We start from the raw sequence: 72,089 nt of genomic DNA, 5'->3' as shown, positions 1-72,089 counted from the left end.
TCAGTCCCAATACAGCTCCCAAATTCAAAAGGTGGTTTTCGAGAGTTTTGCACATCAAATATGGTGGTGGCCCTCATAAGTACTTGGGTCTTCCTCTGGATTTTGGGCCAAAAAAGTCCTTTGTTTTCAAGGAGATTCGAGAGAAAGCTGCTAAAAGGTTCCAAGAATGGAAGGAAAAACTCCTTACACATGCTGGCAAAGAACTTATGCTAAGATCTATGGCTTTCTCTCTCTCAACCTGTCAAACCCTGCCCCTGGCTGATTGGAAATTTTGATTGAAGGACAGGAACCGCTGATCAGGCAACCAGGATCACTGTGGAGCATCACCCCAGTGACTTGGATTGATGAAGAAACCCTGTGTGGATCATCCTACATGCCTGTCAGTAGGTGGACAGCAGACCCCCGCAAATGTACAGCTCATTGCCTGATATATGGTTTGATCCCAGGTAATCTATCTCTTCCTTATAATGGTGGGACCCACCTCTGTTGAAGTATGAAAAATCTCCTATGGGGCATGTGGGGACAATACCCTGACCAAGGGTCAAACCCCTGTGCAAGCCCATTGAATTTCAGCCTGTTGGAATTCTCTGGGCGATGTCACTGGCCGATGCAGCAAGGCCCAGTGACATCGCCCAGTGGGTGTTTCTAAATATTTTATTGGATTTTAATTATGGGGACCACCCAATATGGACATGGGTACCCTCCATGGATAGAGGGAAGTCTGAGGGACCACCTCATACTCTTGGTTCACTGTGGATCCCACCAGTGTGCCCAGAATCAGTCAAAATCAGTTTAAAAACTGATTTTCAAAAGAGGCCTTCCCAGGCAAACAAGCCTCAGTGAGGGTTGGGCCTATAAATAGGAAGGTCTTGGGCTCATTTTAGAGCCCTTGACAGATCTGAAATTCGTGGGAGAGAAGAGAGGGAAGAAAGGAGAAAAAGGAGAAGAAGGAGAAGGAAGAAGGAAGAAGAAGGAAGGGGGAGGTACTGCCACCCATCACAACTGGAACCGAGCCCTCTCTCAGCCATCTCAGGTATAAACATGTATACCTATACCTGCTGTCCTCATCTCTTCTCTGTGTTGGAAGTATTTCTGCTCCCTGGGCACCCATGAAAAGCTAGGGTTTGCCCAGATCAGCTCCAGATCTGCCATGCTATCCTTGTGCATGGAAGACCTATGAGTGATTTTAACGGGCTGATATGCTGTTTATGGGAACCGAAACTGACTGTGCACAGCTGCATTGCCAGACTGCCCTGTTGCTCTATGATTTGGAACCCTGGGTGCAAGCTAGGGCTGCATAGACCTAACCCTAGGTAATCACAGCCATGAAACCCTGTTTTGCATCCATTTCCAGCCTTGCATGTGGCTGGAATTGAATTTCAAGATTGAGAAAACCCTGTGATACTATTCACTGGGTTGTCTGGGCAGCCATTGGTAGCCTGATGGTGGGCCCAGTGGGGGATCTATTAGGATCAAATTAAAGGTCATCCCAGGGGCTACCTAACCCCCCTGACATGCAGAGGATCAAGTCTGACCTCAGCCCTGTGGGCTCAACCTTGGGAACTCAGCCCAAATGTCGATTGTAGCCTCTGGGCGAGGCACTGGGCGATGCAGACATCGCCTAGAGCCATCGCCCAGTGAGTGGAAAGTTACTGTATTGTTGATCTGACTTTGGGGAATCTCACCCTTTGGCTTTTGGACACTATGGGAGGTTGGGAAATGATATAAATGTCCTTCCCCACATCTGTTCTTAATTGGAAGACATTTTGGAACCCTAGTGGGTCCCGCAGGTGAAGGAAACCCTGCTGTGCTTGGTCCTACAGCACAGACAAGCTGTGGACAGCACTGTAAGCCTGATCTAGTCTAGGGTTGGGTACAATCACTAATAATGACCATTTTACCCCTGTGCCATAGACTCTGGCCCATGCACCGGGACATGACCTAAGGCCCAGTGCAAGGCCCAGTGATCCCAAATGAGTATCAATCAAGCACCGGGTCAACCCAGTAAGTTTAGGTTTACCCTAGGACTACCAGTGAGAGACTGAAAACTTAACAAGACATTATCTGATTTATATTTAGGACTTGATCCCGCGCTCGAGGTCAACAACTAGACTGTTGTTGGAACTGAACTTGCAACCGAGTATCTAGAACCAAACTCAGGTGAGTGAATAATACTATCGTGCGTGCATGTGTAATTATGATACTATGCCGGCTAATACGAATTGAATCATATATGTGTTGTGCTATTTATTTATGTTCAAACTACTCAAATCACTGCATAATGACTGTCTGTTGATCAACACTGTAAATTCTTCTATGATGACTGTGAATGTTAGACTAAATGTCGTAGTTGGCTTGGAAATGAGGCATGTGGTAGCCCGTAGAATGGGATGCGGTTGACACCACTTGACTCATATGATGCCATATAGACATGGAGCTAGAGTTTCATCACCCGTGCTACGCACCCTTACCAACTGGGGTTTAGGTGTTGGATGCCTGTGAGGGTGACCATATGTGAATGAGAAAAGAAATGAAAGAACACCAGAATGGTGAATATGGGCTGTAATCCAAAGAAAAGAAAAGAGAAAAGAAATGGATTGCCCTACAGGTTAATCATAGAGGGCTGGTAGGGCTGACCTTGGTGACTGATGCAGGAGCTGACTAGTCCTCTCCGACAACTCAATGGGTGTATCGCGGGAAGGGGTTAGAAGCCCGCACCAGGAATACATGTATTGGGGATTGTAGTAGCACTGACCTAACTTAGTTGTATTGTTAGGTGGCTAATAATAAACTGGACTTGTACATCATGTAGGATCATTTGAACTGTGAATTGTGATTGCATGTGCATGCATAATTGATGTTATTTGCTCACGAGCTCAGTGGGGCTTACACTCTGTTAGACAATGTTTTCTTAGACGATTTTGCAAATCAATGCCACTGTGGCATGGAAGGTTATCTCGAGGAGGAGAGTCCTGGTTGTAACGATGATGTTGGTGTGGACCCCGACGGAGGTCATACCGATCCTGTGTACTTTCTTGGTGGTCATTGATGAAGACCGTTAAGGAGTACTTTTGATGCTTTTTGTTTTAGGGACTCCTTTTTGAGTTGTCAAGAGTTTTTCCCCGTGCTAACTATGGTACTGTTGTAGTTTCTTTCTTTTTCTTTTTGGGGTTGAGTATGCTCACCCTATATATATATATATGTGTGTGTGTGTGTGTGTGTATATAGTAGTTTTAGCTTTGGTTCTGTCAGCTTTGTTTTCTACTTTGTGGGTGGATGGGAAATGTAACAAAACAATCTTTCTTATGTATATATTACCATCATTTTCCCGTATCACTATGCTTCCTTTATTTATTGAAATTGTAGTTTATCTGCAGCACTCTGATCTTGCCCTTGGTAAAGTGAATGAATGTGGTTTCGTGAATGTAAGAACTGCTTCTAGATCCGTGGGATTTGGCGGATTGCCGTTATGCAATTCGGGTCACCTACTAAATCCTCCTAGGGGGTGGTTTGGGGTGTGACAAAACCTATGCAGCAGCTCATTTTAAACTCCCCCAGTCTCATCATGATTTTATAAGGAAAGCCTCTTCAAACTTGTATTGGGGGAGGGGGGAGGAGGATAAAGGTATTCAGTGGGTTTAATGGGACCGCATATGCAGATCAAAATCAAAGGGAGGCTTAGGCTTCAAACACTTTTCCTGTCATGCCCCTATCCCGATGTAAGATAATTTGCCACATAGGGGTATGACTGGGACAATCACATATCAACCCAACACCTACCAGGATCGCAGATACAGTGTCCCGAGCCACAGTCCACCCTGTCATCGCATTATGACGACAGAAAGGAATATACCGAAAGGAATAAATCATTCCAATCACAGAGTTAGCGGAAGCGAAATTAAATTCAAATATGTGAAATTATAGAGCATCGGTTCTCTAATGATAACACATAGTATAATATCAATGTTAGTAACCATTCAATCTCTCCTAATAATTAAACATATAGTTTATACATGATTGTGGAAGGAATACAGAAATTAAATAAATAAACAATTGCCCCAAGGGCACAAATTCTTGGGTGTACATCTACATCCAAGCCACGGTCATCAACTCCACTTGATTCACATCCAACGGTGCTTGTTAGGAGGCTATCTGCATATAAACTAAAAAGTGGTTGTACAACGGGGTTAGCTACACTAGCTAGTGAGGGAGCAAAGGGGAATGCGCACACATCACACAATCAATATCAAACAGAATGACGCATGCTAATGTTAGATTTATTTTCCACCTAACACACAATTCTATCGGTCAAGTATATGCAACTGTGATAACTTGGGAGACACTGAGGGTCACTTATCCTATCGTCCTAGTGAAACCTCAATTATCAAGAAGAGACCTGCGCCGGTAGAAGCCATCATGACCACCCAGTGGCAAACCCCGATAGCCATCACTACCCCTATCCTGGCCTCTCCCACCTCCACAGACCATAGGTGCTCTGACTATCCAACACATAAACCCCTGTTGGCAAGGGTCGTAGCATAAGGGAACAAGCATCCTAGCCGCAGATATACTATATGCAGGTCCTATCGTCCCGAGAGGTATTTCGGGTGCATCAACGTCCCATTCCATCTAGTATCCGGGTACCAGCACGGCACGGCACATACAGTTCAGGATGACATATAGCAGTTTTCATAATCTAAATAAATTGGGGTTTCGATACCGGTACACCGGCACCGTAGCCCAGTGAGCATATACTATCACATTTATAACAGATCATATTTGGATAATAATGCAATGCGCACAATGCTTATAGATATACAATAGCATGTTGAATAATAACAATTATATAATAATCAAACCCAACAAAGCCACCCAAAACCCACTCACCTAACTCGGGTGCCACTGGGCGTGATTGACATGAATCTCCCCAAGCATCAGGTGTCATCCGGCGTGGTTGACATGAATCTCACCGGTGCACCAACCTAACATACAAAAGAAAGCATTAAAATAGGTATAGAAGGGTCCCATGCTAGGCCCTAAAAGTTAAAATCAAGTTTCAACCAAGACAGCACAAGCGGATTCACTGGCAGTCTCAGCAGAGGTGAATCCGCCCCTGACTCCGTTCAGGCCAAAAGGAAAAACCAGAGCAAGCGAACTCACAAGCAGAACTTCTTAGTTGAGCCCGATCATTGATCCGTTCGACACCTGAGGCAATCATAAAAGGGAACGGATCCACAGGCGGATGTGCTACTTGGGTCTGCCCCTGCGTCCGTTCGATTTCTTGAGACAGACCCGAGAGCAACAGGCCCCGAGCAGAGGCAAACAAAGTGAATCCGTGCCTACGTCCGCTCAGGCCGACACACAAGTTTTACACTGGGCGGACTGACGGGCGGTACCACGATAAATGGATCCGATCGTTCGTCCGCCGACAGTCTCTTCCGGGGTTGCAGAGGGCTTCTGCTCCAGCTTGAAGCTTGGAGCTCCACAGCACCACAGGGCCATAGGAGAGGGTGTCTAAGCCTTCCTAGGGTCACTAGAACCTAGGCTTGAGCTCATGAATTCAAGATCCACAAGGATTGGTCTCAATTGGGGTCCAAGGGTTGGGTTTCAAGTTCAAAATCAGGGACTTAATAGCCATGGCTACAATTGCAGCACCAAGGGGTTAAACCAGACCTAGGTCAGCACCATTAGAGCTCTATCTAGGGACCGAGCTTCACCTTGAGTCCCAAATGGAACTCTAGGTCACCCAAACTCAAGGAAGTCATCAAAATAAAAGGGGAAAATGGAGGAGAATTAGGTTTGGGGAGCTTACCTTGGTGAGATCCTCCAATGGAGGGGTGGAGTCCAAGGCTAGGTGAGCCCCCTTGGTCTCTTCCCTTCCTTTTCATTTCTTCTCCTTCACCTTCTTCTTCCTTCTTGGTCCGGCCAACAAGAGAAGGAGATGTGGGTCAACCACCATTTTGGCATAGCTCCCATCTTCTTCCCTTCCCCTCTCTTTCCTCTTCCACTTCTACTTCTTCCCTCTTCTTTCCTCCTCCTTCTCTTTCTCTTGTCTCTTCTCCTCCACGGTTTTGGGGAGGAGAGAGATAAGGGAATAAAGGGGATTCTTTTAGCTTTAAGGGGGTAGAAGGGTCCTTAGGGTGTGTTTGGTTAGGGATCTTAGAATGTAGTTGGGTCCTTAGGCTTAAAATGGGTTTTGGGTTAGGCACTAGGCCATGTTTGGTTCAAGTCATGGCCCTTAGGTCCATTTAGTTAGTTAGGGTCTGTTTGGGTTGGGTCCAAGCCTCACTTAGGCCTATTAGCCTTTAGGTCCTGTTTGGTTTTAGTTAGGTTATAAAAACCCATTATGTTGGGGTAAATTCCACACATCACCCATTATGGTTTTGATGATAACAAATAAGTTAGTTGTACTAACTCTTGTCTAAAAGATGCATAGATAAGAGCAGAGCATCAAGTGAGGGGGAGCACTCAATTTAAGAGATTGATGCTTAAAGCAAATTGAACTTGTCCAATCTTTCAAGACATCAAAGAATCATGAAGAATGGAGAACAACTTCTGAAGTCAAAGATCAAGACAAGTTAGAGGAACTCACTTCGAAGATACTCATGTAAAGAAGTGAAGTTCAAGACTTGAAGAAGTTTGAAGACTTAGAATTGTACTAAGTTGTAAATTCATTTGTTAAAGTCCATATGTAATGCACACACTCACGCATGCATACATATAGTGTGACCTAGGAGGTTGTTTTAGACACTTCTTACTTGCACTAAGACTAAAGAAATTGGCCCAGACTTGTCAAATGGAATCGACCCAAGTAAGTCCAATAAAGGACTTAATAATATCAGCAAAAATTTTATGATCCAGCATACCGGATCATGAAACGGTATACCGGATCAGTGTTGCAATCTCAGGAAATTACCTGCAGTAGCCTTCCAGCCCACGCGAGATTGTAATCCAGCATACCGAATCATGAACCAGCATACCGGATCAAGATATGACTGTTATAATTTATCCATTATTCCTTTGTTTTAAAAGGAAATTAGGTGATCCGGCATACTGGATTGACATTCAGCATACTGAATTGTTTATAGACAGTGAAATTCGAATGTTAATTGGATTCCTAATTGGTCCTAGGCCTCTAGCCTATAAATACCCTCTTGATTAATGTTCTAAAAAACAACAATTATCTACAATCAAGAACTCTAAAAGATCAATTACTCCCTAGTGAGATTATACACTCAAGATCAAAGAGGATCAAAGAAGTTCAATCTCGCTCTTGCTCTCTTCATACACATTTGCATTCAAGCTGCATAGATTGAAAGGTAGCACCTATTCTACTAAAGTTTGAGGTAATCCTAAACTAATTAGTAGTTCATTTCACTTTATTTAAAGTTATTGTTTAGTCCTCTTGCTCGAAATCAAGAGAAGGAGTCCTCTTGCTCGGAATCAAGAGTAGTGAGTCCTCTTGCTCGGAATCAAGATTGGTTGAGTCCTCTTGCTCGGAATCAAGAGTAGTTGAGTTCTCTTGCTCTTAATCAAGATTTATACGAGTCCTCTTGCTCTTACTTAAGATTCAATTTAGTGGAATTCTCTCTAAGGTGAGAGGAGTGGACATAGGCACCTGTTGGCCGAACCACTATTAATCTTTTATGTCTCTCTTTAATTATTGTTTGTCAATTGGTTATCTTTACTTGTTTATTTTTCGCATAATTTTTTGTTTTCCAACCTTCACCTATTCACCCCCCTCTAGGTGAATTTATATTTGGTATCAGAGCAGGAGCTCAAGACCGTGATTGTTTTTCAATCCAATTAAGAGTTAAAGGCCATGGGATCCTCTAGCAATTGAAGGATTGAGGGATACACCATTACTAGACCTCCCTTCTTTGAAGGTGAAGGATTCTCCTATTGGAAGAATCGCTTCAAGAACTTTGTGTGTGCCAATAACATTAACGTATGGGAAGTTATAGAGAATGTACCTAATACCATAGACAAGCCCAAAGAAGAATGGACCCCAACTGAAAAGGCTAAAATACAACTCAATTATATTGCTATAAGCTATCTCTAATGTGCCTTAGGAGAAAAAGAGTATAATAGAACATGCATGTGTAACTCCGCTAAAGAGATGTTCGATAAGCTTGTAGTGACCTATGAAGGTAACTCTGAAGTTAAGCAATCTAAGATTGATATGCTTGTAAATGAGTATGAACTGTTTAAAATGAAAAATGATGAAGATATATATGTCGTGTTTACTCGATTTACTAACATCGTGAACAAGTTAAAAGGATTAGGTAAGGTTTACTCCAATGGTGAGAACATTCGAAAGATTCTAAGATCTCTCTCAAAGGAATGGAGACCCAAGACTACAGCAATCAAAGAATCCAAGGACATCGACAAACTAAGCTTGGATGAACTGTTGGGATCACTCCAAACTCATGAGATGGAGCTCAAACAAGACACCAAGGAGATTGAACCAAAAGAACCAAAGAAGAAGGTTGTAGCGTTCAAATCATACCATGGAGTAAGTGATGATGAAGAAGAACTATCTGATGACAAGATCGAATATCTCTCAAAGAAGTTCTCAAAGTTTTTGAAGAACAAAGGTAAAGACACACTCAACAAGAGAAGACTCTCAGGAGACCAAAAAGGTAAAAATGCTCTTAAAAAAAATAATGATTCTTCTTCAAAAAGACATTGTTTGCTATGAGTGTAGGAAATCAGGACATTTTAGGGGAGATTGTCCGAAGATAAAGAAATACAATAAAGTATACAAAATCGAACACTCCGTCGATTCAAGCGATGAAGAAGAGGAAGACGAAGAATCTCAAGAAGAAGAGCAAATCAACCTTGCTTTTGTGGCTATTGAAGATGAAGAAAATGAAAATGAGGTAACCCCCACTTCTTCATCTCATAAAAATAAAAACTTTCTAGAATTAGAAGAAGCCTTTGAAGATCTTTACCAAAGTAGCATAGAATTAGCTACTACTAAGAAAAATCTCTTAAAAGAGATAAACATTCTCAAAGACCAAAACACAACTCTAACTTCTCAAATAAATATCTTGGGAAGAAAAAGAGAAATTGTGTAAAGCCTTAGAGTCCTTTACAAATGGCAAAAGGACCCTTGATATCTTACTTGGAAATGCCTCCAAAGCACCCTTAAACAAGGAAGGAGTAGGATATGATGTGAACAAAGGTTCAAATCACACCAAAGAGGCAAGTTCAAGTAAAATAACAAGTAAGAAAGTAAAGAAGAAATTTTGCAACTATTGTAGAAAGAAAGGACACTCAATTGAGGAATGTTATGCTAGAAAGAAAACTCCTCAATTTAGCAAACCCAATCCAAGAGGGAAGACTCCCTATATCCCTCAAATTATAGTATGCAATAATTACAACAAGAAAGGACATACTATCTAGGAATGTCACCACATGAATCAATCTTTCCACCATCCTAGAAGACCTTACAATGGTCAAAACAGGAGGAGTCAACCAAAGGTGCAAAGACCTTGGAACCCCCAATCATACCCAAATTGGTATGGTAACCAAAGGGTAAATGGAAACCAAATGGTCTGAAAACCAAGAGGAATATATGATACTGACATTGACGGACCCAATATACAATGGGGACCAAATTTTTATTAAGTTTTTTTTTTCCTTCTATCCCCGCTTTTTGATAATGCCACAGGGGGAGAGAAATGGGGAGATAAAGTGGTAGTTTCTCTCTTGAACATATATTATCCATATTGTCTCTTTATATCACTTGATATTATTTATTTATCATCATCAAAAAAGGGGAGATTGTTGGGGTAAATTTCACACATCACCCATTATGATTTTGATGATAACAATTAAGTTAGTTGTACTAACTCTTGTCTAAAAGATGCATAGATAAGAGCAGAGCATCAAGTGAAGGGGAGCACTCAATTCAAGAGATTGATGCTCAAAGCAAATTGAACTTGTTCAATCTTTTAAGACATCAAAGAATCATGAAGAATGGAGAACAACTTTTGAAGTCAAAGACCAAGACAAGTTAGAGGAACTCACTTTGAAGATACTCATGTAAAGAAGTGAAGTTCAAGACTTGAAGAAATTTGAAGACTTAGAATTGTACTAAGTTGTAAATTTCTTTGTTAAAGTCCATATGTAATGCACACACTCACGCATACATACATGTAGTATGACCCTAGGAGGTTGTTTTAGACACTTCTCACTTGCACTAAGACCAAAGAAATTGGCCCGAACTTATCCAATGGAATCGACCCAAGTAAGTCCAATAAAGGAATTAATAATATCAGAAGAAATTTTATGATCCAGCATATCGGATCATGAAACGGTATACCGGATCAATGTTACAATCTCAGGAAATTGCCTGCAGTAGCCTTCCAACCCATGTTGGATTGTAATCCAGCATACCGGATCATGAACCGGCATACCGGATCATAATCCAGCATACCGGATCAAGATGTGACTGTTATAATTTATCCGTTATTCCTTTGTTTTAAAAGGAAATTAGGTGATCCGGCATGCCAGATTATTTATAGACTGTGGAATCCGAATGTTAATTGGATTCCTAATTGGTCCTAGGCCTCTAGCCTATAAATACCCTCTTGATTAATGTTCTAAAAACAACAATTATCTACAATAAAGAGCTCTAAAAGATCAATTACTCCCTAGTGAGATTATACACTCAAGATCAAAGAGGATCAAAGAAGTTTAATCTCACTCTTTCTCCCTTCATACACATTTGCATTCAAGCTGCATAGATTGAAAGGTAGCACCTATTCTATTAAAGTTTGAGGTAATCCTAAACTAATTAATAGTTCATTTCACTTTGTTTAAAGTTGTTGTTGAGTCCTCTTGCTCGAAATCAAGAGAAGGAGTCCTTTTGCTTGGAATCAAGAGTAGTGAGTCCTCTTGCTCGGAATCAAGATTGGTTGAGTCCTCTTGCTCGAAATCAAGAGTAGTTGAGTTCTCTTGCTCTTAATCAAGATTTGTACGAGTCCTCTTGCTCTTACTCAAGATTCGATTTAGTAGAATTCTCTCTAAGGTGAGAGGAGTGGACGTAGGCACGTGTTGGCCGAACCACTATAAATCTTTTGTGTCTCTCTTTAATTATTGTTTGTCAATTGGTTATCTTTACTTGTTTATTTTCTGCATAATTTTTTGTTTTCCAACCTTCACCTATTCACCCCCCCTCTCTAGGTGAATTCACACATTAATTTACCTAAGTTAGGCTTTGTGGGCCCCACCTTACCAACAAATGGTAAGGGCAGGGGTCCACAGGGTTCAATGGTTAAAATAAGGTGTCCGGGACACGAGGGTGTAGGTCCCATAGGAAAACTAGCCAAAAAGACTGATGACAGCATGGGCAGATCTTTGAGCGGATTCAGTGAGAGTGAGTCCGTTCGTGATTCCGGTGCTGCTGTCAAGGGCCAAACTTCAAGTTGCGGGGCTTTGGCCCACACTTCCAAGTCTTCGAGGGGGTTCTTATTATAATATTTTAAGTCTGGGGTTACAGGTGTTGTCCAATGCCACCATAGCATTGCCTCTCAGGTAAAGGTCTAAACTGCCCCGGGGTATAAGGGGATATTTGGGGTGCGGGTGTAACATCCCCCCAACCTTATAAAAAATTTCGTCCTCAAAATTTGAGGCAACTCGGTTCTCAAAGTCGAAGGCTTGTTGAACAACAATACCTCCAAATACCCACTACTTGAACTAAGTCAAGGTCGGGTAAAAGTGAGGTAGTGTCTAGTTGACACAACAGGTCGGGTCCTACAATTCTCTTTCTTCCTAAGGTCTCATTACCACAAAGGTGTAGTTCATAGTAACCCTATGCTGCATTGGGTCAAGACTCGTTAGCCACCACATTCCAGAGGTAATCACACTGTCTTCCACACTAAACTGAGTCATAAGGGACAGAAAGTTCTCTAGGTCCTCCGGATCAAGTGATACCACTCAAGTCTTCACTATCTAGTTACCCTTGGGTTACGGGGTTCAACCGATCTAGTCCCCACAATAGGGTTCACACTCTAAATGTTATCACTTCTGGCTATCTCATTACCTCGCCCAACTTTAGAATGATTTGGAATATTGATGGGATCTCCTATTGTTCACTCCCAATACGGAGGGAACGCATTTGGTGACCCATTACTCCATTCATATCTGTTGTTGGAGAAGGTCTTGTTACCTCCTTCAATTTCAGCCTTCAAAGTCTTTAAACCCATCTCACGGTGACTCTACAGGGAAAAGTCCTTTATGGTTCTCCTTCGAGAGCCAAACAACCTCCTATGGTAGGTCTAAGTCAATTCATGCTAATTAATCTACCCAGTCATTATCAAGTTCATCAACTACTAACCTGTGATCAACATGACCAAGGGTCAGGGCTTAACTAAGTGATCACAGTAAGGCCTAGGTAAGGTTATACTTGTAGTACCAGAGAATCACTCTAGTCACACAAGTCCAAAGTCTTAAGGGACATACCTATATATGCATACATATATACGTATACCACACGAATTCATAGGTACATTCATATTCCTATGGACATATCTGCCATCTAGGTCAAATTATAAGAACAAGAGTTCTCGAGTATGGTTTACTAAGTTTTTTTTTTTTTGAAGGTCAACTCACGGTGTAGGACTCTCGTTATGAGTCTAAACATGGTTTGGAAGAACCAAGTAAAGTACAATTAGAGTTGTCACTAACTCAAGGTGTCATAAATGGCCTCCAGTTATACATGGCCTCTATGGCTCATTTCGAATGAACCAGTCCAAGCCAGCCCAATACTTCCCTTACCTAATATCTACCCACAAGGTTAGGCTTCCTATCCATAAGGTCTGAGTCCACCAATTCACGGGATCTAAGGGTCTTCATCCCCAAAAGTAACTCTCCTCCCTTTTAGGTAAGAGGGGAGTCACAGCGCACACTGTTGCTTGTCATTCTTATCGGCTGCTCTAGCCGATGTAGGCCCAAGAATACAGACATTATGGTTTGCATCTAAGGCAAGCAATTAATCATGCATAGGCCAAGAAAAATGGGTGTCCAACCTAGGGCATAGGCATTGAATCATCACACAAGGGGTTGGTCAGAAGTCTCCAAAGTCTAGAGTCTAAAGTCTAAAAGAACAGCGAGCGGACTCACGAGCTGTATCAATGCTCTGGTTCCGTTCATGTTTCCCTCGCAAGATAGGGAGAGCGGACTAACGGGCAGATGTGGAACGTGAATACGTTCATTTGTCCGTTCTCAGAAGATCAAAAGTCCGAGAGAATATGAATCGATCGGATCTATAGGCAGACTTATGGTAGTGGATCCGTTCGTTGATCCGGTCAGTTATAGAATCACAAATTTTCAAATTTTAGGTGGAGCGGATTGACGAGCGGAGTCACGATAACTGATTCCGTTCAAGGAATTTCAACAAAAATAGAACCGTGAGTTTCAAAACTCACTTTGGCTCCAAGAGAAAACATAACAGCAGGGAGAGGGAGAAAGGCTCTACAGATTTCTTGAGGAGTTCTCTTGCAAGTTCAAGCCTCAAAGATCACTTCCTACTTGATTAAGGTAAAATTTCTCTTCTCCATTTTTCTTTCAATTCTCTATTCTTCTCATTGAGAGATTTTGCTTATGTCTCTTCATCTTCTCCTTCATTTCCTCTTGGATTTATGATAATTCATCCCAAGTATGATCATGTCTTGACTTTGCTTGCATTCTTATGGCCATATACACCATGTTCTTGCTAAAATCGATTTAGACTAAGGCCTTTTTGGATAACTCTTCAACTCCTTTATGCTTGAGAAATCTTTCAAGAACCTATTTAATCCATTACATGTACCTAGACTTTGTCAAATCATTCCATTGATATGCCACCAAGTACATTTCTTATACATTGTATAACAGTAGTTAAAATCCTTGGAATCTATTTTCTCATCTCTATAGTTCATCCTCTTAACGCATTCCCAATTGCATTTTATATTCTTGAGATTTCTTGCACAATCCTTGGTATTCATTTTCTTTCCTCAACAAATTGTTCTTGTCTCATGTTGGGATATTCCATTCCTTAACTTGTTTGTTTGACACATAATGGGGTGTAAGATAATCAAGATATGCTTATTGCTTACTTCGGTTCCATCCTCCACATTCACACATAAGGGGTTACACGTGGGGCTTTGTTTGCATAATATCCTTGTCTCTTCAGCTTCTCCAAACACATCTCCAATGATTTTCCACGTTCCCATTATATATATTATCATTGCCTATATATGTATCCTTTTGATCATGTGAAATCTTCTCTTCAAAACATCTCCTCATCACTTAGGCACTTTACTTTTCCAAACTCATTTATTAATCTCATACCTCATTATTCCATTTTGACTCATCTTCTTGCTATTCTACTTGGTGTTGCCTTATGTGTGCAGGTATCCTCATGACTCTAAAAAGAAAGAGGGACATTGCTATCGTGCCTGCCATTCTTATCACCCAACAGGTGTCTCAATTGACCCATAAAGGGGCCGAGAGACACTCTCGGGGATGTCTTTTTAGCAGGAGAATCCTTGTGGAATGGGACATAACTGTGGAGGAAATGTTGGCGTACCAGGTGGAGACTAGATTTGAGAGGTTGGAATGGTCTAACATGCTAGTTCTGCCTGAGTTCTACTACCCTGCTCTGATCAGAGAGTTCTACTCAAAATTGTTGTTGTCAGAGGGAGATGATGGTGATCTCAGACTGACTACTGTAGTGAAGGGAGTCGCCATCAGCTTTACCACTGAAGAATTGGGAATCATCCTTGATGTTTCAGCAGAAGGGAAAAAGGTTTACTATTCTTCGAACGGCCACCCAGACCAAAGCCTGCACCCTGAAGAGAGTAAAGAGTTATTCCAAGTTCTAACTAACAACAGGTACAAGAAGAATAAGGAGCTCTCCAAGTTTCCCCCTTCACAGTGGGTCCTTATTTTCATTGCCAAAATAAATCTGATTCCCTCCAAGGCAAGCAACACAGACCCTTCTCTGATGTCACGCCCCTATCCCGATGTAATATATTTTTTCATGTAGGGGTATGACTGGGACAATCACACATCATCCCAATACCTACTAGGATCGCAGATACAGTGTCCCGAACCACAGTGCACCCTATCATCGCATTATGACGACAGAAAGGAATGTACCAAAATGAATAAATCGTTCCAATCACAGAGTTAGTGGAAGCGAAATTAAATTCAAATATGTGAAATTATAGAGCATTGGTTCTCTAATGATAACACATAGTATCAATGTTCGTAACCATTCAATCTCTCCTAATAATTAAACATACAGTTTATACATGATTGTGGAAGGAATACAAAAATTAAATAAATAAACAATTGCCCCATGGGCACAAATTCTTGGGTGTACATCTACATCCAAGCCACGGTCATCAACTCCACTTCATTCACATCCAACGGTACTCTTCAGGAGGCTATCTGCATATAAACTAAAAAGTTATTGTACAACGGGGTTAGCGACACTAGCTAGTGAGAGAGCAAAGGGGAATGCGCACACATCACACAATCAATATCAAACAGAATGATGCATGCTAATGTTAGATTCATTTTCCACCTAACACACAATTCTACCGGTCAAGTATATGCTACTGTGATAACTCGAGAGACACTGAGGGTCACTTATTCTATCGCCCCAGTGAAACCTCAATTATCACGAAGGGACCTGCGCCGATAGAAGCCATCATGACCACCCAGTGGCAAACCCCGATAGCCATCACTACCCCTGTCCTGGCCTCTCCCACCTCCACAGACCACAGGTGCACAGACTATCCAACACATAAACCCCTGTTGGCAAGGGTCGTAGCATAAGGGAACAAGCATCCTAGCCGCAGATATACTATATGTAGGTCCTATCATCCCCAGAGATATTTCGAGTGCATCAACGTCCCATTCTATCTAGTACCTGGGTACCAACACGGCACGACACATACAGTTCAGGATGACATACTGTAGTTTTCATAATCTAAATAAATTGGGGTTCCGGTACCGGCACACCTAGCACCATAGCCCAATACAATGGTGAGCATATACTATCACATTCTTAACAGATCACATTTGGATAATAATGCAATGCGCACAGTGCTTATAGATATACCATAGCATGCTGAATAATAACAATTATATAATAATCAAACCCAACAAAGTCACCCAAAATCCACTCACCTAACTCGGGTGCCACTCGGCATGATTGACATGAATCTCCCAGAGCATCGGGTGTCATCTGGCGTGCTTCACATGAATCTCACTAGTGCACCAACCTAACATACAAAAGAAAGCATTAAAACAGGTATAGAAGGGTCCCATGCTAGGCCCTAAAAGTTAAAATCAAGTTTCAACCAAGACAGCACGAGCGGACTCACGGGCGGTCTCAACAGAGGTGAATCCGCCCCTGACTCGGTTTAGGCCAAAAGGAAAAACCAGAGCGAGCGACTCACGAGCGGAACTTCTTAGTTGAGTCTGATCGTTGATCCGTTCGACACTTAAGGCAATCATAAAAGGGAGCAGATCCACGGGCGGATGTGCTTCTTGGGTCCGCCCCTACATCCGTTCGATTTCCTGAGACAGACCCGAGAGCAACAGGCCCCGGGGGGAGGCAAACAAAGTGAATTCGTGCCTTCGTCCACTCAGGCCAACACACAAGATTTACATTGGGTGGACTGACGAACGGTACCACGATAGATGGATCCGGTCGTTCGCCCGCCGATAGTCTCTTTCGAGATTGCGAAGGGCTTCTGCTCCAGCTTAAAGCTTGGAGCTCCACAGCACCTCAGGGTCATAGGAGAGGGTGTCAAAGCCTTCCTCGGGTCACTAGAACCCAGGCTTGAGTTCATGGATTCAAGATCCACAAGGATTGGTCTCAATTGGGGTCCAAGGGTTGGGTTTCAAGTTCAAAATCAGGGACTCAATAGCCATGGCTACAATGGCTGCAATTGTAGCACCAAGGGGTTAAACCAAACCTAGGTCATCTCCATTAGAGCTCTATCTAGGGACCGAGCTTCACCTTGAGTCCCAAATGAAACTCTAGGTCACCCAAGCTCAAGAAAATCATCAAAATAAAAGGAGAAAATGGAGGAGAATCAAGTTTGGGGAGCTTACCTTAGTGATATCCTCCAATGGAGGGGTGGAGTCCAAGGCTAGGTGAGGGCCCTTGGTCTCTTCCCTTCCTTTCCATTTCTTCTCCTTCACCTTCTTCTTCCTTCTTGGTCTGGTCAACAAGAGAAGGAGATGTGGGGCAACCAGCCATTTTGGCATAGCTCCCATCTTCTTTCCTTCCTCTCTCATTCCTCTTCCACTTCTACTTCTTCCCTCTTCTTTCCTCCTCCTTCTCTTTCTCTTATCTCTTCTCCTCCACGGTTTTGGGGAGGGGGAGAGATAAGGGAATAAAGGGGATTCTTTTAGCTTTAAGGGGGTAGAAGGGTCCTTAGGGTGTGTTTGGTTCGGGGTCTTAGAATGTAGTTGGGTCCTTAGGCTTAAAATGGATTTTGGGTTAGGCACTAGGCCATGTTTGGTCCAAGTCATGGCCTTTAGGTCCATTTAGTTAGTTAGGGTATGTTTGGGTTGGGTTCAAGCCTCACTTAGGCCTATTAGCCTTTAGGTCCTGTTTGGTTTTAGTTAGGTTATAAAAACCCATTAATTTACCTAAGTTAGGCTTTGTGGGCCCCACCTGACCAACAAATGGTAAGGGTAGGGATCCACAGGGTTCAATGGTTCAAATAAGGTGTCCGGGATCACGAGGGTGTGGGTCCCACAGGAAAACTAGCCAAAAAGATTGATGACAGCATGGGCGGATCCTCGAGCGGATTCAATGAGAGTGAGTCCGTTTGTGACTCCGGTGCTACTGTCAAGGTCCAAACTTCAAGGAAAATTGAGGGGCTTTGGCCCACACTTCCAGGTCTTCGAGGGGGTTCCTATTATAATATTTTAAGTCTGGGGTTACAGGTGTTGGCTAATGCCACCATAGCATTGCCTCTCAGGTAAAGGTCTAAACTACCCCGGGGTATAAGGGGATATTTTTGGGGTGCGGGTGTAACACTTCCATCCAAAATTCTGCTTTACTTGCTAAAGTAGCCTGGAAAATGTGGTTGGAACCTGATTCGTGGTGTTGCAAACAACTTAAAGCTGTCTATTTTCCTCACACAGATTTTCTCAATGCCACACTAGGAACTCGCCCCCTCTTGGACTTGGTGCAGTATTCTCCATGGAAGGGATGTCCTATTAGAGGGTCTTATCTGGAATATTGGCAACGGCTCCAAAGTTTGGATTTGGGAGGACAGATGGATCCTTGATTGTAAGGATTTCAAGCCCCATTATTCGCTCCCCCTAATTGCCCCCTTACCTGAGTTTCTGAGCTCATTGATGACAATAGGCAGTGGAATATCCCTCTTCTTAATCTCTGGTTTTCTCAACATGATGCTCAAGCTATCAAGAAGATCCGCCTTAGCCTTATTCCTTGTGAGGATAAACAAGTTTGGGGTGCCTCTAAGAATGGCCTTTTCTCAATTAAGACTACGTACCATCTTCTTTCCAACAAGAAGGATATGGCTGATATGGCTAAACCGTCCATGTCTAGGAAATCCCTGAAGCCGAGTGCTCCTTCTCAAGTGTGGAACCTAATTTGGAATGCTTAAACACTACCTAAAGTTAAATCCTTCTTATGGCGCATGTTGCTAATGGCCTTGCTTCTGCTGAGGGTCTCCGGATTCGCCAAATTCCTATTGACCCTGTCTGCCCCAGATGTGGTGAAGATAATGAATCCATTGAGCATATAATCCTGCAATTCCCTTTTGCTCGAGCTGTTAGGTACGGGTCTCCCCTTTCTCATCGCATCCCAGAGGATCCTAATTTCTCTATTCAACTTTGGCTTCAACAATGGTGTGATCTGAAGTCTAGAGATAAAGCTGTGGCCCAAAGAAGCTTCTGTCAAGCTTCTTCCATCTACTGGTCCTTATGGCTTTCCAGAAACAATCTGATTTTCAACAAGGTGCACCAATCCCCTCCTGAGGTGATTATGGCAGTGGATCTTTCCTTTGAAGAATTCTGGAATGTGCAGCATAACAATTCAAAATCATCTCCGTCGGCCGCTCCCAATGCATCATTTGTTGCTAATACCTCTACTGGAGCCTGGGTTTTTATTGGCAGAGACCACCTACGTTCCCAGATCTTCGCTGTCTCAGAACCAGCTTTTATGCCTTCTATTATTTGTGGAGAAGCTGAAGCCATTCGTGTTGCGGTCCTTTTGGCTCTGGAAAATGACATTCGGTGCTTCACTGTTGAATCAGACTCCATGGAACTGATACAAGCTTTCACTCACAGGAACGCCCCCCGCCTTCCCATTGCCTCTGTTATCACTGATATAAAGCTTCTCTGCGCTTCCCCTATTGTATGCCACTTTGTGCATGTTTCTAGAAGTGTGAATGGCATTCCCGACACTCTAGCCCGGAAAGGTTGTCCCTTCGGTTCAGGACAATCTGGCCTCCGTCCACTCCTTGGCTTCATCAACTATGCCTTGATGAAGCCTCGGCTTGTAACCGTTCCTGTTTTGAATAAATTACTTCTTTACCAAAAAAAAATGATGTTCAATCAGTAATGAATGAAGCAAATAAAGCAAAGATGGATGAAGAAGCAAGGAGTTCCATCCTTAATCCCAATGGCCCACCACCAAAAGTTATTTTTTATTTTTTAAAATAAATAACTCATATTAATCAGTCTAAAGTTCATTATTACAAAGATAACAAAGGGATCAACAGATCGAAATGCGCATTCATTTCGACTTTCGTTCACACATCATTCATAAGAACAAGCAGAATTTAAGTTTTTTTTCCTTTGATTAACGCACCATCACAGTAAATCAAGGGAAAAAACAAAGAGTCTAGAGTTCTACAGCCCCAGCATTAACAACCTCACAGCTATAATCTCAGTACAAGTCTATGATTAGATTCTCTTATTCCTAACCTTTGCCACTGAATATTCCACTTTTTTTTTTAAGTGGAAGAGTACCGAATCAACAGCTTCCAGTTTCACTACGACTCTAAATCTTTGGTCCAAGCACCATGGCAAAAGACCATAAAATGCCTGTCCCCCAACCCCCCATCCATATCCCAACAAAATAAAAAAATAAAAATAAAAATAAAAGAGGTGGGGGGGGGGGGGGGGTGAGGGAACGTGTTCTCCAAATTAGATACCCAACTTGAGTTCTCTAACACCTCAAGCAGTGGGTTCTGAGTATGTGAAAGACCAGGAAGGCTTTGAAGCCCCCCACCAACACTCATCCAGCTTTGTGTGGTTCATCCCAAATAGAGGTGTGGGCAATCCAACCACCACAAGCAGGAATGGAAAGCATGGTCTCTAAAGTTAGAACTAGAACCATTTCAAGGTGTTACATAACGCAACTAGAGCTGCTCTGGGTAAGAAACCAAGGCAATGCTTACAACTACTATCTATACCTAAGAGAACCCAAGCATTTCCACTTCTAATACAGAAAGATCACTAGCTCCCTCAACTACCGCCAGAACCGTAGCCTAATAAAGTAGAGGGTCTGCAATGTGCATGTTTCTGGGCTTTGGTGATGGTTTCATTTCATAATTGATGATATATTTGCACCTGGAAAACAGTAACAGTTGACAACCTACTTACAGAACTCAAACGAAGTAGTCGATCCTACCTATTTTGTACAGAAGGTTCACTCTGGGTCTGTAAGCCGAACTCCAAACCAAGTCTATTTTCATTAAAAAAGACTGCATAATACGCCCCACAACAACCAAGACAGAACAACGATTACAAAATGTGCAAACATCCCAGAGTGAATTACAGTCTCAGTCTGTTTACACAAAATGGGGCGACAGCAATTTTCCAATCTCCAGGAATCCAACCATGTCTTTTCCATCAAATATGGTCTTCAACTTTTCATCGCAACGGATCTCCCTTTTATTTGTAGGGTTCTGTAAAGTATCCATAAAGCACACCATCAGAGAATAGTTATAAAGTATCAAAGTCTATTTTATTTACCCCATGCAACTAAAACTCTATTGAGAGAACAAACATTTAATCCGATGGGAAGCTGTCATCAAAATCAAACAAATGTATTATGTAACAAACATGTGTAATGGAACTGGTATTGGTCCAAGATAAAATTATTAAATTTATAATTGTGAACTCTGGGACAAATCATTAAAAATAAATTAACAGCTACCACCATTGACATCCAGAAGGTGGCATTCCTAACACTTAAACATACAATATGCAATACAATGAACCACATAGTTGTCAAGGCAGCGACGCCTTGGTGTCTAACTACTTGGGTATCATTTTGTGGCCTTGTGACAATATGCCTTATATTATATTAGTTTTGTGACACTTCATGAGTTAACATTGATTTATGCTTATTACTTTGTTTTTTATGAATATGTTTATATTATATCCCCATGCTTTGTTTCTTATATATTGACTTTCTCATATTAGGTCATTACTGGCAATAAAATTATATCATATTGCATTGATATGGCATTAATATTGCATATAAGCACAATAATGTGATATTACAAATACTGCACGCCTAGGCAGGTGCCCCCCTCCAATGCCTTGAATTGTCTAGTCACCTTGATAACTATGATGAACTGTTCTCCATGAATACACAGAACACAGGCACCACCATTAACATCCAGCAGTGCTTCATACAAGAAACTCACCGACGTGTCTTCTCATTGGGTTGGAAGGAGATGATGTTGTATCTGATACAAATTCTACAAGCCCTACTAAACAAACAAAAAAACAGAACACATGAATCCTTTACCAAATTTTAGCATGCTTCACATAAGAACATGAACAAGGCAAGGTATTCCATGTCTTTATTGCTGCTTATCTAGAGCAACTATACCAATTTGGAGCCTAAAAGGACAGTTTTCCTAGTCCAGCAGGTCTAGAGAATTTCTCTGGACTGCCACAAATGTCTACCATGTGGCAGATCAGATAGAGCTGACTGTTTGTGGACAGCTGGAAGTATGGAACTGTATGTCCCTTTCTCACATGTCAAGTCCTAGCCAAACAGAGTTGGCCAAGTGGCAAATAAGTTTTGAAAATCTAGTGGAAAAGTGAATTTTTTAAGAAGAAATAGATGGCTGAAAATACAAGGGAAGATGATGATACATGGGAGGGCATATGGTTGAATTTAAATCTAAAATTTGACATGTGGCCGATCTTGACCAACAACAACAACACTCAGCCTCATCCCAACTTAATGGAATCGGTCGGCTACATGGATCCAATCAAACAAAGTAGGTAAAAACTGAGAAGTTATAGAAGAATGGGAAATGAAATGAGAAGTGAAATAAAAATGACAAATGAACGGAAAAATAAAAGAAAGTAAAAGAGGAAAGAGGTAAAGCCCAACAAGTTTGGAGAATCTCAGCTAAATAGGGTCTGCCAAATGGATCTTTGGCCTCCAATAGGCTCTATCCGAGGTCATACATGGCACGAGACCTAGACTATGCATATCCTTTCCCACAACTTCTCCTATGGTCATTGTAGGCCTGCCCCTAGCACTTTTAGCTCCTTTAGCTCCTTCAATCGAAATCATATCACTCATCCTTACTGGGGCATCCCTAGGCCTCCGTTGAACATGACCAAACCACATCCGACGACTCTCTCAGAGCTTGTCATTGATCGGAGCAACTCCCAAGTCAGCTCTGATATAATTATTTCTTACTTTATCCTTCCTTGTTTTTCCACACATCCATCTTAACATCCTCATATGTGCCACACAAAGCTTCTCAATATGACACTTCTTAACTGCCAACATTTTGGCCCATACATCATAGCCGGTCGAACAACCGTCCTATAGAACTTTCCTTTAAGCTTTAAGGGCATACGTTGATCACACAACACTCCGGATGCACTTCTCTGCTTCAACCATCCCACTTTAATTCTACACAAGACATCATCTTCTATGTCACCTTCTTTATTTATTGTTGGAACCGCTTCCTCTAAAAGGCCGACCTTGTAGGAAAGGGAGGAAACAATATGTATATTATACAGGAGCTCTAATACGGTGGACTATCCAAAGGGAGACACGGGTGGATAAATAATTCAACACCTGCTCACTCCCAGGGGGACTCGATACCGTGACCCCTGTCTGCTTTGATTTCAGGTTGGAACTGCTTCCTCTAAAAGGCCGACCTTGTAAGAAAGGGAGGAAACAATATGTATATCATACAGGAGTTCTAACATGGCGGACTATCCAAAGGGAGACACGAGTGGATAAATAATTCAACATTTATGATTGACCCCAAATATCTCTCTTTCCTCAATTCGCACCATGTCAGTAACCATCATAGTGTAACTAAATTTGCACAACAAATACTCGGTCTTCATTCTACCTTAAAACCTTTTGATTCCAGGGTTGATCTCCATAGCTCTAACTTAGAGTTAATCCCTGTTTTTATCTCATCCATCAAAACAATATCATTGGCGAAGAGCATACACCGCAGGACCTCGTCTTCAATGCTCTTGGTTAGGTCGTCCATGATATGCGAAACATAAATCATGGATCAACTAAGCCCTCTCAGGGGCTTGCTTAAGAATAAGAAAGAGGAATCTCATGTAAATACCAGGGAATAAGGTTTGATCCAATTTATGGGGATTCCATAAATATCCCATTCCAAAAATAGAAGGTTCAAAACAATTGGGACTTTTTTGGAGATTGGATGCAGTTACACTAATTTTTTTGAGTTCTTTTAAATGTTTTTAAAAAAAATTGGTTGTTTTAGGGGAGAACCAAATGGAAGTTCCGTTTCCATTCCTCAGACTGTTAAAAAACAAAAATTAATTTAAGGGCTTAAGGCTGAACCCCGATGTAGCCCAATTGTTATTGGGAATTCCTCGCATTGACCTCCCACAGATCTCACACTAGTCACCACGTCTTCATACATATCTTTTATTATATCCACATATTTACTTGAAACCCCTCTCTTCACTAGAACCCATAGTTCAAGAACTCGTCAAGATCTCAGTAATATCTCTCTTTTTGAAAAAAGCAAGACGAGACTTGACGCGAAATGAAATATTACCCTAACTCAATTGAAATCTCGGTTTGACCAAGATTTGGACCAAACTTACCTTTATAATGTAAATATCTGGACCGAGATAGTCGAAATCTCTCTAGAACTGTCTAGGTGAACTCAATATAGAAGTGTGCATTTTACCTGATTTTTGAGGATTTTCGACGGTGGTTTATGATAGAGATATATGTAATATGTTAAGATTGATGTATTGTACACTTTTATATTTGTAATATTTATTTAAGTTGTTTTCTATTAATTGTATGATTTGATTGCTTTCAATTACTAAATTATGTGCAAAATAGGGGGCCTATTTGTAAGTCGTTGCCTACCAACCTAGGATCCGAAGTGAAACTCCTATTTGGACTTTGTTTTTGCAAAATCTGATAGTGTCATTGTGTTTAAATGGCCTAAAATAGGCCGAGTAACAAAGTTTCAGGCCCAAACTAGGTCTAAAACCCACCGAAACCAGCCTTTGAGTTCAAAAAAAAAATTACACCAACTCGCCGAGATCTTGGCCCAACTTGGCTTTTTGGCTAGGCGAAACCTATACTGAAACCGAGTTCTTGAACCTTGCTAGAACCTGTTGGATTAAATCTCTAGGGACTTGGTCAAAGGCTTTTCCTAGGTCAATAAAGACCATATGGAGATCCTTCTTACTATCTCTATATCTTTCCATGAGCCTCCTCAATAAGTATATAGCTTCAGTCGTGGATCTACCTGGCATAAAGCCAAATTGGTTCACCGAGATATGGGTCTCTCTTCTCAAACGAGCTTTAATAACCTTCTCCCAAAGTTTCATAGTGTGACTCATAAGCTTAATGCTTCTATAGTTATTGCAGTTTTGGATATCACCTTTATTCTTGTAGATTGGAACTACAATGCTTCTCCTCCATTCATTTGGCATCTTCCTTGTGTTCATAATCCTATTAAACAGATTGGTTAACCAATACACTCCACAACCTCCAAGGGTTACACTTATATCGGAATCTAATCTGGGCCTAGAGTCTTGTCTGCTTTCATCTTTCTTAAGGCTTCTTTAACTTCTGTCATACTAACATTTTCTTACATATCTATGCCATGTGACATCTTGAAGAAAGATAAAATTATCCGGATCATTACTACTCAGCCTATCTCCATTTAGAAGGTCACAAATATACTCATCCTATCTCTTCACAATATCCTTATCCCTTACCAATACTCTTCCATCATCACTCTTGATGCACGTCACTTGATCGAAATCTCTACTCTTTCTCCCTCTCATCTTAGCTATTTGAAAAATAGTATTTCCACTTCTATAGTGCTTAGGTTGGTATAAAGGCCCTCATATATCTTCGCCCTAGCCAACCCCACAGTCTTTCTGGCTTCGTTTCTGGCATCATAATACCTCGTTTTATCCTTTGAGTCTTTAGTCTTTTGCCATGTCTCATAACAAACTTTTTTTTGTCTTAATATCTACTTGGACCTCAACTTTCCACCACTATCACTTGGAATTTGAAGCCTAGCTTGGAGGTTGGTCTTGGAATTGAAAACTGAGGGCTGCCATCATCAATTACATCTTCGGTTTCATGTAGGCCATGAATATAATTGCGGTACCTGATTCTTCCTCTCAATTCTCTTAATTTCATTTGGGTTTTAAATCCAATTCAGTCCTAAGCTAAGGGATTGATAAGAATATGACCAAATCCCCAATTTTATCATGTTGATTGGATCCAATTTGATCTAAATAGAAAGATACCCTGATTTTCTCTTCTTATCCTTCAATTATAGTTGAATCTTATACCCTACTAAACCCTAGCATAGGAAATTAGGTTAAATTGGACAAATCCCCAAATTGGGTTGTGGTTTTGGGTTTAATTAACCCACCTTAATTAAGGCTTTAAACATGAAATTGAACAAGTCTCCCTAGGGGCCTGGCGACAACCCTTTGCTTCTCCTAACACATCTTTGGCAACCTTCTTAATACAGGACACCATCCTGTTCCACAACGCATTGGTGTCTCCCTCAAAGTCCCACTCTCCTTGTTTGACCACAATGTTAGTAAATGTCTTTAAGGACTCCCCTTTTAATCTCCACCACCTTATCTTAAGACACATAGGTTCCCTTCTCCTACGCTTCTATGCACTGATACACATATCCAAGACTACCAATCTATGTTGGGGGGTTTGGCTCTCCTCAGGGATAACCTTACAGTCCTTACACACCCTTTTGTTTGCCCTTCTTGTTGGCCAATCTTGACCATGTTTTAAAATTTATACGGTCGAGATTGGCATATCACCTTCCACATGGAAAAACATGTTGTTATTCTAGAGATACTCAAGTCTTTCCAGACAAGAAAACCTTTTGTCAAAGAAAAAATAAGATCTACTACTCATTACAAGCAGTTGCCAATGCATAATTATGGTTCCAATAGATTTTTTAGGCAGAGGGCAGTCACACTTCTTAGCATCTATTAACTTCTCTAGAACTATAGGTTGGTAACCATTCCATTGACGAGGACGAAGGATGTTTCGTAAGTGGCTTCAAATGGAAATGCAGTCGTCCTTCACATTGACACCCAATTATAGCTACACCGTCCAATGAGATGGTGAGAAAGAGCATACCCAGTGCACAAGGCTACCGCCACTGCAAGGACTGGGGAGGGTCATAATGTACGAGTCTTACCCCCGCTTTACAAAGAGGCTGTTTCTCGACTCGAACCAATGACCATTAGGTTGCAATGGAGCAACTTTACCATTGCGCCAAGGCCCACCCTCTAAGAAAGATGAAGTAAAATGGGGTTGAAGGCCCACTAAAGCCAGTCAACTAGTACCATTTATGCATATCAGTGATGAAGTTTTGTGACACTTCATGAGTTTACATTGATTTATGCTTATTACTTTATTTTTTGTGAATATGTTTATATTATATCCCCATGCTTTGTTTCTTATTTGTTGACTTTCTCATATTAGGTCATTACTAGCAATAAAATTATATCATATTGCATTGATATGGCATTTATATTGCATATAAGCATAATAATGTGATATTACAAATACTGCACGCCCAGGCAGGTGCCTCCCTCCAACGCCTTGAATTGTCTAGTCACCTTGACAACTATGATGAACTGTTCTCCATGAATACATAGAACACAGCCACCACCATTAACATCCAGCAGTGCTTCATACAAGAAACTCACCGACGTGTCTTCTCATTGGGTTGGAAGGAGATGACGTTGTATCTGATACAAATTCTACAAGCCCTACTAAACAAACAAAAAAACAGAACACATGAATCCTCCTAAGCAAATGAATCCTTTACCAAATTTTAGCATGCTTCACATAAGAACATGAACAAGGCAAGGGTATTCCTTGTCTTTATTGCCTCTTATCTAGAGCAACTATACCAATGTGGAGCCTAAAAGGATAGTTTTCCTAGTCCAGCAGGTCTAGAGAATTTCTCTAGACTGCCACAAATATCTACCATGTGGCAGATCAGATAGAGCTGACTGTCTGTGGACAGGTGGAAGTATGGAACTGTATGTCCCTTTCTCATATGTCAAGTTCTAGCCAAACAGAGTTGGCCAAGTGGCAAATAAGTTTTGAAAATCTAGTGGAAAAGTGAAACTTTGTTAAGAAGAAATAGATGGCTGAAAAAACGAGGGAAGATGCTGATACATGGGTGGGCATATGGTTGAATTTAAATCTAAAATTTGACATGTGGCCAATCTTGACCAACAACAACAACACTCAGCCTTGTCCCAACTTAATGGAATCGGTCGGCTACATAGATCCAATCAAACAAAGTAGGTAAAAACTGAGAAGTTTTAGAAGAATGGGAAATGAAATGAGAAGTGAAAAATAAAAATGACAAATGAACAACGGAAAAATAAAAGAAAGTAAAAGAGGAAAGAGGAACAGCCCAGCAAGTCTGGAGAATCTAAGTTAAATAGGGTCTGCTAAACGGATCTTTGCCCTCCAATAGGCTCTATCCGAGGTCATACATGGCACGAGACCTAGACTATGCATATCCTTTCCCACAACTTCTCCTATGGTCATTTTAGGCCTGCCCCTAGCTCTTTTAGCTCCTTCAATCAAAATCAAAATACTCATCCTTACTGGGGCATCCCTAGGCCTCCGTTGAACATGACCAAACCACATCCGACGACTCTCTCAGAGCTTGTCATTGATCGAAGCAACTCCCAAGTCAGATCTGATATGATTATTTCTTACGTTATCCTTCCTTGTTTTTCCACACATCCATCTTAACATCCTCATCTGTACCACACAAAGCTTCTCAATATGACACTTCTTAACTACCCAACATTTTGGCCCATACATCATAGCCGGTCGAACAACCATCCTATAGAACTCTCCTTTAAGCTTTAAGGGCATGCGTTGATCACACAACACTCCGGACGCACCTCTCCGCTTCAACCATCCCACTTTAATTCTCTGCGAGACATCATCTTCTATCACCTTCTTTATTTATTGTTGGAACCGCTTCCTCTAAAAGGCCGACCTTGTAGGAAAGGGAGGAAACAATATGTATATTATACAGGAGTTCTAACATGGCGGACTATCCAAAGGGGGACATGGGTGGATAAATAATTCAACACCTGCTTGCTCCCAGGGAGACTCGATACCGTGACCCCTGCCTGCTTTGATTTCAGGTTGGAACTGTTTCCTCTAAAAGGCCGACCTTGCAGGAAAGGGAGGAAACAATATGTATATCATACAAGAGCTTTAACACGGCGGACTATTCAAAGGGGGATACCGGCATAGTTGTCACGGCGTCACGGCGATCCAAGTCGGTGGAGGGGTGTCACATCGATATATCGACATGTCGCCCGCCATGGCGAGCATGTCGATCATGTTTTATTTTTTACTTTCTCTATTTTTAATGTTTTAATAGATGTATACTCAAGCTATGTTTTATTTTTTCTCTATTGTTTCTCAAGTTTTAAGAAGAAAATTCAGAAATCGAAGAAGAAATCGAAGAGGGAAAGAAGAAATCGAATAGGGAAAGAAGAAATCGAAAGAAATCGAAGAGGGAAAGAAGAAATAGAAGAGGGAAGAAGAAATCAAAGATAGGAAGAAGAAATTGAAATCGAAGACAGGAAGAAGAAATCAAAGAGGGACACCATGGCATAGGTTGCCATGCAACCTTCTCCAGCGCCAGGACGCAATGGCGACGTGACAACTATGGATACCGGTGGATAAATAATTCAACATTTATAATTGACCCCAAATATCTCTCTTTCCTCAATTCGCACCATGTCAGTAACCATCAGTGTAACTAAATTTGCACAACAAATACTCAGTCTTCATTCTACCTTAAAACCTCTTGATTCCATGGTTAATCTCCATACCTCTAACTTAGAGTCAATCCCTATTTTTATCTCATCCACCAAAATGATATCATTGGCAAGGAGCATACACCATGGGACCTCATCTTCAATGCTCTTGGTTAGGTCGTCCATGATATGCAAAACATAAATCATGGATCAACTAAGCCCTCTCAGGGGCTTGCTTAACAATAAGAAAGAGGAATCTCATGTAAATAGCAGGGAATAAGGTTTGATTCTATTCATGGGGATTTCGTAAATATCCCATTCCAAAAATAGAAGGTTTGAAACAAATGGGACTTTTTTGGGGATTGGATGCAGTTACACTAATTTTTTTGAGTTCTTTTAAATGTTTTAAAAAAAAAATGGTTGTTTTAGGGAAGAGAACCAAATGGAAGTTCCGTTTCCATTCCTCAGATTGTTAAAAAGTAAAAATTAACTTAAGGGCTTAAGGCTGAACCCCGATGTAGCCCAATCGTTATTGGGAATTCCTAGCTTTGACCTCCCACAGATCTCACACTAGTCACCATGTCTTCATACATATCTGTTATTATATCCACATATTTACTTGGAAGCCCTCTCTTCACTAGAACCCATAGTTCAAGAACTCATCGGGATCTCGGTAATATCTCTCCTTTTGAAAAAAGCAAGACGAGACTTGAGGCGAAATGAAATATTACCCTAACTCAATTGAAATCTAGGTTCGACCGAGATTTGGACCAAACTTACCTTTATAATGTACATATCTGGACCGAGACAGTCAAAATCTCTCTAGAACTGTCTAGGTGAACTCGATACAGAAGTGTGGATTTGACCTGATTTTTAAGGATTTTCGACGGTGGTTTATGATAGAGATATAGGTAATATGTTAAGATTGATGTATTATACACTTTTACATTCGTAATGTTTATTTTAGTTGTTTTATATTAATTGTATGATTTAATTGCTTTCAATTACTAAATTATGTGCAAAATAGGGGGCCTATTTGTACGTCGTTGCCTACCAACTTAGGATCCGAAGTGAAACTCCTATTTGGACTTTGTTTTTGTAAAATCTGATAGTGTCATTGTGTTTAAATGGCCTAAAATAGGCCGAGTAACCAAGTTTCAAGCCCAAACTAGGTCTAAAACCCACCGAAACCAGCCTTCGAGTTCAAAACAAAAATTACACCAACTCGCCGAGAACTTGGCCCAACTTGGTTTTTTGGCTAGGCGAAACCTATACTGAAACTGAGTTCTTAAACCTTGCTAGAACTTGTCAGATTAAATTTCCAGGGACTTGGTCATTGGCTTTTCCCAGGTTAATAAAGACCATATGGAGATCCTTCTTACTATCTCTATATCTTTCCATGAGCTTCCTCAATAAGTATATAGCTTCAATCGTGGATCTACCTGGCATAAAGCCAAATTGGTTCACCGAGATATGGGTCTCTCTTCTCAAACGAGCTTTAATAACCTTCTCCCAAAGTTTCATAGTGTGACTCATAAGCTTAATGCTTCTATAGTTATTGCAGTTTTGGATATCACCTTTATTCTTGTAGATTGGCACTACAATGCTTCCCCTCTATTCATCTGGCATCTTCCTTGTGTTCATAATCCTATTAAACAAACTGGTTAACCAATAAACTCCACAACCTCCAAGGGTTTTCCACACTTATATCGGAATCTAATCTGGGCTTAGTCTTTTCTACTTTCATCTTTCTTAAGGCTTCTTTAACTTCTGTCATACTAATCTTTTCTTACATATCTATGCCATGTGATATCTTGAAGAAAGATAAAATTATCCGGATCATTACTACTCAGCCTATCTCCATTTAGAAGGTCACAAATATACTCATCCCATGTCTTCACAATGTCCTTATCCCTTACCAACACTCTTCCATCATCACTCTTGATGCACCTCACCTGGTCAAAATCTCTACTCTTTCTCTCTCTCATCTTAGCTATTTGAAAAATAGTTTTTCCCCTTCTATAGTGCTTAGGTTGGTATAAAGGCCCTCATATTTCTTCGCCCTAGCCAACCCCACAATCTTTCTGGCTTCGTTTCTGGAATCATAATACCTCTTTTTATCCTTTGAGTCTTTAGTCTGCCATGTCTTATAACAAACTTTTTTTTGTCTTAATATCTTCTAGGACATCAGCTCTCCCCCACTATCACTTGGAATTTGAAGCCTAGCTTGGAGGTTGGTCTTGGAATTGAAATCATCAATTACATCTTCAGTTTCAGGTAGGCCATGAATATAATTGTTGTACCTGATTCTTCCTCTCAATTCTCTTAATTTCATTTGGGTTCTAAACCCAATTCAGTCCTAAGCTAAGGGATTGATAAGAATATGACCAAATCCCCAATTTTATCATGTTGATTGGATCCAATTTGATCTAAATAGAAAGATATCCTGATTTTCTCTTCTTATCCTTCAATTATAGTTGAATCTTATACCCTATTAAACCCTAGCATAGGAAATTAGGTTAAATTGGACAAATCCCCAAATTGGGTTGTGGTTTTGGGTTTAATTAACCCACCTTAATTAAGGCTTAAAACATGAAATTGAACAAGTCTCCCTAGGGGCCTGGCGACAACCCTTTGCTTCTCCTAACACATCTTTGGCAACCTTCTTAACACAAGTCACCACTCTCCTTGTTTGACCACAATGTCAGTAAATGTCTTTAAGGACTCCCCTTTTAATCTCCACCACCTTATCTTAAGACACATAGGTTCCCTCCTCCTACGCTTCTATGCACTGAGACACATATCCAAGACTACCAATCTATGTTGGAGGGTTAGGCTCTCCTCAGGGATAACCTTATAGTCCTTACATACCCTTTTGTTTGCCCTTCTTGTTGGCCAATCTTGACCATTTTTTAAAATTCATACGGTCGAGATTGGCATATCACCTTCCACATGGAAAAACATGTTGTTATTCTGGAGATACTCTAGTCTTTCCAGACTAGAAAAGCTTTTGCGAAAAAAAAAATAAGATCTACTACTCATTACAAGCAGTTGCCAATGCATAATTATGGTTCCAATAGATTTTTTAGGCAGAGGGCAGTCACACTTCTTAGCATCTATTAACTTCTCTAGAACTGTAGGTTGGTAACCATTCCATTGACGAGGACGAAGGATGTTTCGCAAGTGGCTTCAAATTGAAATGCAGTCATCCTTCACATTGACACCCAATTATATCTACACCGTCCCATGAGATGGTGAGAAAGAGCATACGCAGTGCACGAGTCTACCGCCACTGCAAGGACTGGGAAGGGTCATAATGTATGAGCCTTACCCCCACTTTGTAAAGAGGCTGTTTCCCGACTCGAACCAGCGACCATTAGGTTGCAATGGAGGAACTTTACCGTTGCGCCGAGGCCCGCCCTCTAAGAAAGATGAAGTAAAATGGGGTTGAAGGCCCACTATAGCCAGTCAACTAGTACCATTTACGTCCATCAATGATGAAATATCCATCACTTGATGTAAAATTGAAAGATCAAATTCCTAGTACCATTTACACCCACCAGTGATGAAGTATCCATCACCTGATGTAAAATTGAAAGATCAAATTCCTAGTACCATTTACGCCCACCAGTGATGAAGTATCCATCACCTGATGTAAAATTAAAAGATCAAATCCTTGATCAGATCATAAAAGATCAAACACTTGATTAAATCACACTTCAATCAATTACTTTTTATTCCTTAACACCATGTTATCTTCTTCAGCTTCAACTGTCTTTGGGTGTTTAAGACTAATGTAGTACTGAAAGTGAATGATCAAAATAGGACCAAAATAGGACCATTTCTCAGAGAATTAAAATCCAGATTAGGAGAATAATTAATAGAAGCAAATCAGATGCTCAGATGATCACCATACTCCAATCGAGTTTAGTAAATAAGGGCTAGAACAACTGCTGAAAATCTCAAATCCATTCGACAGTTAAATCAGCAAATATGGAGGAATCTTAGTACTACAAGGAAAAGGGAAAAACAGTAATTTCAGAGGTTAAAAAGAGAACAGAATTTAGGGTTTGAGAACTATCAATCAATTCTGCATATGAATCTGATATCAGTAAAAAAAATAGAATAGCAAATCAGAATCAATATCAGTATATTAAGGTATAAAAAAGAAGAAACAGGGACAATTCCAGAATGGCAGGTCAGAATCCTGCCAAAATTGATAAGAGTTCTTTTGGATTGCAGAACATTAGGTCAAAATATGGCCAGATTCTAACTGCTGGATTCTTCTATTAAGAATTCGTGGAAAAAAAACTTGCATATGAATTCTGAGTAAAATAGAAGTTGCAGAAACTATCAGAACTCAAACTTACTTGTTAACAGAAAAATAATAAGTAGAAGAATAAATCCAACAATAGAACAATCCACCCGGGATTCACAATGCAAGATGTTCGATTGGATCAGACACCAATCTACCTTGATCACACAAGGGGTTTCTTTATCAAATACAAGACATCTTCAATGGAAAAGAGAGTACCAAAAGATTTTCATTAATCAAAATTCATGTACAATGTTGGGCTACCTTATAAACTTATATAGAAGACTCAAAAACTGACTTTTACACTGAAAAGTAAAGGCCTAACCCAACCGAACTTGTGTGGGAGAAAATTCCCCCTCCCCATATTGACTTAGTAACATGATATTAAGAATTACATATACCTCCCATGGGAGAAAAAGGTAAAAAGCAAGAATATAATACAAGCCACCAAGATAATAAACTAGTTCTCAAAGTACCCTTATTACATGAACTCTAACAATCCCCCTCAAGCTGGAGAATAAATGTCATACATTCCTAGCTTGCACAAAAAGGTACTGAACTGACGAGGAATGAGCCCCTTAGTGAAGATATCAGCCAACTGATCATTTGTCCTTACAAAAGGGGCATATGTCGCTAGAGTCAATCTTCTCTTTGATGAAATGTCGGTCCACCTCAATATGCTTTGTCCTATCATGTTGCACAGGGTTGTGGGCTGTACTTATAACAGCCTTGTTATCACATTAGAGTCTCATAGGTACCTCAATATCAAACCCCAACTCTTGGACCAGCCTTCTCAACCATAGGAGTTCACAAACTCCATAAGCCATAGCCTTGAGCTCTGCCTCTGCACTGGAACGGGCCACCATAAGCTATTTCTTGCTCCTCCATGTGACCAGTTTACCACCCATAAATGTACAATAGCATGATGTGGACCGTCTGTCAAAAATTGAACAAGTCAAATCAGCATCAGTATAGCCCTCTATCTTCAAATGGTTGTGCCTGGCATATAGTAATCCTTTCTCTAGGGTGGACTTCAAGTACCTGAGGATATGATACAAATCATCTCTGTCGGAAACTGAACCAGCCCAATCGGCATTAGTATAGCCCTCTATCCTCAAATGGTTGTGCCTAGCATATAGTAATCCTTTGTCTAGGGTGGACTTCAAGTACCTGAGAATATCATACAGATCATCCAATTGCCCACTCTTAGGGGCAAGCATAAATTGACTCACCACCCCAACTGTATAGGTGATGTTTGAGCGAGTCAAAGAGATGTAGATCAGCTTCCCCACTAGTCTCTAGTACTTCCCTGCATCAATAAGGGATGAACCACAGTCTTTTCCAAGCTTATGGTTTTGTTCAATAGGAGAGTTGCTGGTTTGCAGCCATACATTCCTGTTTTTGTTAATAAGTGCAACATAAAATTCCTCTAGCAGATATTTATACCCTTCTTTGACCTGGACACTTCAATTCTCAAGAAGTACTTCAATGGTCTAAGATCTTTGATCTTAGATTGTTGGACCAAGTAGGTCTTTAGTCTACTTATTTCAACCTTGTCATTCCCAATAACAACAATGTTATCTACATATACAATAAGGACTGTGATAGAACCATTACCTCATCGGGTAAATAGAATATGGTCAACTTTACTCTGGGAGTACCCATTCTTCAAAATGGATTGTCTAAACCTCTCAAGCCAAGCCTTCATAGACTGTATGAGGCCATATAATGCCTTTTTTAGGACACACACTTTCCCTTCAGCCGAAGGAAACTTGAAGCCAGGTAGAGGTTGCATGTACACTTCTTCTTCTAAGTCCCATAAAGGAAAGCATTCTTTACATCCAACTGATACAATGGCTAGTCTCTATTGGCTGCCAATGATAAGAGAACTCTTATCAAGTTATGTTTAGCCACAAGAGCATATGTCTCCTGATAATCAACCTCATACACCTAAATGTACCCTTTGGCTACCAACCTATCCTTACATCTCTCAACAGCACCATCTAATCAGTACTTGATTATGTAGACCCATCTACACCCAACTGGAACTCTCCCCCTAGGAAGATCAACAAGCTTCCAAGTATGGTTCTTCTCAACTATCATCATTTCCTCAGACATGGCTTTCCTTGCACTTTGGGGTTAGACATGGCCTGAATGACATTTTTGGAAATGGAAGTAGAAGAAACAGCAATAGTGTAAGTATCGTGGTCCTCCTTTCACGAGAAGATGCGAGGGGGCATCCCCCATAAGGGTTTCGTGGCCTTATGGCGACAAATGGTCTTTTGTTTTAATCATGGCGTATCATTTTGATACATGGGGGATTGAGATCATGCTTCATAAAGAAAAATGGAGTCGCCACCTAGGATTAGTGCCTAGGACCCAATGAGTGTGATTCCATTCGAATTATCAAACAGATTCACATGATTCCATATGGTCAAGTCAGAGAATGGGTAAGGGGTCAGGTTACAAGTCTGGGAAGGTATTAGCACCCCACCTTACCCGATTAAACTGGTCTTTCTATCGTAGATGCTAAATATCGAATGTTCTCTCTTCATAGCATATTCACAAAATAACTACATAACATGCATTCTATCAATATTTATTTATACTAAAATTTAAATACTATATACAAGTGGCAGTCTTTCTATCGTAGATGCTAAATATCGATTATACCTCTATATTGAGATTGTTGACTGTCGATAGTCCCCGTGCTCAGGTGGAGACGGATGGATGAATCGTCACCGACTCCTTAGACAGGGTAATGGCTGTGAAGGGGACTTTTTGTTATCCGTATACACACGGAATAACAACTTGCAGTACAAATTGGGATTGGAACCATTGTTCATCAAGCGGGGTAATCGACGGATCTACCCAGGAGACAAGGTCTCATTGGCTAGAGCTCGTATGGTAGGGTCGGTTACAGGGTTCACTAAGAAGTCGCTCCCAATCACCTATCTGGGGGCCCTACTCCATTCTGGAAGACTCAAAATTTGTTTATTTGATGAGCTCGTGGAAAGAATAAGAAATAAGGTGGCAGGATGGAAGGGAAGGCTCTTATCCTCGGGGGGACATGTTACGCTTTTAAAACATGTTCTCTCTTCTATCCCCCTCCATGTACTCGACTTGTTGCATCCGCCAAAGGCAGTCTTACAGAGGCTATATGGGGTTTTTGTCGATTTCCTTTGGGGCAGCTCGGAGTGGGGAAAACGTAGGCACTGGGTATGTTGGCAGAAGGTCTATAGGCCACTTGAAGAAGGGGGTTTGGGGGTCAGGCTGTTGTAGGAGGTTGGGCTTTCCCTCAGATTAAAGGGACTATGGAGGGTCTTGTCTGGCCACTCTCTGCGGAGTGCTTTTTTTAGGGCAAAGTTCTTCAGGAACTTGCATGTTGCCTTGGCGGGATCGCATGGGATTGGCTCAAAATCTTGGCATAATACTCTGGCTTTTAAGGGTTATTTGATGATAAATCAAGACGGTTGTTGGGCTCTGGCAATATTTCCTTCTGGTTAGATGATTGGACTGGGGCTGGCCCTCTGGTGGACTATGTTGACAATGGCCTACTGGTGGATACGGAGCTGTGTGTCAAGGATGCTCTGGGGAAGGACGACAATTGGAGGCATGACATTTTGGCCCACATTGATTCAGCAGCAATAAGGGACAGCATTACTCTTGATAATTTTTCTCTGTCAGATAGACAGGATGTTCTAGTATGGACCACTTCTAGTGATGGATGCTTCTCAACTAGATCGGCTTGGAGTGAAGTGCGGAGTGTTTCTCCAGTGATACCCTATGCTAAGTGGATATGGAATCAATCTATTCCCTTGAAGGTGGCATTTTTTTCTTGGCAGCTTCTCAATGGAAGGATCCCCACGGATGAAGCGCTAATGTCAGTGGGTATGCCCCAAGCCTCCAAATGCAACTGTTGTGGGAGCCCAAGGAGGGAGACTACTGATCACTACCTGGTTTCTGGTGGTACGGCCTCGAAGGTGTGGGGCTTTTTCTCTCGTATTTTTGTCATCTCTTCTCTTCCCCCACAGGGTGTTATAAGTCATATCTCACTTTGGTAGGAGTCGGCTAGCTGTAACAGCTTAAGTGTTTATATCACAGGTATCTTGCCTTCTTTGATCGTTTGGGAACTTTGGAAGGAGAGGAACAATAGAAGGCATTGGGAAAATAGGAGTACTGCCGGTTCAATAGTCGAACGCATCAAATTTTGGGTGAAGGAAATTCCGCTACCATCCAAGATTGGCTGGCTGGGGCCCTTAAGATACAGTTTAATTCTACAATGCTTTGGCCTCTTGGTTCCAACCCCCAAGCTGAAACACCCTCTCCCAGTCTATTGGTGCCCACCATTCGCCTTGTTAAAGCTGAATGTCGATGATGCTTGTAGAGGTAACCCGGGTTTTGGAGGGGGCGGAGGGGTAATCAAGGACACGAATGGTATGGTCCTAGCTGCCTTCTCTAATTTTTATGGTGTTTACACTAATTCAATTACAGAGCTAAGAGCCTTGAGGGATGGCTTGATGCTGTGCAAGGACTTAGGTTTCTTTGATTTGGTGGTTAACTCGGATTCTACATCCACTGTCAGAATGGTTAACCACAAGAGGTGTAACTTGTGGAAGGGCTAGTATTGGTTCCAGGAGACATTGGACTTGGTTTCAGCTGCTAGGGCTTACGTGTCCTTTGCCTATCGTGAAAGTAACAGGGCGATTGATTGGTTGGCTAATCTTGCTTGTGACTCCGGGTCTTCTATCACTTTTCAGCAGGGATGTCTGCCTTCGGGTGTTTTTCGGGGTATCCTCTGGGAGGACAAGGCCGGACTACCAATTCTCAGGAAATAACCTAGCTATTTTCCTTTTCTCTTATGTACAGGTCGGGAAGGGTTGTGTCTATGAGGTCAGGAGTGTTTGTGCTCCTTGGGTCGGGGTAAGGCGGAATGTACCCCCCTTTTTGTATTCCATCATTATTTCTGGATCTTAATAAAAATTTAGGGGCTGGCCGGGGTCCCAAGTAATATTCAGGATAAAAAAAATAAAAAAAAAGGTCAATCATCAGTTATGTAGTTATATGGGAGACCCTGTTGATAGGGAGACATACCAAAGACTTGTTGGACAACTGATTTACATGTCCCATACCAGACCTAATATTGCCTATGTTGTGGGCACTGTTGGCAGATTTCTCTATGATCCCAAGACATCTCAACTTGATGCAGTGCATCGTATACCGTAATATTTAAAATCTCACCCTTGGGAAGGGAATTCTCTTCTACAACAACGGGAACCTAAAGCTGGAAATGTTCACAGATGTTAATTGGGCTGGATCCAATGATGATAGACATTCCACTTCTGATTATTGTTCCTTCCTTGGAGGAAACTTTGTCATGTGGCACAGCAAGAAACAATTGATTGTCCCACGCTCAAGTGCATAAGACGAATTTCATGTCATGGCACAAGGGATTTGCAAACTCATATGGCTCAAAGGGTTATTGAGTGATTTAGGAAACTACAAATCCTATGCGACTCTACTGTGACAACAAGGTTGCCATCAGTATCGCTCACAATCCTATTCAGCATGACAAGACAAAACATGTTGAGATTGACAGACACTTCATCAAAGAGAAGCTTGAACAAGGCGTCATTTGCATCCCATTTGTTAGTTCTATTAATCAACTTGTTGATGTATTTACTAAGGGCTTGAATTGAAAAGTGTTCCACCCACTGGTCTCCAAGTTCGGCATGTTCGATATCTTTGCACCAACTTGAGGGGAAGTGACCGCGAGATTGGAATATTATCTCTTCACTTTAGGTTGTATTAGGGTTCTATTATTTTTCCCTCTTTGACTAGTTTGCCTTTAGGCTATAATTCTTATTATAAATAAAGAGGACCTCTGTCATTAATGACAAGTCACATTATTCTCCCAACTCTGATTCTGAACTAAGAATGAATTAATTCGTTTGGTTGAAACCACTTGTGGTTTGATTGCTTGTGTGAGACCCCCTTCTTCTTTCTTATTATTTCCCTTCACTATAGATACCTGTTAGAAAAGGAAAGCTATTGAGTCAATATTGGATTCCTCTAGCAATAGGGATTTTCCCTTGGCTGGAAAGATTTATAGGCTTGGTGATTGAGTCCCATTAGGAAACTCAATATTCCTTGCCCAGATTTCTACCAATTTAGGAGCAAGGTTCAATATCTCGCGATATATCGGTATCTCAGGCTGGCCGAGATATCCGAAATATCCGAAATGTACCAAAATTTCGTCGAAATATGGTATTTTTTCTGTCATATTTCGGCAGTCCATTTCGGTGGGTTTTTGGCCATATTAAGGCCTGATACTTCATATACACCCTTAGTTAAGTCAAATAAACACATTTAAACCTTCATATTACAAAAAAGTGAACTCAAAATGGTGTTTTGGGTTTGCACCCTTCATTGACAGTATACGATCGGACCCTGATGTAAAAATAGTTAAATACACATTGTATAACTGTATAAGTACTCAAAGACATACTAACAAATTGAAACAAAGTAATTAATCAAAAATAAAGTCAAATGTGCATAAAAAATACCTAATAATAATTGCTATGCCTTCCTGGATGGACCCCACTCATGCTCTACTGGAGTCGACGTCCATTGTCCTCTGTCTGAAGGACATACATGGACTACGGTATAGTTTCGGAGAAGAAACGAGTGTAGTCATCCACAATTGCCATGTAAATGGAGTCATCAACATATTGAAGGTAACCTATCCTAGGATATTGGTAACCAATCTGTGACTATGAAGAACCATGACTACCCACTGATCCAGTATGATGTGATGTTGGTGCTGGGCCTACTGGCAACATGTATGGTTGATAAGTTTGGTAGCTAGGGTATGAAAAGATGTCGTCCACAAAAGATGATCCAGTAGGACCAATACGTCCCTGGGGCTGGTACTGGGACTGGGAGTCATAGTCCCCAACGAACTGCCCATATCCATATCCATATCCATATCCATATACACCTTGAGGTTGTGATGCACTATAATCCGATGACGATGGAGTGGTATGTGCATCAAAAGATGGGACACGCCAATACCCACTCGATCCTCCCTCACTATCACCCATACTCAATCCGCCAACAGAGCTAGATAACTCATCAATATCCATATAATCAACAGCATGTGTCTGCTGACCCCTACGCTTCTTGGTGTATGATAAGGGGGTACGTGAGGGTACGGGTGCACGTGCGGCCTCACGTGCACCGTGGTCCGCATCTTATGTGGCATGGTCAAATTATGTTTCTCCGGTGAATCGAACTGGCTCTACAGGCACTGTCTGTTGGTCTACCACATAACGCTCTCACATTCCATCAAATGCTTCACCACCACCACCACGATCATCATCATCATCAGTGCCATCATTACTGCCATCATCAGTACCATCACCATCGCTTCCATCAGTTCCAGTCTAAGTCTGAGTCTGATTCCTACCAGTACCACCTGAGTACCTGGACCAGTCATCATCCTCATCAGCATTGCCACCTGTGGGCTGGAATGGTATGGGTGATTCTTCCCGTGTGTGTATCTGACCCTTGTCAGCCATATAGTCATCCACATCAGCACCCATCTCAGAAGGTATCACGGGGTCTAACCTACCTCCCTCTTGATCCAACACCGGCTCACCTCTATCCCTTACCCAATCCATAATAAGGTCCTCATCATCTGAGTCAACCTGAAAGATGTCGGCGAGGTCAATAGTGCCTTTGTCCCTCATGTCCCATGCGTATGTGTTGTAGTTTCAGCCTTAAGTTGTAACGCACATACACCATGTCAGATAGACGTTCAGAACCCAATCTATTGCGCCTCTTGGAGTGGATGAGCTAAAACGTACTCCAATTCCTTTCACAGCCAAATGTGGAACACGTTTGGGCAAGGACCTTGATTGCTACTCCTTAAATTCTCAGCCGATTCCCCATACAACACCCACCATTCAGCTGCATTACAAGTTTACAACAAAAAAATACATGTCAAAATTTTCACAACTTTCAACTTTCAATACCTATGTAATTTAAAAGAACATGATATTGAATTGAGTACCAACATCACCACGTACTCTACCTTATATTGCAGCATCGGTTCCAAAACTCCCCAATGCATCCATAAAAATCTTTCTTTATACCCATGTGGAAAATTAGTAATGACTCATTAACTAATTACTACTTATTATATTCTAAATGAATTATAAGACTCACCTCATTGTTGCATATAGATAGTAGTCTATCATCCGGCTCCAACTTTTTTACTACTTATTTCATAGCATCAATAAATTAAGTATCCAACCCAAGCCTATTATTATATTGATACTTGGGGTTCAAATAATATAAATTGACATATAAAAAGGAGATATTGTAATTAGTAATATTACGACGAAACTAAGCTATGAATTAGTTATATAAACAAAATTACTCACCAACCTTATGCAGTGAATGCATAACTTGATCCTCCCAGTGAACATTGATAATGTCCAAGAAGTGTTTGCTATTATGAGAAGCCACATTGTAGATACTATCCTTCATCAAGTCTATTGCAGTATATAGGACTGGCATGGTGGGGCCCTTGAGAGCGGAGTCCGCTATATATAGAACTTTAACTACTGGCTCCAAAACTTTCACCACTTTGCCTAACTTTGTCCAGAATTCCTCAGAGGACATGGTTGCCTATGCTTCCCTCCCACCTGTGGTAACCCTTCCATCCAAACCACTCCTGAGAAGCAAACATAGATCTCAGCCCAACCTTCGTTATTTCAAAGGTTTTTAGGGCAATATAGTTTGTGGCAAATCTAGTGATGCCCAGCCTCACCAAGTCACCCCCACATTTTTCCCTCAATAGATTTAGTGCGAAGGAGTGGTTGTATACAAAATTGGTGACTTATCATGCACTTTCCACCATAGTCTTCACCAACTTTAACTTCCCCATATCCTTCAGCATTAGATCAATGCAATGAACTGCACAAGGAGTCCAGAAGAGCCAGTACTTATTATTATTCATCATTTTCTCACCGGCCTTCTTGAAGTTGCTTCCGTTATCCGTTATAATCGGGATAACATTCTCTATTCCTACATCTTTTTCAATCACTTCCTTCAACAATCTATAAATATATTTTGCATCCTTTCTCTCTTTGGATGCATCTACAGATTTGAGGAAAACTATCCTCCCATCACAATATACCATAAAATTGATGATGGACTTTCTTGTAGGTCCAGTCCAACCGGCTGCCATTATAGTCACCCCATATGTCTCTCCCATACTCCTCATCTCCCCAATATACTCATCAATCTCGGACTTCTGTTGAGGTAAATAAACATTCATTACCTCATAGGGGGTAGACCCCTTGAACCCTGGGCCAGCCTCTGCAATTGTATCAATCATGGTATCATAATGGGGGCTTTGTGCGGTGTTTGCGGGGATGGTATGGTATAGCATCCACCTAGCTATCGACTCTTTCACTAACCCCTTTATATTCTCCCATGCTCCTTTGATTTTTGGTTGAGTGCTTCCCTTCATTCTATGTAGTTTAGGATCTGATGCTGATGGTGGTACTGGTACCGATAGAGGTGTTGGAACTGCCTTCATACTTTGTGATCTTTTAAAAGGATTCAACAACCCCCCAACTCTAAAACCACCAAATGTGTCTGCTCCTCCACTACCCCCTACTCTCTGTCTCTGCTGATCTTCTTCAAAACTAACTTTACTCCTTGAAACAGACCGTCGAAAGTCCCTAGCCTCCTGTACTGTCAATATATCAGCAGGAACATAAATGGGGTAATCACTGTCATCATCATCAGAGTCATCACCATCATCATCATGGTATTGTCCTCCTCCTCCTCCACCATTGAACTCCTCAATGCCTCCTCTAGTTGTTCCCTTACCCTCTGCTTTTCAGCCTTCCTCTTATTCTTTCCCCTCAAACAGTCACCAACTTCCCTAGCTAATTGAGTAGGGACCATGTGGAAACCTGCAATATCTTTAGATCCTCCAGTCAGATGTTGTTTAAGTCTACTGGACCCACCTCCCAAAAATTGCATGTGACAAGAGTTACATTGGGATTTTCTCTTATCCCCATCAATTGGAGTACCATGTAACCATAGTTGTCACGGCGTCCCGACGATCCAAGTCGGTGGAGGGGTGTCACGTCGATATATCGACATGTCCCCCGCCATGGCGAGCATGTCGATCATGTTTTATTTTTTATTTTCTCTTTTTTTAATGTTTTAATAGATGTATACTCAAGCCATGTTTTATTTTTTCTCTATTGTTTCTCAAGTTTTAAGAAGAAAATTCAGAAATCGAAGAAGAAATCGAAGAGGGAAAGAAGAAATCGAAAGAAATTGAATAGGGAAAGAAGAAATCGAAGAAGAAATCGAAGAGGGAAAGAAGAAATCGAAAGAAATCGAAGACGGAAAGAAGAAATCGAAGAGGGAAGAAGAAATCAAAGACAGGAAGAAGAAATCGAAGAGGGAAAGAGAGACAGGAAGAAGAAATCAAAGAGGGACGCCATGGCGTAGGTCGCCATGCAACCTTGTCCAGCGCCAGGACGCCATGGCGACGCCATGACAACTCTGCATGTAACCATGCAATGTCAACCCTAGGCTACCTGGCTGGCCTCTGCTCTCTCTGCTCCCTCTGTTGGCTACTTTCCCTTACCTTTTGCTTTCCTTTCGCACGTTGTCTTTCACGATCCGCCATAATAATACTTGTTTACTGCAATGTAAGTAAAACAAATGATTAAAAACTTAATGTAGAAGTACTTCAATTGAGACTTAGAGAGTTGTAAAACAATTGTATAGCTATTTAATATTTTTCTCCTAACCCTTATATTTTTCTCATATTTAAAAACAATTTTTTATAAATAATTTTCATATAAATATTGACCTAACACAACAAAACCGAAATGATTAAACATAATAAATATCTAATGCACTTCAAAAACATATAGAAATTACTTTTATATTTTTTCATGAATTTTCAAACCAAAACCTAATATTTTTCCTCATTTATTTCCTTTTTAATTTTTAAATATTTTTCTTAATTTTCCAAAAAATAAAAATAATTATTTATGGGTAGAAAAAAAATTTTGACATCGTGAAGCCGTAGATCGGCCATTGGTATCTAACATATATTTAATTGATCCCCATCCAATTTATCTTATCCCTAATTTATAACTATTTTTGTTGTAGGAAAATCAATTTTTTAAATCAGAAAATTAAAAATATAAAATACATATGGAAAAAAAATTTCAACACTGTGAGGTTGTAGATCGGCCTCCGGTGTCTTAACATATATTAATATCATCACCATTTAACAACTCTTGAATGTAGTAATTTCAAAAAAATTAGTTTTCAAGAAAAAGGATTTACCTTAAATAGTGAAAAATCCTCAGAGGATGTGCTTAGATGAGGCTCCGACGTGTTTCCGGCGACAATCCCTCAAAAATGAGGATGAACAATGTTTGGATGATGCTTGGAAGAGCGGAAGAAGAGGAAAGAATGAAGGCTTTGGAGCTCTATGCAGGTCTTGGTCGATATATCGACTAAGACTTGCGAAATTCAGGTTTTAAAACCAGAGTCACGTGAGCCATTTAGTTAAAAGGGAATATTTCGACGATATTTCGTGATATCGCGAAATATCACCGATATCTCACGAAATATCGTTGAAATATTGAATTTTTTCATTTCGACCAACCATATCGTCTCGGTAGGCTCGAGATTTCCAAAATATGCCACTGTATCGGCAATATTTCGTGAAATCTTGAACCATGTTTAGGAGTGTGAGGGCATATCATATATAATTATGAGATTTTTTTTTTGTGAATATATATATATTACCAAGCCCCAGGAGGGGGCTGGAAGAGGAAGAAGGGGGGGAATGAACAAGGGGAAAACAGGGGGGAGGAGTCAAGTCCTCCTTAAACTAGAAGGGGACTATAACAAATTGCTATCCAGACCCCAGGTAACAACAATGTGCCTATTCCTTAGGGTATCCATGAAGGAGCGGCGAGGGATGGTGCTGATCTTAGAAGAAACTTCTAAGGAGATGTCTTTCCAAATCAAGTCGAAAGATCTAGATTTGGAAGTCCATCTCCTAAGATTCCTCTCCATCCAAATATGATGGACAACAGAGCCAAAAACAAGTTTGCCAATACTGTCACATATGGTGCTGCCTTTAAAGGCTTTGGTCAACCAGATGCATTCTCGATCAAATGGAAGGTGCCTTCTGCTTCGGTGCTAGATGGAGGAGAGGGCTTTGTTCCAGTTGGTAGAAGAAAAGGGGCAAGCAAAGAAGAGATGAGTTGTGTCCTCAAAACCGTTCCAGTAAAGGATGCAAGAGGGATGGACAGGGATGTGACGGTGCAGGAGAAAGGCTTGGGTAGGAAGGCAAAGATGAAGCGATCTCCAAGCTATAAGGCTATGACGGGGGATGGATCCTTTGAACCAGATTAGGTTGTGCCAGGGGACGGGGGCGGAAGGGTTACGGACTAGATTCCAAGCTGATCTAGTGGTAAAACAACCAGAGGGGGATGGGAGCCAAATAGCCTTATCCCCAAGGGCAGGAGTGGATATGTTAATGGGGGGGGGAGGGTAGGCCAAATCTGGGATAGGATAGGGGGGAGAGGAGAGGGAGGGGACCAGGAAGCAAGTGATATGATGGGGACAGGGGGGCAGATTTGGGAATGCCCGAAGAGTAGACAGCTCTAGGTCCAAAGACATTGTAAAGGATGCCTAAGGGATGCCAGGGGTCTAGCCAAAGAGAGGTAGAGGAGCCATTGACAATGGCGGTGGAGGTAGCTGTAAGGGCAAGAGGTTGGAGAAGGAGGATCTTGCGCCAAACCCAAGACGCATCAGGTCGAAGAGAAGCAATCCAAATGGAATCATTCTTAAGAAGATGCGAGTAGACCCATTTGTGCCAAATGGAGTCGTGCTTGGAAGAGATTTTCCAAATGAGCTTGAGGATTCCCACAATGTTGGAGTCCTGAATGCAGCAAATGCCGAGGCCTCCTTCTGCCTTCGGAAGACAGACGGCTTTCCAGCTGATTGGGTGCAAGAATTTTGAGGTTTCTTTCCCTTTCCAAAGGAAAGCACAGAAGAGACCCTCAATAGCTTTGATGGTAGCTTTAGGGATAGCGAAGATGCCACACCAGTAAATGTAAGAAGATTGGAGGACCGATCATTCAAGCCTGCCCGCATAGGAGAGAAGTCTGCCTTTCCAGAGCTGAAGGCGCTTGCGGATATTATCAAGCATGGGGGTGCAATGATGGCTGGAAAGCCTGGCAGGGATGAGAGGCAAACCAAGATACTTGAGAGGAAGGGAGCCGAGAGAGAAGCCAGTGAGATGGAGAAGGGTGTCTTTATCAAACTCAGGGATCCCAGCAAGGAAAAGTTTGGATTTAAGGAGGTTGATACGGAGCCCAGAGAGGTCTTCAAAAAGACGGAGGGAGGACATGATGGTAGCTATAGAGGAGGGTGAAGCCTTGGAGAAAATCATCAAATCATCTGCGAAGGCTAGGTGGGTAAGGTTGATGTGGTTGCATTTGGGGATGGGGGAGATGAGATGGAGATCAGTTTTGGATTAAAGGCTCCTAGAGAGGACTTCAACGCTAAGGGAGAACAGGAAGGGGGAAAGGGGACATCCTTGGCGGATACCAACCGAAGACTTAAAGTACCCGGCAGGGAGCCATTAACAAGAACAGAGTAGGAGGGGAAGGAGATGCAATCATGAATACAGCGCACAAATGTATTAGGAAAACCCATTTGGGTGAGCACGTTGCAGATGAAGTCCCAACGGATCGAATCAAAAGCTTTGTGCAAATCAATCTTCATGAGAGTAGCAGGGGAGTGGGATTTACGATCAAATCCGTGAACTATCTCAGAGCAGAGGATGATGTTGTCCACGATGCTGCGGCCCGAGATGAAAGCGGATTGATTAGGGCTGACCAGATCAGGGATGACTCGCTTGATCCTGTTAGCAAGGATCTTTGCGATGAATTTGTACAGGAGGTTGCACATCGAGATGGGTCTGAAATCAGACAAGGAAGCACCATCCAGCTTGGGAACATAGTTCAAAATCTCGCGAAATCTCGATTGAGATTTCGAGAATTTTGACCCCCTCGAAACGAAATGACCCCTCGAATCAAAAAAATACTAAATTTTGATCAAAATTCTCGAGATTTCGAGATATTTCGAGATTTTTTCAAAATCTCGCGAGATTTCAAAAATCTTGAGAAAATGCTGTATATAAAATACCATGTTTCGATAGTCTCGGTCGAAATTTCGACCGAGACTGAGAAACAGAGAGCATTTTTCCTCTTTTGCTTGGTTTTTTAAGGTTTTTGCTTATTTCTTCTTCAATCTTCCACTTCCCACTTGAATCCTTGCCGCATCTACGCCGGAATCACTTGGAGAACAAACTTCTTAGCACATCTGTGAAGCCTTTCCACCATTTCAGGTAAAACCATATTCTCAAAATTGATTTTTTTTAGGGAAATGCTTGATCAACATGTTTGTTTGTGATGAAATAAATATATGTTAGACACCGGAAGCCGATCTACGACTTAACGGTGCCAAAAAAAAAATTTGGTATATATATTATTTATTTATTTTTCTACTTCAAAAATTGGATTTATTTACAACAAAAATAAAAAAATAATTATGTATATTGTATGGTGATGAATTAAATATATGTTAGACACCATTGGCCGATCTATGGCCTCATGGTGTCAAAAATATTTTTCTGCCAATAATTAATTATTTTAATTTTCAAAAAATATAAAAATATTTTAAAAATTCAAAAAAATAGCAAAAAATAAGAAAAAATATGAGGTTTTTGTTTTAAAATTACTGAAAAATATAAAAGTAAATTGTACATACTTCTTATTTGTTTCCCATTTACATATCTTTTCGATTTTGTTGTGCTAGGCCAATATTTATTTGAAAAATATTTTTAAAAATTATTTTTAAATATGAGAAAAATATGAGGGTTAGGGAAAAAATACTAAATAGTTATATACTTATATACTTGTGTTAGTGCTCTTAAATCTTAATTCTTAAACATTTAAACTAAAAGAATTGATGTGCTTCAGTGATTAATGAATTGTCTTTTATTCATGCAACAGTAAACTAGTCTGATTATGACGAACCGTGGTAAACGACAGAGCCAGAGGCAAGAGGGGTTGAGGCAACCGGCCCAGACCCAGGGGGAGGGGAGCACACTCAGGCGCACTAGGGGTGACATTGCATGGTTGCATGGCCCTCCAATTGATGGGGATAAAAGAAAATCCCAATGCAACTATTGTCACATGCAATTTTTGGGAGGCGGTGTCACTAGATTCAAACAACATCTAGCTGGGAATTCTCCTGAAGGGGTCGCATGTCATATGGTCCCTGTGGAGGTATCTAGGGCTGTCATTGATTACATGAAGGGAGGGAGTAAGAGGAAGGCTCAGAGGGAGAAGGCAAAAGTAGATCTTGAGGAAGCAGTGAGGTGTACAGCGGGAGGCCAATCAAGCCATCGTGATGATGATGATGATGACAGTGATGATGTCTATGTTCCTGATGATATAGAGACTGAGCAAGAGGCTAGAGATTGGAGACGAGCACAGATGATGAACAGAGCCAGTTATCATGAGGATCAGGAGAGAGTCGAGAGACAGAGAGTAGGTGGTAGTGGAGGAGCTAGTACCTCTAGAGTTGGTGCTAGTAGTAGTGGAGGAGCAGGTACAAGTGGAGGAGATGGGTTGCCTAATCCCTTTAGGAGATCACAGAGTACGAGGGCAGCTCCCCCTCCGCCTCCACCACCACAAGATGACCCAACACTTCACCAAGCACCTGGTATTTATAGAAAGAAAAGCAACAAACAACCAAAAATCAAGGGAGCATGGAAAAATCTGAAGGGGATGGTGAAGGAATCTATAGCTAAGTGGATGTTATACCATACCATCCCATAAACACAAGACAAGGCCCCTTTTATCGACTATGATAGATTCCATTCTTGAGGCTGGCCCAGGGTATAAGGGGCCCACCCCATATGAGATTATGAATGTGTATTTGCCCCAAAGAAGAGAGCTTGAAGACTACATCAATGAAATGAGGGGCTGTGGGAGAACTATGGGGTGACCATAATGTGTGATGGTTGGACTGGTCCTACAAGAAAGTCCATCATCAACTTTATGGTGTATTGTGATGGGAGGACAGTCTTTTTGAAGTCTGTTGATGCATCCAAGGAGAAAAAGGATGCAAAGTATATCTACAAATTGTTGAACGAAGTGGTAGAAGATGTAGGAGTAGGGAACGTTGTCCAAATTGTAACGGACAACGGAAGCAACTACAAGAGTGCCGGTGAGAGGTTGATGCAAAACAATAAGTACCGATTGTTTTGGACTCCATATGCTGCCCATTGTATAGACCTCATGTTGAAGGACATGGGAAAGATCAAATTGGTACAACATGTTATGGAAAAGGCAAGGCAAATGACCAACTTTGTCTACAACCATGGGTTTGTACTAAACCTCTTGAGGGAGAAGTGTGGGGGTGACTTAGTGAGGCCAGGCATAACTAGATTCGCCACCAACTACATTGCACTCAAGAGTATAGAAACCAAGAAGTCTGGACTGAGATCAATGTTTGCTTCTGAAGACTGGTTCAACTTGAATGGGTCCAATACCCATGGTGGTAGGGAAGCACAAGCTACAATTTCATCAAATGACTTTTGGTCTAAGTTGCATAAAGTGGTACAACTTCTGGACCCAGTGGTCAAGGTTTTGCATATAGTTGATTCTGCTATCAAGGGACCAACCATACCACATCTATATGTTGTCATAGACTTGATGAATGAAGGTGTTTACAATGCAAATCCATGAGGTAGCAAACACTTTCTCAAAATTATCAAGGAGCGCTGGGAAAATCAACTTATACATCCACTGCATAAGGCTGGTGAGTGTACACTCTTTATTTTTTATGCAATTACATCTTTTAAAGTTAATTTGAAGGATATATTACTAACTAGTCAATATGTAATGTCAATTTCAGCATATTATTTGAACCCCAAGTACCAATACAGTCATAGGCTTAGGTTGAATAATAGTCTTATTGACGCAGTCAAAGAAGTAGTTGCCAAGTTGGAGCCGAATAGTAAATTACAGGCGATATGCAACAATGAGGTGAGTCTTATAAGTTATAATTCATTTGGAATTACTCAATTCAATACTAAATAGTAATGAGTCATTACTAATTTTAAATATTTTGCAAATGAATATAGTTGAAGACTTTTAGGGATGCATTGGGAAGTTTTGGAACCGAAGCTGCACAGCAAGGTCGGACACGCGGTGATGCCGGTACTCATTAGTCATTACTCAATTCAATATCTTATTCTTTTGAAATGAAGGTGACATGTTTCTTTTGTTGTAATACAGCTGAATGGTGGGTGTTGTATGGGGGTTCGGCAAACAATTTAAGAAAAATAGCAATCAAGGTTCTCTCCCAGACATGTTCAGCATCTGGCTGTGAACGGAATTGGAGTACATTTTCTCTCATCCACTCCAAGAGGAGAAATAGATTGGGTTCTGAACGTCTCTCTGACTTGGTGTATGTGCATTATAATTTGAGGTTAAAGATGCAACACATACGCATGGGACAAGAGGGTATCAGGGAAAATATCGATCTCGCCGACATTTTCCAGGTGGAGTCAGATGATGAAGATCCTATTGTTGATTGGGTGAGGGATAGAGGTGAGCCAGTGTTAGATCAGCCTGGAGGTAGACCTGACCCCATGATAGTTGAAGACACAGAAGCTGATGTGGATGACTTCATGGCTACAGAAGGTGAGGTACATGCACGGGACGCGTCACCCATACCGTTCCAGTCTACTGGTGGTGTTGATGAGGAGGATGAAGATTGGTCTATGTCATCTGGTGGAGATGGTGGTGGTGGTCCTGGTGGAGATGGTGATGATGGAGGTGATGATGAAGGTAATGATGGACGTGATGATGATGGTGATGGTGGTCAAGCATATGAGGGAACTCAAGTCCCGTTTGTGGTACAAGAGTAGTAAGAGGCAATCCGTGCCCCCACCGGCCCCACACCAGCCACACGGCCCACATCGTCCACCTCGACCTACTCGAGAAAGCAGCGTGGCCAGTCCCGTCCTGGTGGTCGTGGTAGTGGTACTAGTAGGCAGGCTGAGCTTATGGACATTGATGCCCTATCTGGCTCTGTTGGTGGACTGAGTATTGGCGATAGAGATAGTAGATCGAGTGGGCATTTTCGTGCCCCATCTTTTCATGTAGACAGCAGTCCATCTCCAGCACAATCAGAGCATGGTTCATCTCATTCACATCCATGTGGCGAAGGGCATTCTGGGCAGTACCCTTAGGGGCAACAGCCTATATCTTTTCCATCCATTCCCAGTTTTGAGTATGACTCCCACTCACAAGGATATAGTGGATCGTCTTTTGTGGATGACTTCTTTTCCTACACTGGCTACCCAACCCACCAGCCACAGCCGTACAACCCGTACATGCTCCCAGAGCCATCATATGACTCATATCATAGTGGATCAGTGGGTAGTACTTCTTCACAGTTTGGTGACCTATATCCTAAGATAGGTTACCTTTAGCATGTTGATGATGCAGTTTACATGGCCACTGTGGATGACTACACTCGCTTCTTCTCCCAGACTATGACGTGGCATGCATTTGTCCTACAGTCGGAGAGCAATACACGTCGGCTCTAGCGGACCATGAGTGGGGTTGATCCTGGACGGCGGAGTAGTTATTACTAGCAAATTTGTAAACATTTGAGACGAATGATGACTAGTTGACTACTTGACTTGTAGCCTTGTAGGGGACAATTGGGGATATTGACATATTGTGATTTGGAATGTTTGATATCATCTTCTTAAATCTTAACTCTTAAGTTGTTATTTGTTAACTTTTTATTGACTTGATGTCTTATATACTTAATATTATGATTTATGACTTAACTTATGAGTCATTATGTTTCCAACTTAGTTCCAAGTCAATTTACTTGTTTAATGTACAATGTGTATGGGTAAATGTGTAATTAACTAAGTTATACATTAGGGTTCAACCGTACGTTGTCAATCAATGGTGCACATCCAAAACACCATTTTGGGTGACTATTTTTGCAATTTGAACATTTAAATGAGTTTATATAGCCTAAAATAGGGTTTCCATGAAGTTTCAGGCCTTAACTTGGCCTAAAACCCACCGAAATGACCTATCGAAACATACCAGAAAAAATACAATATTTCGACCGAAATATCCAAAATTTTGAAAATTTTGGATATTTCGGTCAGCTCGAAATACCGAAACGAAATGAGTTCTCGAACTATGCTTGGGAATGAGACAGAGGAAGGTTTGATTGATCTGGGCAAGTTGGCTGGGTTTGAAGAAAAAACTACGGATGGCTTTGAAGAGCTCTCCTTTGATAGAATCCCAACAACTGAGAAAGAAGCCTATACTAAAGCCATCAGGGCCAGGGGCTTTGTTGGCTTTATGGGAGAGAATGGCCATGGAGATTTCATCATCCGAGGGTATAGACAAAAGGAAATCAGAGAGAGAAGGGGGGACAGGTGGAGACAGGGTGGAGAGGGGGATTGAAGAGAGAAGAGACGAAGGAGGCAGCTTCGGCTTTGATCCCAGAGACAGAGGAAATAGGGGTCCCATCAGAAGAGATGAGATGGGTGATGGAGTTGGAACTAAGTCTGGCTCGCAAGGAGCGGTAGAAAAAGGCTGAGTTCGAGTCTCCCAGCTCGAGCCACTTGATTCTGGATTTTTGGCACAGGAAGCTTTCTTCGAGGAGGGAGAGGGAAGAGAGCTCCTTGGAGAGCTTTTTCTCTTCCAAGGCAAGATCTTAGAGGGAGGGATCTTGTTGGAGAGAGGATTGGACACGGGCTAAATCTGATCGGCAGGAGGAGAGGCGAGAGGGAATGTTGCCAAAGGTTGAGAGATTCCAATCCTTGAGGGCCACTTTGGTGCGTCGAAGGTTGCAGACGAAGGCGAGGAGGGGAAAGGAGGGGTAATGTACGGGTGGATGCCAGGCAAGGAGAACGGTGGTTTGGAAGTCGGCATGGGAGGTCTACATGTCAAAGAATTTGAATGGCTTAGGGCCAAAGGAAGAGTAGGGTCGGATAAACCCTGAGGGTGGAAGACAGCATGGGAATAAGGAAAGGTGGAGAGCCAGGAGTCATTAATGAGGAGACGGTCAAGTTTACAAGCAACCCGATCAGCGCCAATCCTTCTGTTGTGCCAGGTGAGAGGAGACCCTGACCATCGAAGGTCGTCAAGATAGAGATCTTCGATGCAGTCATTGAAGGAGTTGACTGAGGGGAGGTCTATGGGGCGGCCTCCAAATTTTTCAGATTGGAATCTAACCACATTGAAATCACCGCCCACACCCCAAGGGAGGGAATTAATCCCAGATTTGAGGTAAGAGAGGTCATTCCAAAGGGCTTGACGATCAGCAGCCAAATTGTGAGCATAGACCACAGAGAGGAAGAAGGAAGAGAGGGAGTTTGGGAAGGAGAGGTGGAGGTGCAAAACTTGGGAGGAGTGAGAAATGGAAATGTGGATTTTGGAGGGATTCCAGAGGATCCAGATGCGTCCATTAGGTGAATGGTTGTAATTAGAAAGCATGGACCAAGATGGAGCTATAGAAGCAGCAATGCGAGAGGAATTTTTTTGGAGGACTTGGGTCTCCAAAAGGGCGCAAAAGGATGAGTGAGAGGAGTTGATGAAGGATCGAATTTCGTGGTGCTTGGCTAGGGAGTTAAGACCCCTAACGTTCCAAATGAATCCAGCGGACATGACTAAAGGGTAGGGGGTAGGCAGGACTTAGGGGGGACACTCTGGTATCGTCTGCTGGAGTAGACAATAGCCGGGTTGCGAACATAAGGGTGCCAAGGGGGGAGGGTCTAAGGGGGGCAAACATTGGGTAAAGGCAAAGGAACCGAGATGTCAAGAGGAGCAAGAGGGGGGTCCTCAGGAGGGATGGGGAAGAGGGAATCAGAAGTGGAACGGGTAAGGAGAGGCCGGGTAGGTGAAGCAGGGAGATGGGCTCGGAGGAGATGAGCTGGGGGTAATGATGGGAAGGTTGTAAGCAAAAAAGGAGTTGAAGGGGGGAGGTGGGTTCGGTTGAGAAGGGAAGGAAGCACGAAGGTTGGAGTGGGCGGGCTTAAGAGGAGTGGTTTTAGTGGATTTTAAATGGGCTTTGGGAAAGGTGGCTTTGGACGATTGAATGGGCTTAAGGGAAGTGGGTTTGGTGGAGGTTTTAAGGACTTTGGAGAAGGTGGATTTAGTGGATTGGGTGGGCTTTAGAGGGTTGGGACAGGGAGAGATATTAGTAGAGGTAAAAGGGGCTTTGGGGCTGGTGGGCCTAGGAGAAGGGGTGGAGGGTAGTTGGACTTGAGCTGGGATGGGCCTGAAGGGTGTTAGAGGAGAAAGTAACGTTTTAGTGGGCTTAGAAACTGATGGGCCAATAAGAAAGGGGGAAGAGGGTTTAAGATGAGAAGGGGAGGGATAGCTGGAACTGGAGTTAAGAGGACACATGGCAACGGAAGAGGAGGTGGGGTCAGGGGGTTTAAAAGAAGGGGGATTAGGAAGTAAGGGGGTAATTGGGAATAAGGAAAAGGTGGAAGAGGTGGGGATCTACTAAAAGGGGAAAGGGGTTGTCGGGCGGTTAGGCAAACCTATCGAGAGCGCTGGAGGCAGGCATCCATCTTCAGAGAAGGCATCATTGACCATATCTTTAAGGGCAGAGCCATCGTCAGCAGCAGAGGAAGCTAGAAGAGGCAAGTCGTGGTTCAAATGTTTTGAGATGGAGACAGATCTTGACGGAGATCTTCCACGATCAACAGAAAAGTCCTCGTGGTCCAGGGAGGTCGTGGTAGGCTAGCGAGACATCAAAGAGGAAATCACGACAGCCGAGGAGCTAGCAACGGTTGGTGACGAGCTTGTCTTGGCCAAACCAGCGAGTTTGTAGGCCAGCATAGAGGGCAGGGGAGCAGACTGCAAAGGGTCACTGTCTCGAGACGTTGCGCAGATCGTCACAGAGGTCAAGAGCTCAGTAGCAGGTCCCATAGACGTCTGGGCTTCAGAGCGATGAAGCTTTTTACGCCGGCGGGAGGAATTGCAGCGGCGTGAGGTTGATCTTCCCCGGGAAGAAATGTCATCTGGAATAGGGTGCTGCGGAATAGCGAGATCATCAAAAATTTGCGAGGCTGTTGTTGGAGCATCTGGTGCAGATTCTTTAGTCGAAACTGGGGATGGGGGGGCAGCTTCAGTCTGAGCAGATATATCAGGCGTATCGTCAGTTGGAGCTAGAGCTGCAAGGGCTTTCCCTGAGCAGGCCAAGGAATGGTGTCCAAAGACTTTACAATGGATACAGTGAGGTGGCAACCAATCATACTTCACAGGCTGTTCGAAGCTGAAACCATCGTCCTCCATGAAAAAGAATACTGTTATAATATGGGTTCAGGGGTAGAATAGTCGTAAGGGTATTCCTATCTTTGTACTCATTCCAGAATGTTCTTCTCTTTATTAAAGATGGTTGTAGTCACTCTGACTCAAGCCAGTATTCACGGAATTCCACATGGTATCAGAGCCAAAAATATTTCAAGAATATGGGAATTAAAAATTTTTCCTTTTTTTCTTTTTTTTCCCTTTCCTCTTCTCCTTCACGATTCCAACCTAAGGCCAGCCACCACCTCCAGCCTCCTCCACCCTCTGCCACCACCCCCAACCCTCCTCTCCCTTCCGCCAACCCCCACAGGGTCTCTCAACCTCTTCCGCCACCACCCGCAGGATCTCAAACCCTCTTCCGCCACCACCGCCAGTCCCGCAGACCTCCCTCCCCCTTCAGCAACCACTGCCAGCCACTGCAGGGCCTCCCACCCTTTTCCGCCACCACCGCCAGCCCCCACAACCTCTCGCCCTTCCTTTTTTTCTTGTGGGAGGCTCTCTCTTCCCTTGCCGTTACTTTTTTCCCACCCTTGGTGGTGAGTTGACTCCCACCGAGGGTCCTTTTTTCCCTCCTTATGATCTTTTTTTTTTTTAAGGCCTTGTCTTTGGATTCTGCAATTTTTTTTTTTCCAGCCAACATGCCTGATGCTTCAGAGATCACTTCTGCCTCTTCTGGTTTTGATGGTTCATCGCACCGTGACTTTATTCCGTTTCCGGTGAACACCATTAAGTTAAATGGCAGCAATTATCTTATGTGGTCTCGATCATGTTTGTTTGTTATTGGTTCCCGTGGCCTGTCTGGCTATATCACGGGTACCACGATCAGGCCTACCGAGATTGGTTTTGCACAGGAGCGCTGGATGAATTTTAATTTCTTGGTCATATCATATCTGGTTAATTCCATAGACCAAGAAATTGTTGGGCGATACCTTCTTCTTGATTCGGCTGTAAAAATATGGAAGACAGCCAAAGATACATATTCCCAAGTTGGGAACGCTGCCCAGTGCTATGAACTACGTCAAAAAACCCACTCTACAAAATAGCTGGAGTTGATACTTTCTCAATATTACAATACCATGTGTACGATGTGGCAATAGTTGGATTTTCTGGGCATCTTCACTGCAACCACTGATGTTGACACCACGGCCTACCGGAAGTGGGAGGATGGTTTACGCGTCTTTGATTTCTTGGCCGGCCTGAATATTGAGTTTGAACATATCCAGTCGAATATTTTAAATCGCGAACCTCTCCCAACTCTTGAAGTCCTATACGATTCTTTCAGCTGAGAACAGTCGACGTACCGCCATGGTTCACCCTGCTACTCAGGAGCACTCAGCCCTTATTTCTGGTTCACAATCTTCCCGAAGGGAGATCTTCTCGATCTGTCAATACTGATCAGACATCTGGTGATCGCCCTCCCATCAAATGCAATCATTGTGGGAAGGAATGGCATACGAAGGACCGCTGTTAAAAGCTTCATGGTCGCCCAGCAGACACTCACGGGTGTGGGAGGGGTGGTTCTAATCGGTCCAATAGCACCCGTACTCATCAGGCCACTACTGAGGACCAGCCTGATCCTTCTCTGTCACAAGTTATGGTAGATTTGTAAAACTTACAGGATATGGTGACTCGTTTGGACACCTGTTCGGCATTTGTATCTCCTTCCATGGCTGCCTCGACTCTATCTCTGCCTACTACACACAATACATCTTCATCCACAGGTATTTCATTTGGTGGGAATTGCACCTCCGTCATGCCCGATTCTTGGGTAATTAACTCAGGGGCAACCGACCATATGACCGGCTCCTCCTCCTTTTATTCCACATATTTTCCTGTATTTGGCCAGAGTAAGGTTCGTGTTGCTGATGGATCTCTTTCTCCTATCTCGGGAAAGGGATCTGTGCAGTGTCCTTCTTCTCTTACCCTTTCATCTGTGTTACATGTTCCGAAGTTCACTACTAATTTGCTTTCCATTAGTTGCATAACTAGGGATTTAAACTACAAGGTAACATTTTTTCCAACCCATTGTTTATTTCAGGACTTGGCAACGGACAGTACGATTGCATGTGGTAAGGTGGTTGGTGGTCTGTACGTGCTTGATGGTTCACGGGCAGCTTTGACATTATTAAAAGACAGAAATAGGAGAATACTTGAATGATCGATGAGATCAGTCAAGCCCTTTATTTATAGAATGAAACAATACAACCAAAAGTCCAAAATAGCCCTAGTCATAGCCGACATACGATTAGGAATAAAAAATACATCAAAACAGAATAACAAATATAAAATAAAGTAGAAAAAGACCAGAATACCCCCACAGTTGGTATTCTGGTATATCTTAATACCCCCCCTCAAGTTGGAGCAAAGATATCAAGCATGCCCAACTTGACTAGGCTAGGATGAAAGACCCGTCCAGGCAGTCCCTTGGTGAACATATCAGCAAGCTGATCAACAGACTTCACATAAGGAACACAAATAAGGCCTTCCTCTATCTTTTCCATGATGAATTGTCGATCCACCTCAACATGCTTCGTGCGATCATGCTGTACCGGATTATGTGCAATACTAATGGCAGCCTTGTTATCGCAATACAGCATCATAGGAAGGCGAATAGCAACGCCAAGATCTTGTAGCAAACCTTTTAACTAGAGTAGCTCACAAGTACCTTGTGCCATAGCACGAAATTCTGCCTCAACACTAGAACGGGCCACCACATTTTGCTTCTTGCTACGCCAGGTGACAAGATTACCACCCACAAAAGAACAGTAACCAGAAATAGACTCACGGTCTGGGGAGCTAAGAGAATTCCTTTCCCAGGAGTGGACTTCAAGTAGTGAAGAATCCGAAGAACAGCCTCCATATGTGAAATGTAGGGATCATGCATAAACTGACTGACAAGACTAACAGCAACAGCAATATCGGGACGAGTATGAGAGAGATAAATCAACTTTCCCACTAGTCTTTGATATCGCCCTTTATCAACTGGATCACCCTCCTTTTCCTTGAGACGAGCATTTGCATCCATAGGAGTATCCAAGGACTCGCATCCTAACAAACCAGTCTCGATCCAAGAGGTCTAGGACATACTTTCGTTGGGAAAGAAAGATGCCTTTTGAAGATCCGCAACTTCAATCCCAAGAAAATACCTTAGTTTTCCTAGATCCTTAATTTCAAACTCTTGGCCAAGAAATGTCTTCAACCTGCTGATCTCAACACTATCATTGCTAGTGACCACAATATCATCAACGTAGACTATGAAGATAGTGAGTTTTTCGCCTACTCTCTTGATAAAGAGAGTGTGATCTGCATTACTTTGCTTGTAGCCTACAGAAACCATTGCTTTGTGAAAATGGCCAAACCATGCTCGGGGGGACTGTTTCAACCCATAGAGAGCATGTTTCAATCTGCATACCTTTCCTCGATTGCTGTCATAAGAAAACCCTAGTGAAATGTCCATGTAAACCTCTTCATTAAGTTCCCCATTGAGGAAGGCATTCTTCACATCAAGCTGTTGTAGGTCCCATCCAAGATTAACTACACAAGATAATAGTACTCGGACAGTATTCAGCTTAGCGACAGGAGCAAAGGTCTCCTGGTAATCTATCTCATATGTCTGAGTAAATCCTTTGGCCATGAGGCGTGCCTTATACCTATCCACAGTTCCATCCACCTTCTGTTTCATTATAAACACCCACTTGCATCCAACAGTTCGCTTCCCTAGTGGAAGAGTCATAAGCTCCCATGTATTATTTTTTTTCAAGGCGTCCATTTCCTCCATCATTGTAGCCTTCCACTTTCCATCTGTAAGAGCTTCCTGCCAATTTTGAGGACTACAAACAGAAGAAAGCAAGAAAACAAATGAACGAAAGGATGGAGACAAAGAATCATAAGAAACAACATGAGATAAAGGGTGTTGAGTGCAAGTTCTCACACCTTTGCAAACAGCAATGGGGAGATCCAAAGAAGAAGTATTACTAGGTGGAGAAGTAGGTTCAGGATCTGGAGTTGGCAATTGGACGGGAACAGGTGTCACAGTAGATTGAAGCTCCCTAGTTCTGGTCCTATTCCTTGAAAAAACCTTCAAATTTGTCGCATCAATCCTCCGCTGAAATTCACCAATGGTTCTCTGGACTAGGGTGACCTCCCCTTGAGCAGGAATTGTGGAAACCTCCCCCTGTGCAGGAACATCTCCCCCTGAAGGAGAATGGGGAACCTCCCCCTATGCAGGAACATCTCCCCCTGAAGGAGAATGGGGAACCTCCCCCCGTGTAGGAATATCTCCCCCTGACATAGAGGGAAGGGTAGGGGTAGGCATACTCAGAACAGCAGGGACAGTCGGTTGAACATCAGGGACAGCAGGAGTAGACTCCTCATAAACATGCCTAAGAGGGGGGTCTATGGTCATCACATCTTCACTAGAACTCTCACCTTGAAGAGGTGGGGACGAATAATAGGAGAGAGGTTCGTGAAAGATAACATCCATACTGACCATGGTACGACGTGCAGGAGGATAATAACATTTGTACCCTTTTTGGGTGGCAGAGTAACCTAAAAAAATGCAGCGGAGACTACGTGGCTCAAGTTTGCCAGGAGATCTAGTATCCCTAGCATAACAGACACACCCAAACACCTTAGGGGGAACAATATAAAAGGAAGAGCCATGTAAAATCTCAATAGGGGACTTGGACACAAGAACCCGAGTCAGCAGCCTATTAATCAAATAGGCTGCAGTAAGGACAGCATCCCCCCAATAAAATGATGGAACATGATGGGCAAACATTAGGGCCCGAGCCACCTCTAAGAGATGGCGATTTTCCCTCTCAACCACACCATTTTGGGCTAGAGTATCAACACAACTGGTTTGGTGTAAAATGCCATGGGCAGAAAGGTATTTTTGGAACTGACCTTCCATATATTCTGTCCCATTGTCACTCCTCAAAATTTTGAGAGAGGCATTAAATTGGGTTTGGATCATTTTATGAAAATGCTGAAAACAGGAGAAGACTTCACTCTTGTTATGCATGAGGTATACCCAAGTGAAATGGGAATGACAGTCAATGAATATAACAAACCATCGTTGGCCATAAAGAGAGACCTTACGACTAGGTCCCTACACATCAGTATGAATTAAGTGAAATAGGGAAGAACTTCTTTTATTAGATATAGGATAAATGGATCGTGTCTGTTTGACCAAGACACAAGGCTCACAGAAAAATTCTTCCTTATTACAATCTTTAAACAAAGTGGGAAACAAAAGAGATAAAGTGCCCAAAGAGGGGTATCCTAACCTAGAATGCCATTGGTGCAATTCAGAAGAAAAAGATGACTCACATAATTGGGAAGGCAAAGCTTGTTGTGGTCCATCATCAAGGAGATACAATCCACTATGCAGCCTACCTGATCCAATTGTCCTCCCCGAGTCCAGTTCCTGAAAGACACAATGAGTAGGAAAAAAAATCACTTTGCAATTCAAATTGTTGGTAATACTACTAATAGAGAGAAGATTAGTAGTAAATCTTGGAATGTGCAAAACAGAGGATAGAGTAAGTGAAGGGGAGCAGCTGATGGACCCCTTGCCTGAAACAGAGGAGAGGGAACCATCAGCCACCCAAACTTTATCTTTGCCAAAAGAAGGGGAATATTTATGAAAAAGGTTAGAAGAACCTGTCATGTGATCAGTGGCACCGGAGTCTATAATCCAGGGAGCGGAGACAACCGATGCACAGTGACCAGCAAAAGGGATACCTGAGCGGGCAAAGTGGGAACCTGATGGTGTGGAGTACTCGGTAGGAACAGATGTAGTGGAAGACCGTAACATACGCCGGAGAGCTTGGAACTCCTCTTGGGAGAAACTATTGTCCGCAGTGGGTGCCGGAGCTACACTTTCAGTGTGATTGGCTTTGTTTTTAGGTTTAGCACGGCCACGTTTAGCCTCAAAATCAGCAGGCTTCCCATGTAATTTCCAACACTGAGCCTTAGTGTGATATAGTTTATTGCAATGTTCACACTTGAGAGGTTCCTTTGGAGGGGCAGTAGCAGTAGAGTCAGATGAGGTGCCTTTAGAACCAGCAGCCTGTAGGGCTGATCTTTCAACAGAAGGACCCAACATCATTGCAGCCCGACGTGTTTCCTCAGTAAGAACATAAGAGAAGGCTTACTCCAATGTAGGGAAAGGCACCCTACCAAGGACTTGCACACGGATGGAATCTTAATCAGCATTAAGACCAGCCAGGAAGTCATAAACACGAAACTTATCCACATAGGCTGAATAAGCAGTAACATCAGCAGCTGTGGTGGGCTGAAAGGGGGCATAGTGATCTAATTGTTGCCACAAACTTTTGAGGACAGCATAGTACTTAGTCACTGGCAACTCCTTTTGGGTAGTAGAATGGAGTGTCTTTCGAATGTCATACAGTTGTGCATCATTCCCCAATTGGCCATAAGTGCCCTTAGCAGCAGCCCATATTTGTGCAGCCGTGTCAAGAAGAAGATACTGGCTAGAAAGCTCTTGTGGCATGGAGTTCAAGACAAAAGACATAACCATAGCATCATTGGCAGCCCATCGGGTCTTAGCAGTGCCCTCTTCAGTAGGTTGTTTGGAGGTGTCACTAAGATGCCCAATGAGTCCCCTACCAACCACAGTCAAGGAGAGAGACCTGGCCCATATGAGGTAATTTGTTCCATCAAGTTTAATAGATGCAGCATAAGGGAGGAATTCTGTCCGCGTCTGAGAATCACCTCCAGAGTTGGCCTTGGTCACATTTGAGTCCCCCATAGTGTAGATAAAATAGTGGCAGCAACACTGAAATAAAAACTTGATAGAGGAATCCCTTTGGCAGCAAACTATAGGAATTAGGAAGGCAGAAACAAGCAGCCCTAAATCCAAAAATCGATAAGCAGGGTTTTAAGGAAAACCCTAGAAGAGAAAATCGATTGGGATTTAGGGCTTCAAAACAGTGATAAAATACTACAGAACCAGCCTTGAAAGTTGATGAAGATGCTTCCAAAAACCAATAGCCCACATAGAGAACAGGGAAAAAACCAGATCGAAAATTGTCAGGAAGGAAATCGATATGGGGAGATGCTTTAATGCTGGGGAAGAAAATCTGAGATGGCAGCTGTCCAAAAAACCTGTAGTGATGGATCCCAAGAGAAAAACCAGCTTCAATTGTAACGGGGAGACTGATCTTCAATAGGGGAGAACTCCAAAAAAAATCGCAGAAGTGTGGGCAGCAGCTATCGAACCAAAAAACCTTTTAAACCATCAATTTTTGAGGTGATACATTAGGGCAGCATCTATCTTACATATCACCTCATTAGATCTGCCCTAATTAGAGAAGAAAAACAAAAAAAAAGTGGAGAAGATCAAGGGGGAGGGGAGGGGAGGGGAAAGGATATCGAGTGGAAAAGGATGAAAAAGAGAACAATGGAAGGAAGGGGGGGCTAGGAACCAAGCTAGATCAGAGAGACCTGCTCTGATACCATATTAGAAGACAGAAATAGGAGAATACTTAAATGATCGATGAGATCAGTCAAGCCCTTTATTTATAGAATGAAACAATACAACCAAAAGTCCAAAATAGCCCTAGTCATAGCCGACATATGACTAGGAATAAAAAATACATCAAAACAGAATAATAAATATAAAATAAAGTAGAAAAAAACCAGAATACCCCCACGGTTGGTATTCTGGTATATCTTAACAGACATCTCAGCCTGCATCTTCTGATTTTGATTCTGCACTTTTTGAATTGAATAATTGGCATCGTCATTTGGGCCATCCTCCGTTCGGTGTTTTGTCGACTTTATCCTAGTTTAGTGAAAAAATGTAATAAACATAATTTTTCTTGTGATGCTTGCACTTTGGCAAAGCAAACTAGAAGCATTTTTTCAATTTCTGATAATAGAAGCTTGCATCCTTTTGGTTTGATACATTCTGATGTGTGGGGCCCTAGCCGTTGTGTCTCTAGCTCTGGATTTTGATGGTTTGTCACTTTTATTGACTGATTCAGCCAGACGATTTGGGTGTATTTGATGCATGGTAAAAGTGACGTTTTCACATGTTTTACTTTATTTCATAAGATGGTCGAGAGTTGAGACACAGTTCGAAGCCAAGGTGAAGATTCTCTGGTCAAATAATGGGAAGGAATATATGGATGGTGCTTTTCGGTCATATTTGGACAGCCGTGGGATCATTCATCAAACCTCTTGTGTTGATACTCCTACTCAAAACAGGGTGGCTGAACGCAAGAACCGACATCTTTTGGAGGTTGCTTGTTCTCTTATGATCACTATGGCTGTTCCTCCCCGTTTTTGGGGTAACGCTGTCCTTACAGCCACATATCTTATCAATCACCTTCCATCCCATGTATTGGATGGTCGTTGCCCATTGGATGTGCTCTGTGGGAAATCGACTTTTGTTGTGTCCCCTAAAGTATTTGGGTGTGTTGTGTTTGCCAAGAATCACCATGTACTCGGCCAGTTTGATCCAAAGGGGTTGTGATGCATATTTCTTGGTTATTCAGTTGATCACATATTGTGTGTTAAGAAGATAGGACAGCAAGTGACAGTGTTGATTGTCTATGTTGATGACATAGAGATCACAAGCAATGATGCACAAGAAATCAAGAAGTTGAAGACTTATTTAGGCACCAAATTAGAACAAAGACTTAAGCAGACTAAGGTACTTCCTAGGGATTGAGGTTGCCTATTCAGCTAAGGGCATATCTCTCTCAAAAGAAATATACCCTTGGATTTATTGAAAGAAACAGGGATGCTTGGGTGTAAACCAACAGATACCCCTCTGGAGCCCAACACACATTTGAAGAGTAAAGAAGGTGACCCAGTGGACAAAGGCAGTTATTAGAGGTTAGTTGGTCGATTGATCTACCTCTCACATACCCGGCTAGATATCACATTTGTTGTAAGCCTTGTCAGCCAATTCATGCATAAAGCAGCATACAGAATTCTCCATTACCTCAAGTCATCTCCGGGGAAAGGAGTCTTGTTCTCTCCACATAGCCATCTCCGGATAGAAGCATACACTGATGCAGATTAGGCTGGCAATACTGATGATAGGAAGTCCACATCTGGGTATTGCACATTTGTTGGAGGAAACCTAACTACTTGGAGAAGCAAGAAAGCAAGCTATTGTAGCTCGATCTAGTGCTAAAGCTGAGTTCCGGGCTATGGCGTAGGGTATATGTGAGCTTCTTTGGCTCAAGGGGCTTCTTCAAGATTTGGGGATGAATGTTGATCTTCTTATGCAGCTCTACTATGACAGCAAGTCCGCAATCAGCATTGCTCATAACCTGGTTCAACATGATCGTACCAAACATGTTGAGATTGACTAGCACTTCATCAAACAGAAGCTAGAACAAGGAATAATTTATGCTGAAGTCGATAGTTATATAGGCAAATAGGTCTTTGTGTCCTTGTGTTATTTCTGTGGTTTACTATTTCAATGTGTAAGGGCAGTTTGGTCCAAGTCCTTATTAATATAAATAATACATTAAGTGACCTGCGAGGGAATATTCTATTCTCCCGCAGGTTTCCTCTTTCTCGAGATTTGCACTCTCTTCTTCTCCTCCTCTTTCTTCTTCTTCCCTCTTCTCTTCTACTTTCTCTAATTTGATTGTCTAACTTCTGGTATTATAACATGGTATCAAAGCAGAATTAATCACATTGGAGTACCCCCCCCCCACAATCCTCTTCTGATTTCCCTTCATCGATTTTTGTTTTGTGGTGTATAGCCACCTCTAGCTGCCTCTTATATGATGTAATTCCACTCCTTGAAGAATTAATGGAGTGATATCTATTGTTAACTACTTGATCTGATGATTGATTGGAGTTCCCCCTCAACTTTTCTTAAAGACTGCTGAGATCAATTCCAAGGTAAAACCTTGACAATTATCGATTTTTTTCTGGGAAGGTTTTGCTTGATGTCCTGTGGTTCCGACCTACCTCTACCTGTTATTTAGTGCTTCTGGAGGTTGTTGTACCCTAGTTTGGATGATGGTGCTGCTGCTTTGAAGATTTTCCTCTCCTTCTCAGAAACCCTGAGATCGATTATGCCTGGTTTATTGTTCTGACTACTTCTATCGGTGTGAGGCTGCTGCTGTCTATTGCCTCTATTTTTGCCGAAGATTAGTCATCTTTTATTATCTGCTGCTGTCTATTACTTCTGTTTTGGCAGCTTCTATTGAGTGGTATTGGTTGCTGCCTCTCTACCTTTATTATTTCTGAATCGATTACTCTGGGTGCTTGTCCCTATCGATTTTTTAAGTTTATACGCTATGGCTGATTCGAAGACCTCCCACGACAATATGAATGTCAGATTACCTCCATAAAACTGAAGGGGGGTTCCAACTACTTATTGTGAGCACAGGGTGTCCAAGTTTACATTATAGCTAAGGACAAGTTTGACTATATTACTTCTCCTCCTCCAGCATCTGACTCTAAGGAGTATAGTACTTGGAAAAGGGAGAATGCTATTATTTTGATTTGGTTGTGGAACTCAATGGAGCCAGATATTGCTGTGAATGTTATGTTCCACACCACGGCAAAGGGAGTCTAGGATGATCTGAAGGAGACATACTCTCAAGAGAAGAGTATGACACGTATCTTCGACCTCTATGAGAAATTATTTCAATTTCAACAGCCAGACAAGTCTCTCCAAGACTATTATAGTACCTTTAAGGGAATGGTCGAAGAACTAAATATGTTCCAGCCCCTCACCACAGACATTGAGAAGTTGAAGGCTCAAAGAAACGAATTTTTTGTGTCTAAATTTTTGGCTGGTTTAAATCCTAGCCTCAAGGCTGTTAAAGGACATCTACTTATCGGTGAATCTGTCCCTACCTTGAATGACACCTTTTCTAGATTGTAGGATATTGCTTCTCCTAGCTCCAAGCCCGACACCAATCCAAAGGAAAATTCTGCTTTCACTACTACTAGAGGCCGTGGTTCAGGGGAACTACGTGGATTTGGTGGTCGTAATTCTGGTGAAGAGCATCTTGATAAAGCAGCCCGGTTATGTTCCTATTATGGGAAGACAAATCACACTGTCGACACATGCTGGTCCAAGCATGGGAAACCCGAATGGACTCAAAACTTGGCCAATCATGCAGCTTCTGAAGATGGTTCTGATTTTGCTACACCTAGCGATTCTAAGGCTGGTTTGATCGTGGGAGATTCTTCTACCAACATTCGTGATGAGATGCAACAAATCATGCGTCGCATCAAGAGTCTGAAATCATCCACTTCCACTTCTAGGGCATCCACCACCGTTGCCACCTTAGCTCATGCAGGTACTCCTGCCGCTCTCCTTTCTACTACCACACCCTGGATCATTGATTCAGGGGCTTCCGATCATATGACTGGCAAGTCATCTGTTTTTCATTCTATCTTTTCTAACTCTCACACCCCTCCTGTTATTGTGGCCAATGGTTCCTCTACTCCTGTTACCGGACATGGTACTGTATCTCTTAATTCTAATATTTCTCTTTCTTTAGTCTTCCATGTTCCTCAATTTCCTTTAAGTCTTCTTTCTGTTAGCCAACTTACTAAAAATCTAAATTGCTCGGTAACCTTCTTTCCCTCTTACTGTGTTTTTCAGTCTAGTGAACAACTGGCCGATGTTCTTACCAAAGGAATCAGTACTAAGTTATTTTTTCCTGTAATTAGCAAGTTGGGCATGTTTGACATGTATGCACTAATTTGTATCTCATTTATTCATTCCAGAGTGTTCTTCTCTTTATTATAAATAAAAATGGTTGTAGTCACTCTGACTCAAGCTAGTATTCACGGAATTCCACAAATACACATCCTTGAAGAAAATGTGGAACACCCCTCCCCTAGAAACCGTCCTCTCTTCCTCTCTTTCTCTTGGTGTTTGATCTTGGAGATAGTCTAGAATTTTGAGAACCCTAGCATGTGGAGAAGTTAGCTTGATCGTGTGGGAACGCAGAGCTGTGCGTGGTGTGTGGAACGACTGCGAAAGGGCTATATTCGATTGGAGGTTTTGCGTTTGTGAAACTCAAGGTAACAATCGATCCCTCATGTTGTTCTTGTTTTGAATGACATCTTGCATCAATAGATTTGATCCTGTATCGCTTCCGCGGATCATTCATTGGTTATTAACAATACCCTGTTCTGCTTAACATGATTTGCAGCCCAGGTGTTGGCATGGATCTCTACTACCTCTCTTCAGAACAGTGTGAGATTGTAAGGAAACATCCCTGCCATAGAAACGATTCACCCCACAGTCTCTAGTTGATCTTGCTCGATATTTTGACAGTTCTCACCAGAAATCAGATCTGATTCTGTTTTACCGCCAAGCTGTTGCAGGTTCCCCAATTGATCTCCCAGCTTGCTGTTTGTAAGATCTAGATCTATCACCTGGTTTTAATAGTGCCTAGGATTGCGACTCTACATCTGAAATTTCAGGCCAAATAGAGGCCTGTCATGGAAGTTCTCTTGATATGAGTTGTTCTTCTTTCCACAGGGTGCTTGTTCGTGACTGAAGGTTCTACGGCCTGCTGCCCATAGCAGCCATAGCAGAGCACTAATGAGGCCCGGCGCAATGACCGCCTTACCCCTACTCAGGCAAGGGACTCGGGCAGGGGTAAGGCGGTCATTGCACCGCGCCTCATTAGTGCACTGCTATGGCTGCTACGGGCAGGCAGGCCGTAGATGATCTGGATTCTGATTCTTAATCCTTTTACTTTATGCTTTAGTTTCCCATTATGCCCCCTCCTTTATCTCTTATTCCACCATGTCCCTTAGTTAACTTTTACTACCTGCTTTACCCTTGTTAAATAAATCTTAAATACCATTATTTACCAACCCAAGAGCCCTTGAAGATTCTGATTATTTACAACATTGCCACTTGCCCTTACAATTACAACATATTTACTGTATCGTCATTCCTCTCAATTGTGGAACTATAATTTGTTTGGATGGGCCCCTAAGCAACCCAATAAGGGTTATTTGAATCCGGGTTTGCATCAATAGAGTGATTAATAAATAGTTAGCTTTTCACTTAAGTTGCGGTACCTAGTGATAAATAATGGGTGGACTACAACAACCCTAGCTGGATCACCTATAGGATCCCACGACTTGTCTTGTGGGATCCACTCAGATTAGAGTTTTCCTATTCTATATAAGGAGGCTAAGAGGAGGAGAGAAATAAGTCTCATACGAATTCTAAAATCAGATTTTTGAATTCTCTCCACTCTCCCTCTCCTACTTGGGGTTTTGAACCCTAACCTCTATCGGTGAAGAAGGGAGTTCCCGAAGTTGTGTGGAGACACCTGCACAAATGCTTAGACCCTTCGGAGGTATTGCATTTGTAGCACAATAGAGGTAATTCTAAACCTACTTTTGGTTTATGGCAAATACTCCAATGCATGCAAAAATGTGTTCCCAACGGCCAAATTTGATTTGGCATTCCGCATTTCCCCAACATATAAAACCTACAAAACTAGGAAACCATATCAGGTTCACCAGGAATGGATAGATTACAGGCAACACACCATTTTCGAAGCCATAGAAGAATTTTAGAGCAGAGATTTCGAAAGAGATTTTATAATAGAATATAGAAAGCACGTCTAGACTACATGAGGACTCATCAGAGTCAGATGGTCGTGCTCTTCATCACCATGCAACCTGCTTTTTCTGTATACATTCAAAAACGGTTACAGAAATCGAGCTCCCCGCTTTAAAAGGGACCTAAATAAAACCCTAGAATTGGTTACCTCTCATTGTAAACCAAAAGGAAAACATAAGAGGAATCAAAGTAAATGAATAATATGTCATCAGATCCAAACCAGCCTTGCTAGGCACATAAACAACGAAGTAGTACTTTCATTTCCCCGATTTTCATGCGGATGACCACCGCAGCTAGCATTGAATCGGAGAATTAGTGAGCATGAGCAGAACACAACAGCTCAACAAAAACAGATCATCTAATAAACCATCCAAGTTACAAACAAGCAAAGGAAATTAAAAACTACACTAGAAACCCCATGTAGGGACTAAAGGTGTCTCCCGAATCACCGAAAAGAAGAAGAATAATAAGAAGAAAGAATACCTGGAGGTTTCTGAGTTTGATGTACTCCCACACTTTCTTGACGGCATCGGTACGAGAAGCCTCGGAGACACCGAGGAACTTGCTCATGGCAGGGGACACGGGTGTGACCTTGAAGATGCCGCCACTGCGAGACGGTGCGCGAGGCTTCGGAGCAGCGACCTCAGAGGAGGTGGCAACTGATGCTCTTGCCGCCTTCGCGGCTGCCATGAGCGCTTGGCAGCCCCTAAAAACCGTAGATGATGACATATCTCTTTCTTTTCACCTTATGTTTGTTTTTTCTTTTCCAGCCAACACTATGTGTTCTTCTTCCTTCCCGCCCGTGATCACCAACTACGAAATAAAGACAAGACTGAAAAGCGCAAGTTATATGGCACCAGTCTGCTGCACCGCTCGATAACCTTACCAGAAACTGTTTCTGTTTCTGGTGTTTTCTTTATTCTGAGAAACAGAGAAACATCTAAAAAGTGCTTGATAAACAGTGTTCCATAGAAATTGTTCTCTGATAGATAAATCAAAATTTCTACTCCCCAGAAGATTTTTGACAGAACATGTCCAACATGGACATGTTCTACATTGCTCAGCACAAATCTACCAAAAGTGTGCCCGATAAAACTCCTAAAAATCCCCAAAAGAGAACTTCACGAGTCACACACCTCTCATCTCTCTGTTTTCAGTCGAAGCTGTGGGAGAAGATGCAACGGACCTTCAACCTGCAACTCTAGTTTGGAGGTACCGTCGAACTCGTTCTCTATCCCTCTCTTTTTCTTACTTTATCTCTTCCCCTCTCTTTCTCGCTCTCTGTGCACGATATGGTTCACAGAAACCCTAAGAAGTAACAACCACGACTTCTGTGTGCCCACCGGCTTCTCTATTCCTTTCGCTGAACTGCTTGCAGTTCAATTTTAGGTATTTCTTGAACTAACACAGAAAGAGGTTCTCAACAAGCAAAGTTTGAAAAGCCAGCTTCTCTGCTCCCTTCACCGAACTGCTTGAGATCAAAGAGGTTGTTCGTCTTTTTATTTCTGCAATGCCTTTTTTTTTTTTAAATGTCTTCATTTGTTTTGGGTTCGTTTTGATCGTCTTGATTCTCACTTATTCACCATTTAATTTTTTCCGAGCTTTCTTTTTTTTTTTTTTTGGGTTTTCTTTAAATTGGGTTTGTGTTAGAACTGTGAAATTTGGGGGGTTTGGTTCACGGGTCTCCATATCCCCTCACATTGTTTAGTTACTGCTACTTATGGTTCGAGCATCTCAAGAGGTTTCGATGTTACCCTAAAACTTTGGGGTTTTCTCTTCTTCAGTTTATTTTTTATTCTCAAGAATATTCATGGTGGGATTCTTTTAGGAGATGGGCACGGTTTCTCCCCATCACAACCTCTTTGATCTTAAAATAAAGGTTTTCTTGGATCTTTTGATCCTTCACAAGGTTTGCCATGATCCATTGTAACATTGTTGATGTTGTGTCACCTTCTTTGATTTCAAGATCGAATAGTGCATTGATGTAGGCCACGAAATTTTCATCTCGGTTTTCTTGTTTAATCAGCTCTTTTCGTTCTCAACGGGATTTCATCAAATTTTGTTGGTTTCTCTTGTGTTTGATCAAGCTAGATGAAGAATTATACAAAGCGAAATGCATTTTAACTGATGGAGACGCGTCTTCGTATCTTCCGAGCAAATCCAATGGTGCTTTTAGTGCTCTGTTAGTTCAATTGTTTTTATGCATTTTTGGGGTTGGGAGAAGCAGGCAAGAGGATAAGAAATTGCAGAGAGAGTCTCTTGGGAACAAATTTCCAGAACAGGTTTACCAAGTGGGTAAAAAACG

General features: G+C 42.0%; 2 protein-coding genes across 2 annotated transcripts; one reads left to right on the top strand and one right to left on the bottom strand.

Annotated features, from left to right (window-relative positions):
• Nucleotides 1-18,679: 18,679 nt before the first annotated feature.
• LOC122664487 lies at nt 18,680-19,612 on the top strand. The gene has a single exon (XM_043860325.1). It carries the CDS (start codon nt 18,680-18,682, stop codon nt 19,610-19,612), a length of 933 nt encoding a protein of 310 aa, XP_043716260.1.
• A 1,221-nt stretch (nt 19,613-20,833) lies between these two features.
• LOC122664900 (protein TRI1-like) lies at nt 20,834-70,513 on the bottom strand. Its single transcript, XM_043860926.1, has 2 exons — nt 70,268-70,513; nt 20,834-20,963 (listed from the first exon to the last, which is right to left on the bottom strand). The coding sequence occupies exons 1-2, from the start codon at nt 70,511-70,513 to the stop codon at nt 20,847-20,849; spliced, it is 363 nt and encodes a 120-aa protein (XP_043716861.1). The 3' UTR covers nt 20,834-20,846.
• Between the last annotated feature and the right edge of the window lie 1,576 nt (nt 70,514-72,089).

Source organism: Telopea speciosissima, chromosome 6, assembly GCF_018873765.1.
Source record: "Telopea speciosissima isolate NSW1024214 ecotype Mountain lineage chromosome 6, Tspe_v1, whole genome shotgun sequence".
Classification (NCBI taxonomy): domain Eukaryota; kingdom Viridiplantae; phylum Streptophyta; class Magnoliopsida; order Proteales; family Proteaceae; genus Telopea; species Telopea speciosissima.
Note: the sequence above shows the minus strand (reverse complement) of the source record. Positions and strands in the feature narration are given on the sequence as shown.

Bases quoted from the DNA above. Each gene is read 5' to 3' on its own strand.
- LOC122664487 (XM_043860325.1), top strand. From the start codon at position 18,680: ATGGCGCATGTTGCTAATGGCCTTGCTTCTGCTGAGGGTCTCCGGATT.
- LOC122664900 (XM_043860926.1), bottom strand. From the start codon at position 70,513: ATGTCATCATCTACGGTTTTTAGGGGCTGCCAAGCGCTCATGGCAGCC. The intron at 20,964-70,267 runs GTATTCTTTCTT...GATACTTTACAG, and splicing joins TCAAACTCAGAAACCTCCAG to AACCCTACAAATAAAAGGGA.